General features: G+C 35.8%; 1 pseudogene; it reads right to left on the bottom strand.

The window, feature by feature from the left end:
* Positions 1-25,776: 25,776 nt before the first annotated feature.
* On the bottom strand, positions 25,777-26,582 carry LOC103675628 (annotated as a pseudogene).
* Between the last annotated feature and the right edge of the window lie 35,452 nt (positions 26,583-62,034).

Here is a 62,034-nt window from a genome sequence, read left to right as displayed (position 1 = left end):
CTTGTAATATACTGTAATATAAATATACCTTGTAATACACTTGTAATATACTGTAATATAAATATACCTTGTAATACACTATATATAAATAATATATATATTAATATACTATATATTAGTATAGTATATTATATATACTATATATAGTATATATTATATATAAAATATATATAAATATAACTTGTAATACACTATATATAAATAATATATATTATATATATTATATAATATACTATATATTAGTATATTATATATTAGTATATAGTATATATAGTATACTATATATAGTATATATTATTTATATTTATTTATATAAATAAGTACAATAAATCAATTAATATTTAATAATATTTAATATTTAATAATATTTATTTTAATATTTAATAGGCCTAAATTTACTTTTTGAAAGTTTGATTTTTATTACGATAAAAAACCAAAACATAAAATTTCCCTTCTTAACCATTTTTAAGTGCACAGTAGTGTTAACTATATGCATATTGTTTTGCAATAGATCTCTAGAAATTTTCATCTTGCAAAACTGGAAGTCTACACCCATTGAACAACAACTCTCCTTTCACCTCTAACCCCAGCTTCTGGCAACTACTATTCTACTTCATGTTTCTGAGTCTTACTACTCAAGATACATCATGTAATTGGAATCATGCAGTATTTATCTTTTGTGATTAGCTTATTTCACTTAGTATACTGTCTTTATGGTTCATACATGTTGTAGAATATGACAGGATTTCCTTCTTTTTAAAGGCTGAATAATATTCCATTGTATGTATATACCACATTTTCTTTATCCATTAATCCATCCATTGACATGTAGGTGGTTTCCAGCACCTGGCTATTGTCAATAATGTTGCAATGAACATGGGAGTGCAGATATCTCTTCAAGATCCTGTTTTAAATTTTTTGAATGAATACCAAGAAGTGGGATTGTGGGATCATATGGCAGTTCTATGTCTAATTTTCAGAGGAATCTCTGTACTGTTTTCCATAGCAGCTACACCATTTACGTTCCCATCATCAGTGTATGAGAGTTCCAGTATCTCCACATCTTCATCAATACTTTTTAAATTTTTTATTTCATAAAATACTTAAAGATTAGTGATGTTGAGCATCTTCTCATATACTTGTTGGCCACGTGTATACATCCCTTAAGAAAATGCCCACTTAAGGGATCCCTGGGTGGCTCAGTCGGTACAGCATCTGACTCTTGATCTCAGGGTCATGAGTTCAAGCCCCACAGTGGGTATGGAGCCTACTTGAAAGAAAGAAAGAAAGAAAGAAAGAAAGAAAGAAAGAAAGAAAGAAAGAAGAAAATGTTTATTTAAATCCTTTATCCATTTTTAAATCAGTTTTTGTTATTTTTGGTTTTCTTTTGTTGTTGTTTTTGTTGAGTTGTAGGAATTCTTTATATATATTGACTATCAACCCCCTGTCAGATATATAGTTTGCAAAATACTTTCTTCCATTCCATAGGTTCTCTTTTCAATTGTTGAAAAGAGTTGTTGATTGTTTCTTTTGCTGTTACAGAACTTTTAAAGTTTGATATAGTCCCATTTGCTTATTTTTTTTGCTTTTACTACTTGTGCCGTTGTTGTCACATCCAAGAAATCATTGTCAAATCCAACGTAATGAAGCTTATCACCTATATCTTCTCCGGAAATAGAGTTTAAGTCTTATGCTAAGGTCTTTAAATCATTTTAATTTTTGTATAGGGTGTAATGTAAAGTCCAACTTCATTTTTTTCCACAGTTGGAATATGCAGTTTTCCCAACGCATTTGTTGAAGTGATTATCCTTTCCCCCTTATGCAGTCTTGGCACTCTAGTTGAAAGTCATATGACCATGTATATGAAGGTTTACTGCTGAGCTTTCTATTCTGTGCCATTGGTTTGTATGTCTGTCCTTATGCCAGTACCATACCCTTTTGGTTACTGTAGTTTTGTAAAATGTTTTAAAATCAGGAAGTGTGAGAACCCCAAATTTGTTTTTCTTTCTCAAGATTGTTTTGGCTATTTGAGGCCCTTACAATTCCATATGAATTTTAAGATTGTTTTTTCTATTTCTGAAAGAAATTGCCTTTGAGATTTTGATAAGGATTGACTTGAATCTTTGCTTTGGGTAGTATGGACATTTTAACATTGTTAAGTCTTCCAATCCATGCATGAACATGGGATATTTTTCCATTTATTTGTGTCTTTAATTTCTTTCGGCAACATTTTGTAATTTTCAGCATTCAAGTCTTTAACTTCCTTAGGTATGTTTATTCCTAAATATTTTTTTATTTTTAATGCTACTGTAAATGAGATTGTTTTCTTAATTTCCTTTTCAGACTATTCAATGTTAGTGTATAGAAAGCCAATTTTGTGTGTGTGTGTGTGTGTGTGTTGACTGTGTCCTGCAACTTTTCTGAATTTGCTTATTAGTTTGAATAGTTTTTGGTGGAATCTTTAGGATTTTCCACAAGAAGATTATATCATCAAAAAGAAAAAAAAGAAGATTATATCATCTGTGAACAAAGATAATTTTACTTCTTTTCTGATTTGGATGTCTTTTATTTCTTTTTCTTACCTAATTGCTCAGGCTAGGCTTTCCAATACTATGTGGAATAGAGCTGCAGAATGGACATCCTTGCCTTGTTTTTGATCTTAGAAGAAAATCTTTCAGATTTCCCTGTTGAGTATGATATCTATGAGCTTTTCATATGTGGCCTTTATTACGTTGAGGTAATTTCCTTAGTTTCTTAGTCTGTTGACTGTTTTTATTATTACCATGAAAGGGTGTTTTTCTTTTCCTCTCCTATCTTCGTGTTTCACTGATTTTTTTTACTGACATACTTGATTCCTTTCATGTATTTTCTTTAGGAATTTTCTTTGTGTTAACCATGGGGATTACATAAAAGATCTTACAGTTATAGGAGTCTGTTCTAAACTAATAACAACTTAATTTCAGTTGCACATAAAAACTCTACTCCTTTGCATCCTCCCCATTTTAAGTCATTAGTGTCACAAATTAGGTATTTTTATCTCTTGTATCCACTAATCTAATAATAGAGTTGCAGTTATTTTTAATGCTTTTATCTTTAAATTCTATGCTAGAATTAAGGTGATTTATGGTTAATGCTAGAATTAAGGTGATTGTAGTGTTACAGGATTCTGTTTTTGTCTATATATTTACCATTGCCAGAGAGCTTTATATTTTTACCTACCTTCATGTTGCTGGCTAGCATCCTTTCATTTGAACTCGAATGACTTCTTTTTAGCATTTCTTGTAAGGCAAGTGTAGTAATGAACTCATTTAGCTTTTGTTTATCTGTTAAAGTCTTTATCTCTCCTTCATTTTGGAGGACAGTTTACTGGAATACTTGTATCAATTATTTCTTCTGGTTTAGTAATAGTTTAAAAAGGCAAGACCGTATAGGGTTCAGACGATGGACCAGAATGTTTGTTGCAAGTAAATGTACATGGATATTCAATGCAACAATGCTAATTCCATAGGGAATGCTAGATCTTTAAATACATTTAATAGAAGTCTACACTCTATAGAGAAGGAAATACTAATAATAAATGAAATATTTGTTTGTACTTTAGAGACACAGGCTTAAAACCAGAGAGAGGCTTTTCTATAATTCTCTGATAAGGCAATCTATTTTGGAGTTCAATTTTATTTACTCCTTATATAAAAAATTTTTTTCTGATGCTTTGAGAAATGTTAACTACTTTATAGCAATTCAGGTAGATAACATTTCACCTAAGAAAACAAAATATAATCAGGAGTATCAAAGTCAGTAGGGATAAGAAAATATTTTAAGAAAATCTGCTACCAAGATTTGTGTTGAACTGACTCTTTTATCGAAGCATATCGTTGTGAGCCATCTGTTTCTTTCTCCTTTTCTAAGCAGATCTTTTCACAAGCGTTACTTATCCATCACAGTAAAAGAAAATCACACACTAACCAAATCTCACCAAGAGACTATAGAATTAATCTAATTAGTTCTTCATAATTGTTCATAAATTTATTAAAAGTTAATCTGAGCAAAACCCATTTACTTTATTATAAAAAAGGAAAAAGAGCTAGAACAAACAATGGGATCCAACAATTGTGAGAAACCTCAAGATAAAAGTCACTGTGGCAACAAAATCATCTTCTAAAGTGTCAGAAATTGTACACATTTCATGAATTGATGTGGCTGGTTAACTCTGTAAGATGAGAGGAGAGGGCAAATTGTAGCAGTGCCATAAGGAACACCAGAGAGGGAAATACTAAAAGGAAACATAGAAAGAAACCAAGTGATAAACCATAGCAAAATATCTATATTTACTTAGACCTGTCATTTATCCTGTTAGTGCAGCAGAGACAATATTTAGATGTAAGTCTTTAATTAATGATTTAGACAAGAAAAAAAGGGAGCTATGAAGTAAAATCCAGATGTGGAAAAGTTTTCTAGTGAAAGTATATTGCAAGGTCCCTATTATTTGGATAAAGCGGTACCATTTTAAATTTCAGCCAGATTGCATTTTCTTCAGTGAGTGAAATGAGAATACCCATGGTAATATGAATGAAATAGAATTTGATATTTTTTAAGCAAAGAAACTGCAGGTTCATTAGAAGAATTAACAGACTTTCATGGATAGTACATGTCCAACTTCTTATTGTGAGAAATGCATAGTCCATGGAACATATATACATCGATTTGCTGGAGATGACTCAAGGATACAAGATATAACTTATTTTCCTGGATAATCTATTTTACTTAGAGATTTCTGAATAAAAGTTAAACATTTTTGCCCCCTTAAAGATTTTATCCAGTGCTAGAGCAAATAAAATATGTGTTTCATTTTTTCCCCATTTTAACTGTTCTGAAGATTTCTGTGTGGGTATGTGAGAAAACAGAACATGAGGGAAGGAGGGAGTAAGATAGAAAATTTTAATGTGCAGTGAGAGATTTAAAAAATCTGATACCTCTATGTTCTCTAAAAACGTGCTGTTTTTATTTATTTAATTTTTATTTATTGATTTTTTAAAAATTGATTTATTTATTTAGTTGACAGAGAGAGAGAGAGAGAGAGCACACAAGCAGGGGGAGGGAGCAGCAGGCAGAGAAAGAGGGAGAAGCAGGCTTCCCACGGAGCAAGGAGCCTGACACGAGGCTCAATCCCAGGACCCCAGGTTCATGACCTGAGCCAAAGGCAGACGCTTAACTGACTGAGCCACCCAGGCACCCCAGAACTTGCTGTTTTAATACCACATTCTCATCAAAGGGGAAAATGCTAAAGTATATTAAGCCTGCATCACTGACCCACACAAAAAGTGCTGCCACAGGTTGAAATGAGCTCAAACAAGGATATTTTCTTCTGAGGTATGAAAAATTTCATGGCCCAGTATTTAAAAAAAAAATACTTTGACATATTACAAGCTAGTACCGAATTGTTTTTGTTGTATTCTATATCAAAACACTTCTCATAAAGCAGTTCACTTCTTCCAACAATCATATTGCATCAACATTTTGTCTTTAAACAATTGTCTAAGCTTTCGTTTCAAGTTAAGTTAATGTGCTTTACTGAAATATTGCTCAGGGTGGGGGTAAAGAAATCTCGAAAATTGGTACTATACTCCCTTCCTTTTCCTCAATTGCTCTATCACCTGAAAACAAACATGTGCACATATGTGCGCAAACACACACACACACACACACACACACACACACACAATTTGTGGCATGCATGCCTCTGAAATAAATCCTAACCCAAACAATTTCCCTTTCTTATGGAAATCACTGGCCTAAGAGAAACTCTGGTGAATAACTGTAAGAAATCAAACTGCCATATTTTACAGGAAAAACCATTAAAACTTTTTTTTTGTTTCTTTCTACAAGTACAGAAAAAGAAATCTTGTGTACAAGAAACAAAACAGTGGAAAGCATAATGAAACCAGTAAACATCCTGTGTTTTGAGGTGTCCCTCTAGGTCAATTTCTAAATTCCCTTATAATGTGAAGGTATAGGAAAGTATATATATATATATATATATGAAAATATAGGGTAAAATCTGGTGATGCCCTGTAATAAAGATGAGGATATGTTTTAATACACTCAAAAGACATGCTGAAGCAACCGGTTGTTTTTTCTGCAAAGTATTTATGATTTTGCTTATGGATGCATTATAAACAAAATTAATTGCCTTAACTAGTCTCTCTCCAGCAAGACTCTGAATCTAAAGTCATGTTCTGACTAGTGGCTTTAAATCTCTATCCAACTATCCAAATATTCAGATCGGACATATGCTGATAACACCTTAGTACCTAATATTTGCTTTTGCATTTGAGGCTCTTATTTTGAATATTCTAGGTAGAAGCGGTGGACTACCAATTGACATTCTTTTAGAACACTGGAATATTGACTTATTGAAGTTATTTTTATAAATTGTTTAGTCCTCACTTTAGTGAGAAATTGCCTGGTCATCAACAATTTAAAAAACAAATATCAAAGCTTCTGGTATGGTTAGAGGGCTGGGACCAACCCTTGGATTAACTTTCATACCAACCTTCACACAGACACAACTATATTTTATGACTGAAGTAAAAAGAAAACCTACCTGAAGGCACTAGATAGTGTCCAAAAGTAGACAGATATCGGAGACAAATCAGCACTTGGTAGAATGGAATCACACGGAGTGGGCTTCCCATATATATGACTTTTCAACTGATGACAAGCACAGGTCTTCATCATGTAGGGTAGCTAAAACTCCAATAGAAAATCCACAACCTTATTGGCTTGAAGAACCTGAGGACAGAATTTAGGTCAACCATAGTCCCTGAACAATGTCAGGTGAGATTCCCAAAATGAGAGAGCCTAAGAGGAGGAGCCCTGAATTCCATGTATCAACCCTAACCGGTTCTTTGGCTGATCTGAACAACATATATGTGGGACAGACCCCTAGCAGCACAGCTAAGGTTACAAAAATAAACCGACATTTGGGCTGCTGCCATTGCACGAAAGATAGTTTCAGGTTTAAGCTGGCTGTGTGCGGCAAGCCGAATAATAGCCTCCCAGAGATGTCCATGTCCTGATCCTTGGAACTGGTCAATACGTTAAATTACATGCCAAAGGAAATTCAGGTAGATGGAGTAAGGTTGCTAGTCATTTTAACTGGAAAAGGAAGATTTTCTGCGTTATGTTTGTGGGCCCAGTGTAATCTTAAGGGTCCTAAAATGTTTAAGGGGGAAGCAGCAGAGTAATTTCAGAGTGATGGGATATGAGAAAGAGTAGATAAGCTACTCTTGGCTTTGAATATGGAAAGGAGCCACCAGCCAAGGAATCTGTAGCTTCAAGACACTAGAAAAAGAAAAAAAAAATTTCCCTTAGGTGTCTCCTAAGAAAGGAATGCAGTCTTGCTGACATCTTCATGTTAGCCCATGAGAACAATTTCAGACTTCTGACGTCCAGAACTGAGAGTGAAATTTGTGTTGTTCAATCCACTAAGCTTGTAGTGATTTGTTACAAAGGCCATAGAAAACTAATGCAGATTTTGGTACTGGAAGTGGGGTGGTGCTGTAACAAACACCTAAAAATGTGGAAGTGACCTTGGAATTGGGTAATGGATTAAAGCTGGAACATTTTGGGGGAACATTATAGGAAGAGCCTGGATTGCCTTGAACAGACTGTTAGTAAAAACATGGATGTTAATAAACTTGCTAGAGAGAACCCAGAAGGAATATGGAGCATGCTATTGGAAACCGGAAAAAGGGGATCTATAGCGGCAGAGAAGTGAGCAGATAGACATGTGTTCTGCAGTTATATGCAAAGTAGAACTTGTAAGTAATGAACGGGAATATCTAGCTGAGGACATTTCCAAGCGAAGTGTGGAAGCTGTGGTTTGGTTTCTTCTTGCTTTTTAGAGTAAAATGTGAAATGAAAGAGATAAAATTACAGAAAAACTATCAGGCAAAAAAGATCAACGTTGATAACTTGAATCTTCAGGAAGGAATAAAGCACGTCAGAAATAGTAAATGTGCCAGTAAATATAAGAGGTTGTTCCTTCCCCTCTTAACTTATTTAAGACATAAATAATTTTTTAAAAAAGATTTTACTTATTTGAGAGAGAGAGAGTCAGAGAGAGAGAGAGAAAGATCACAAGCAGGGGAGAAGGGTAGAGGGAGAGGCAGACTCCCCATTGAGCAGGGAGCCTCGACATGGGACTTGATCCCAGGACCCTGGGATCATGACCTGAGCTGAAGGCAGACGCTTATGGATAAGCCACCCAGGCGCCCTAAAATATAAACTGTTTAAAGGAAAATTATAACGCTGGATGGTGGAGTTTCTAACATATATAAATGTAATACATATGAGTAACATAAAAGATCGGGGGGTAAATAGCTCTCATGGTTACATGGTTTTTATATTTTATGTGTAGTAGTACTATATTAACTGCAACTAGAATGTGAAAAGTTAAGGATGATTCCTTATTTAATTGATATAATTGATATAATTCCTTATAATTCCTTAAGTCATTTAAAAGAATACTAAAAAAAAAAAAACCCAATAGATATAAATGACTATCAACAAAGGTTTAGGAAAACACAAATTTATGTAACTAGAAGAGATGTGGAAAGGGACCAGCCATCTAATTTTCACAGTGCAGTGGAAAAGAACTATTTTTGTGTCTTCTAAAAATATTTATGAGCTGTGTGGCCTTAAACTTTGGCAAGAGAAATTTAAATCTCATATAAGATAAACTGTAAGGCATGTTGAATATTGCTCCTCTACACAAGGGATGAAAATGGCTTATCTAGATGTTTAGGCTAATGTCAATAATTATTGTTGGTATATTAATGGAAATGTAGCTCTTGTAAAGGGAATCATTTTGATTTTTTTCTTCTAACTAAAGATTAAAGAAGCTCGTCATTTCCAGGAGGTAAAATTCTTCATCCTAACTTTTGGGGCTTTACTTCAAAATTTAATTATTTCGACTCCATTCATAATAGATTTAGTATTCACAGTGATAGGAAGGGTGAAACAATGTTTTTCTTAATAGGTGAACCTAATTTCTGGTAAAACCAGTAGAGACACTATTTCAGTTTTCTGCCTACAAGCAAAAGCAAAATTTCATACCTTCTTAGGTACCATGGGCTTGAACTCTGGCATTCTCTTCCAGAGTTATTTATTCAATGTTTCACTTACGATTGTTACGAGTCTAAAGGTTTCTGGGGCAAAGCATTTATTTAAATATTCCAATTATTATGCCATGTCCTTATGCAAGCAAAGAAATGCTGAACTGTGATTGAGATAAACTTAATATCCTGTTCTGATTCTAAACCTGGATCTTAACAAAACTGAAAAAAAAGGATAGCTCACTCTGTATATTTATTATATCACTAATGATAAGAGAGGGAAGTTTAATATAAAATTCAATCTATAGGCTAGTTTATCAAAGCAACCAAAAATGTGAATCTAGGAAATAATAAAAATCAATAGAGGAAAAAAGGGGGAGGGGTGGTGAATGCCAAAGAAGAAGGTGTGTCTGGGTACAGATATGGCCTGAGTCAGAGTGGCACAGAGAAAGGACAACAAAAGAATTCCTAACTCAGCCTAATGCTCTCTAAAAATTACAGCCTAATGTATGTTATGCCTCAGTTAAATAATAACACAAACTGTAACCCAGCATTCAATGGTACTCATGTATTTACATATTATAGAAATACCCTTATATATATCAATTGGTATAGTAAGTTAAAAAATAGTTATTGAGGGGCACCAAGCTGGCTCAGTCAGTAGAGCACGTGACTCTTAATCTCAGGGTCATGAGTTCAAGCCTCACACTGGGCGTGGAGGCTACTTAAAAAAAAAAAAGTTATTGGTTGCACTCTAGATAAGACAATTGATTTTACAAGTACCTATATTCATAAAAAAATTTCCATTTTTCACTTTAAAAATGCATGTTATCTAAAATGCTGTTAATGAAAAATAAGATATTCAGATTATTATGACAAACATTTCTTGGCAAAGTTCTATATCTATGCACTGCATTTTGAAATTTCTATATTATCTTTAATGTTAAATGTATACTTTGCCTAAGTGGCCTACATATATAAGAAGCTTCCAGGTGTTGTCAATGGTGCTGGACTCATAGACTACCCTTTAGAGCACTTCATAAATCCCAACCCCTTTCCAGCTCATCCCTTCCACAGAAGATAGATTTATATTGCTGTCTGATATATTAATAATCAATACCGTTGTTTTAGGCAGGAACTTACCCATTAGGGGTAAATATAGGAGCAATAGATGATATAATTCCCTAGGTGTTGAACATGGAAAAAAGGTTTGCTTCCCTTAATTAGTGGCCCTATTGATTCCTTAGCATTGTAGCTATGAAAACCAGTCAATGTCATATGGCTGTAGGGATGATGCTTTTTGTGGTTCTACTCCAGAAGCAACATTCTATTAGTACCTCATTCCTGTTGTCTATAGAATGACATACTGCATACTAAGATACCAGCTGGTTGTGTTGGCCAATCTCCAAAAATGCGACTCAGTCCAATTTAGTATCTTTTTAGAATGACCATTTATATGAGACTAATGTGCTACAGCAATGAATAGCAGTAATGCATTCCTTTGACAAAACTTTTTAAATTCAAGGAAGGAAATGCACTGTTGAACAGGGAAATTAATAAAAACCCAAGTGTTGCAGCCACTTGCCTCAGATCTGTGACTTTTGCAGCCTGGATTTGCAAAGGCACTAGAAATGGTTTGATCCATTACAAAGTAAGTGCTGACCTCTATGGTAAAGCATCTCTCTGTCATTCCTAGTAAAGATATGCTTGGTAAAAAGGAGGAAATGTACACAAAATATCCCACTGTTGTAAAAAAAAAAAAAAAACACAGAATATCCATCTTTCTCAAATAAAATTAATTTTACAGGCGATTGCAGGTCCTTGAAAAAACTGAAACCACACTAGCAAATATGGTACTCAGGGTTCTATAATAGAGACGATGACATTTAAGAAAGTTCAAGGAGCCAGTGGAATTCCAAAATATTTTTAAAAAGTAAAATATGCAAAGGCAAAAAGGTGATTGATATGAAGGGCATTTCATGTTGGTGGAAAGAGAAGCCCAAAGAAGTAGCAAAACACAAACCAAAGGTAATGTTATCTTCTCAGGCTAACCAATGCAATACGCTGGCTGAGGGTGAAGTTTTTACGATTAAGCGCAATACAGACAGTTAAGAATGAGCAGACATTCATAGGTGATCACAAGCCACAATGTGATAGGCCTATCCAGCCCTGGACGTATGTCTGAGGTACACAAACTTTGACATTGTTCTGTATATTACTTTGCTCAGTGAAAGTTGTGAACTCATTTAGACTCTACATGTTAGGCGTATTTATCAAGCCATAAACTCCTTTATCCACAAAAAATATTTTGAGATTTATTGAAAATAATTTGATTGGGTCCTGAGTTTGGGTTGGGGGTGGGGAATAGGTTATGATTCTCTTTCTTCTTTTACTACTGCATTCTTTACCGAAGGACAAATAGAGTAAGAGTACGCTTCACCATTTTTCGTTTTTCTTTTTTTTCCCTTTAGAATACTGAAGAAATTTAGTTTAACAATAAAAACAATAGTGATATTACCATCACACCTTGTGGTAAGCAGAATAACCCCCAAAGACGTCTGTGCTCTAATCCCCCAGATCCTGTGAATATGCTACTTTACATGGCAAAAACGACTTTTCAGAGGTTATTAAGAGTATAGACTTAAAATGAGAATATTATCCTGGATTATCTGGGTGGGTACAATATAATCTTAGAGAACATTCTCTGGTGGGAGTGAAAAGATAAGACAGGAAAAGAAGGAGAAGAATGTTGAAGTGTGAGAGAACTCAGCCTGTTGTTGCTGGCTTTGAAGATGGAGGAAGAGGTGACAAGGAATGGGGGTGGCCTCTGGAAGCTGGAAAAGGCATGGGAACACACGCTTCCCTACAGTCTGGATATGGAACACAGCCCTGCTTTTATTTCAACTTGGTGTAGCCTGAATTAGACTTCTCACCTACAGGAAGTATAAAATAATAAATTTGTGTTGTTTAAGCTGCTAAATTTATAATAATTTGTTACAGCAACACCTGAAAATGAATATATCAAGACTGATAAGAAGAAAAGAAATGGACACAAACTTATTTTACCTTAGCCCTCCCCTTTACACCGATCTTTTACAGTGGCCCTATGAGATATGCATTAATACCTCAGTTTAAAGATGAAGAAACCTTAATTTGTCTAGCCTTTTTTCACTCAAAAAAAGAATGACACCAACATAAGTTTTCTCGCACTGTCCTTACATTTTGCTGGAAAAGAAAGGCATTGGACATGTAATTAGAAGTATGATGGGTGACAGAAGGGAAAAATCAGAGTGCTACTGGCCTGTAAAACTGAGACCAGCACACGGCCCAGGAGGTCAGGAAGAATGCTCTGACGCTACCATGTCCTAGATGAGACCTAGAATGGAGTAAGTGAGACTGATGAAGCGAGGGAAGCTGGTGGGGGAAACCCTTTCTTGAGCAAATGCTATGCCATGGAGGCAGGTCTAGAGATAAAGCCAAGTTTAGAGTATTTCACAAACTGAAACCAGTTCAGAATGACCAAAAGAAGGGAAAAATTGTCTGGGTGAGGCTGAAGAGGTAGGCACAGAGAGGTCCCTGGATCTCATCTTAAAAACAATGGAAAATGAGCGAAGGATTTTAAACTAGTGTGCGACTCAAAAATGTTCACATTTTAAGTATTCCTCTGGTTGCAAGAGTTTAAATGGATTGGAAAGGAGGTAGTGTGGACAATAGGCCATTGTGGTAGACCAGGGAAGAATGATAGAAATGAAGATTGAGAGAATGTGCTACATTCAAGAAATATTTAGGGTCGGCATGGACTTGATTGGGCATGGGGCATTTGGAATCCAATAGTAGTTTGAAAATTCTGGCATCAAATACAGGGAACATGGGGCGATTCATCGTGAAGGGCAATGTTCCAGGAGATGTTTGAGAAAAAAATATTACGAGTTCTGTTGGATATATTGAGTTTGAAAAGTCTTTGAGTCATTCAAGTAAGGATACTGAGTTGCCATTAGATATATGGATTTGAAAATCAGGGAACAGGCTTGGTCTTGAAAAACATATCTGGAAGTCACTGACAAATAAAGCAAGAGTATACCGAGGGGGAAAGACAAGTACCTGGGACAGAACCTTAAGGAATGCTATTCCAGTGATAATGGAATGGAGGGTGGGAAACTGACAAGTTTCAGAGCCACTGACAGAGTCAAGATATGTAGCCAAATTTGCATGACTCTGAAGTCCAGAATCCGAGATATCTTGCTTTATTAAAGAATAATTTTGGAAGGCTTTAAGAGATTCCTCCTTCTTCTGAATAGAATGAAGATCATGGACATTTGAAAGACATATTAAAATACCTTCTTCAAAATTAGTTATCCTTTTTTCCTATTTTGGGTCTATTTATGAATGAACAAACATTCCTACAATCCTTCATCCTTTTGGAAGGTATTTGTCATGGGTTATAAATCTGTATGGCTGGCTTTAGATAGAGAATTAATTAATTAAATTAATTTTTAAAAGGTGGATTATGCATTTGATATTCTTCCTATTCATTACAGTGTGCATATGGAATATAAGTTATGATGATGTAGTAATATGTATTCTCTACCAGAACTAGACAAGTGTGTCTAGAATTTTCTGTTTATTGGAAAATATCATAATTTGGTGCAATATAAAAATATTTGGCAAATTGTATTTCTGAATATTCAGAGACAATTTTCTCCTGCTCGTCTCCATTCTGTCTCATTGTATTCTTCAAGCAGCAAACATGAACATAATAAAATAATTTCTTGTTTCACCAAATAGTCCTAGGCAGAGCAACATCATAAAGGCAGAGAGCAAAACATAGAAAACACTAACAAGTCTGGAGAAATAAAAGGGTAACTAGCACAGGCTGTAAACTGCAACAGAATCAATAGAAGCTGATGTGTATCAGTTTTACTAACGTCCCAGAGACTGTGTTCTGAGATTCTCAGAGGGTAAAACTTAATGTGAAGACATACAGATTGAAGTTTACAATAGCAGTTATAAGACTTTTATTCCATTCTTAGAGATATGATGCAGGCTGCACTAGTTTCCATGACATTCCATTTGTCCAAATGGACATTTACATTGGCACAAACTTTGGAGAAAATCGGTTAGTTGCATATTCTGCAAGGTGATTTTTTTTTTTTAATCTTTTTGGGTTAAAGACTTTTATTTATTTGAGAGAGAGAGAGAGCACCAGTGGGGTGAGGGCAGAGGAAGAAGCAGACTCCCCGTCGAGCAGGGAGCCCAGGATCCCCTGGGATCATGACCTGAGCCGAAGGCAAATGCTTAACTAACTGAGCCACCCAGGCATCCCTAACCTTTTTTGGTTTGATAACTATATGTTAACAACTGATTGGAGGTTTATCTTCCTCAGTGATGTTGGAAGAAATTCTTTGCAGGAACCAGTTTCGTTTTGTGTATGCCCCAAAAGAACAGGGGTATAAATGTCAAATATACGCCATATGAGACAAGTACAGACTGTCCCTTTGGATACTTCAAACTTTTAAATCATGTCCAAATATATTTACTTCTACACATTTCATTTTTTAAAAAATTGCCTTTATTTTTTAGAGTGGTATTAGATTCACAACAAAACTGAGCAGGAAATACAGAGACTTTACATATGCTCCCTGCCCTCCATACCTAATTTTAATATATTACTTTATTCTGATTAGAGGTAACACAATGGATGGAGAAAGAGGATTCTGGAAAGGTGGCAGCTAAATGCATCCCACTTTTCCCTCCATTCTCAATGTCGAAGTAAATGATCTTTTCTGCCTCTGCCAGTCAGACTAGCTGGAGAAAAAGCCACTGCAGAACTTTCACCCTCTGAACTGTTGAGAATCATTAGGGAACAATTAGACACATCATTCTGGAAGTGGAGTTTAAATCCTAGAGAAAATCTTCTCCCAGAAAAACAAATCATTAAGATTAACATAAGAAGGGACAAACTTAAATGGATCAATTACTATAAAAATAAATATGAAGATATTAAAAAGGCATCAAGATGGATTCACAGGTAAATATTACTAGTTTTTAAAAGGCGGGCATTAAAATATTATTTAAACTATGTCAGATTATGGAAAAAGTATAAAACTTTATGAAAGGACATAAAGATATGAGCAACGAAATGCCAAGATATTTGGGAAGGAAATTGTAATTAGAATCACAATGGATCTTAGTTTAAAACACCTAAGGTTGAAAACACCTAAGACAAATTTCTCAAGGAAGAACAGCTGTCTAAGAAAAGCCAAGTGAAAATAAAAAAGATTACCAAGGTGGAATTTGCTTTAGCAAATAGTCTATATTAAAAAAAGAGATCATATAGTCGTGGTATACAGATAAAAAGAGATTGATGTAGCAGAATCAAATTCTACAAATTGCAGAATATATGAAAATTTAATGTATGACATAGGCAGTATCAGTGGGGGAAATGTGGTTTATTTAATAAACATATCTGGGTATTATTTCAGGGTGAAACTAAGTTGAAGCCCCAGTTTACATCATATGCAAAATAAATTTCAGATGTATTAAGGAAGAGCAGTTTTAGAAGTAAACCTTGGAGGCTACATGCAAAAGTCAAGTATGGAAAAAACTTCTTAAACAAAAACAGAAGTGCATGCACTATTAAAACAATAGAAAGAGACTTTTTGCTACAAAATTTATAGTAAGAATGGTAGGTTAAAGGCTAAAAGTCAATAAAAAATTGCTAAATTGACAAGAAGACAAAAATGTAATCAAAACTTGGACTGGAAAAAATATGTAAAATCAGTTCACACTAGAGAAAATCCAAAGGTCAGTTAATATAAATGATTTGATGAAACTCATTACTGATCAGGGTAATGAGCTTGAAAGTAACCATCAAATACTACTTCATATGTATCAGACTGGCAAAAATATTTATTGCTAGTGAGGATATTGAGAAAAATATAGTCTCAACTCTTGTTTGTATCAATGTACATAGTGTACATTGTTATATAGATCTGTAAATTTTTTGTGTTTGTAGGGAGGAGAGGAATCTAGCACTATCTATTTCAATTTGAAAGATACATATCCTTAGATCTGGCAACGCCGCTCCTGTAAATCTATCCCCTAGCAACTGAAGCATCAATTCATTAGGCTCGATGTTCAGGGATGTTTACTGTATCATTGTAAAAGTAACACCATAGAGGAATAATTGGATTAATTATGGCACAGCAGCAACATGGAATATTAGACTGTCTTTAAAAAGAGTGAGTTAGCATAGTTGACTTGAAGATCCCCATGAAATATTAAGCAATAAAATTAAGAGCAATTAAGTGTATACACTATTGTATTTTTAAAAAGCAAACAAAACCCCTTGTAAATGTGGGTAATTATACAAGTAGATTTTGATTGATTACTATCTGGGAGTGGGAATGGAATACTTGTAGGCTTACAGACCTGAGTGAGAGAATGTTAAAAAAGATGGTAATAATAAATCCACATGACATTTCACTTCGGTAAAAATCATATCTGTGTAAATGACACATGCATGCATGAAGAAATTCAAATAAAAATATGGAATTAGATCTATCTGCTTGTCAGATGATCATGATATTCTGTTATGTGAAAAAAGAGAACTGCAAAATAATGGGCATAATGGAATTTTGTTTTGGTAAAAGAAAATAGAAACAAGTATTTAAAAAGTATCTTGGGGCGCCTGGGTGGCACAGTGCTTAAGCGTCTGCCTTCGGCTCAGGGCGTGATCCCGGCGTTCTGGGATCAAGCCCCACATCAGGCTCTTCCGCTATGAGCCTGCTTCTTTCTCTCCCACTCCCCCTGCTTGTGTTCCCTCTCTAGCTGGCTCTCTCTATCTCTGTCAAATAAATAAATAAAATCTTAAAAAAAAAATAAAATAAAAAAATAAAAAGTATCTTTATATAAACCATGAGAAAAAGGTAGAAAGATCCCAGGCTTGTTAATGTTCTTACTTTGCTGGGATGACAGCAGAGGTGAGATGTTGGAAGGCAGGTAGAAATGGTTAATTCTTGCATTTTAACATAGCTATTCTGCTTCACTTACTACAAAACAATCAAATGAAGATAAATTTTAGAAAAGTAGTATGTACATATTATAGACCAGTATAGAAAATTTATGTAAATAGAAAATGATGAGGGGCACCTGGGTGCCTCAGTCAGTTAAGCATCTGCCTTTGGCCTGGGTCATGATCCCACAGTTCTGGGACTGAGCCCTGTGTTGGTCTACCCGCTCAGCGAGGAGCCTGCTTCTGCCTCTCCCTCTGCTTGCTGCTCCCCATGCTTGTGCTCTCTCTCTATATCAAATAAATAAATAAAATCTTTAAAAAAAAAAGAAAACTATGATAAGAAAATAAAGATCACTTAATTCCAGGACACAGAAATACCTAGCATCATTTTTTGTTAAATTTTTCTAGTATTTTTTCAGTTCTTTGTATAAAAAATTTGTATATGCCATTTTGCATTTTCAGGGTGTATATATTTTTCTTTATACTTTTTGCTTAATAAAATACTGTGTTTTGTATCATTAATCTTTGGAAATATTTCTCATATTGACATTTAATTGATGAATGTATCATAATTTATTGATTTGTTAAATCATTTTCTCATTTTTAAACATTCAGATTATTTGTTTTTGTAATTCTAAGCATCTCCTTGTACCTAATATCTGCTTTTAAAAAAGTCTTCTATAAATATTACTTGAAATTCCAAGCTTCTATGAAGCTTAATAACTTAAAACACTAAAATAAAACAAATTTTATTTCTTTTTTAAAAGACTTTATTTATTTATTTTAGGGGGAGGGGCAGAGGCAGACAATCTCAAGCAGACTCTCCACTGAGCACAGAGCCTGACATGGGGCTCGATCCCATGACCCTGAGATCATGACCTGAGCCCACGCTTAACCAACTGCACCACCCAGGTGCCCCAAACAAATTTTATTTCTTGAAGATTTCCCAAGAACTTCTGCTCATGCCTCATTCCTGGTCACTTTTTCTCCCCCTCTTCTCCTAAGATTAGATGTTGAAGGATTGAGAAAGAATCTCTACTCCCATTCAGGTTACTCTTCTTGAAAACAAGGAATCTTTGAATATTTACCATTCAAAACCCCAAAACAAAAAAGGACTCAACACATTGCAATAAGATATGAAACATCTTTGATTTCATATGACTTTTTCCTAAGAATAAACTTCTGGAAGTGGAATTCTTCAGTGCAAGCTCTAGGAACTTGATGTTTAGGTACTTGATACTTACTGTCAAGTAGAACTATAGCAAATTTGTGCCAATTAATCTTCCTGCCAAAAGTATACGATGAAAGTGCCTCCATCAAATCATCATTATTACTATTTACAAATCTTTGTTAATTTAAAAGCCTAAATCCCCCAAAAGCATTTCATTAATCTTTTAATTTATATTTCTTTTGAGTGAAGTTGTACATTTTTCATGATAAATAATAATTTGTATATGTTATTTAATGAATTTTATATTCAGTTTTATTTCCCCCGTTTTGGATTTGGATGTTTGTGTGTGTGTGCTACATACCTTAAAAAAGAATAATACCCTTGGTGCACCTGGGTGACTCAGTTAAGTGTCCAACTCTTGATTTTGGCTCAGGTCATGATCTCAGGGTCATGATCTCAAGTGGTGAGGTCGAGCCCCACATTGGGTTCTGCGTTCAGGAAGGAGTCTGCTTGAGATTTTCTCTCTCCCTCTGCCCTTCCCCCTTGCTCTCTCTCTCAAAGAAATAATTAATTTAAAAAAGAATAATGCACTTACCTGGAAAAATGGACATTTTTGAATACAATGACCATGTGATTATTTTACTTTCAATTAAAGCAAATTAACAGGGTAATTAGGCACAAAATGACATTTCACTGTCTGCTAGAAAATTCCCATAAGACTCTTAAAAAATTAAACCCCAGTGTGAAAAACTTGGAATTTCTATTTCAACAGTTATAAATTATCTTATGCAATTAAGATACAATTACATTCTTATCCGTGAAGAAGTTGTCTTTAGCCAGGAAGATTTTCATTCAAACTTCATGCTCAGGAGGAGTCTGTAAATATTATGGAATAGTGTCTTCCTTCTAGTCAAACGTTGAAAGACAGCATTCAGTCATGACAATAAAGTTGGATTTATAATTTAAAAAAAAAACCAAATAGGAATGCTGACTATGTTACTATCTAGCTGGGTGATTTGGAAAACTCATTTGACCCTTCATGAGCCTATTTTTCTCATTTATTAAATTATAAATTATAAAGTTGGCATTTTCTCTCACTTATCCTGCTTTGTCTTCATCCCACCTTTATGTAACTCACTGTGTGTTTATTTGATTATATTTACGGTCTGTCTCCTCCCCCCACTGGAATGTCAAACCTCACAAGAGTGAGGACTTTGAGTTACCGCTTACCTCTAGCACCTAGAAGACTGCAGGCACACAGTGAGTACTCTATTAACCACTGTCAAAAGGGGAGCCTGGCTGGCTCGGTCGTTTAAGCATCTGCCTTCAGCTCAGGTCATGATCCCAGGGTTCTGGGATCGAGTCCCACATGGGGCTCTTTGCTCAGTGGGGAGCCTGTTTCTCCCTCTGCCTGCTACTCCCCGCCTGCTCATGCTCTCTCTCTCTGACAAATAAATAAATAAAATCTTTTTTAAAAAGTCAAAAGAACTGGCTGCCTGTTGTGTGCTACGTACTAGGGATATGATGATGAATAAAACCCATGCTCAGAAGGAGTTCATAATGCAGTGGATGAGTTTCTGAGTGAAAATGCCAAAATAATCTTTTCAGAGAAGAGCATAATTCCATCTCTAAATAAGAAATTAGGACTTAAAAGACGGGAAATATATAAAATGTCCAAATCATCTGACAAATATATTCACTTAAATCAGATAATGAGAACTCAAAGAATGCATGGAAATAGATTTTTTTTTCTTTTTCTCTTTCTTTTGTAAATAGAACTTATGCCAGGCCTTGCCTTTGTTTGAGAAAGAAAGTCAGATAGTGAAGGGGCAGCAGTAAGTTTATGTGATATCGATAAATGTATTGCGTTTGGTCACAAGGTACTTCAAAGGACACAATGTCAACATCAAACAGAACTATCAAGTACACACAGGAAGAACACAGTTCACATTTACTATTTTAGGATGAAAATAGAAAATATTCAAGAAATAACATCATAAACAGAATCCAGCTAAACATATCAATGAGTTACATAGGCAGGTTACCTCAAGAAGTTAAAATAATTTAGCTTGTATTATTGATATGACTAACTTAAAAAGGTTTTACAAGTTATCTTCGCTTTTGCTTTTATCAATATTTTTATTTCTGAGATTGTTCTTGAGTGAATATAAGTTATCACTACTTGCAGGAAACTTCTGGCATCATTCCAGATACACAGGTGGGAATACAATCTCAGGGGCTTCAGTTACACAGGTCTGCCTGAATAATGGAGTTTGCCAGCCATGCTTCAGAGCTAAAGGGTCATGAAAACTTGTCTGAACTTGGAAACCTTGATCATGACACTCAGGTTTACTAAGACCCAACTACAGCATCTGGACAGCATGTCCTTTCAATCCTGTAGTTGAATGTGTGCCTGTTGTTGTATGGTTCCTAGAGGAATATTTCAGATTTTAAAAATTACTTGACTATGGTCTCTGGTGGAGGGAAATACATTTCTTCCTTAGGCAGATATCCCGATACACTACAGACTAAGTGCCACAAATTTGTTTTATAAGGTGTAAGTCTTCCAAAGTTTTCTGATTCGTAATCTGTAGAGATTTCTAGCCTCTTGTTCTTCCTCCAGAAAGAATGTGGGTACTGTTTGGTACAAAAATTTTAGAGCCATCACATGTGCAGTAATATTTCATTACAATTTCTCTGAGTTTAATAACATAGAGGTTGCCATTATTTTAGAGTTTGTTTTCTAGGAGACTATTTTACTGATACAAAATCCTAGATATTTGAAATTCTGTTACAGCTCAAATAATATTTTGTAACTCATTTCAATGTATTGGGTCTCTTTATAAAAGTTATTGTTTTGGATTTTTTGAGTTGTTAATATTAAAATATTCTTCGACTTCCAGAAGAGTGAGTATACAATGTTATGTTAGTGGTAATGAAGAGATACTTTTATAATCTAATCAACTTTTAAATTTTAAGAGAAGAAAAAAAAAGTGACCAGAAATAAGGTATAAGCGGCAGTTCTCGGGAATCTTCAAAACATGAAATTTATTTCATTTTAGTTTTTTGGGTTATTGAATTCCATAGAAGTCTAAAATTCCAAATAATATAGAAAAAATGCATTTTCTTTAAACTAGTGGTTCTACTCACCTGAGTTCTCAGCTCCCCCTGTATTCTCATATATTTGATTTAACAATTAATGGGATAATGGATTAATATTTTAGTTCATCTCTGTCCTTTCAAAAAATGCAATTATAAGTGAGGAAGAGTTTTCATTGCCAGTTATAATCAAAAGGATTGATAAATGATGGGGATTTCAGGGACTAAGGCAAACCTAGAGAAGTATTCTCATTTATTTATTTATTTTATTTTTTTTGGAAGGAAGCTTTCAGACCCACTCAGATTTTAGCATGCAGCAGGTCACCCACTGTACTTTAGACATAGGTTAGGTCTTTTCTAGAATTTCCCACTGAAGAGACTCTTGGATTTTAAAATGTGGAGTTGTCCCAATTCTGTTTCCTTTTTTTTTTTTAAGATTTTATTTAATTATTTGAGAAAGAGAGAGAAAGCACACAAGTAGGGGGAGCCGCAGAGGCAGAAGCAGACTCCCTGCTGAGCAGGGAGCCTGATGTGGGGCTCCATCCCAAGACCCTGGGATCATGCCCTGAGCCGAAGGCAGACGCTTAAGTGACTGAGCCACTCAGGCTCCCCTGTTCCTTTTCTTATATATTATTTCTATAATGTGTGTGTATAGTTCAGTTTGTTTTCATTTCAGTCCACTATTGAGTGATGTGGCAACAATTTAAATCTAAAACGCTTCAACTACAAAGTACCGAAAAGCAATCACAGCAATCAAAAGGAATAACTGATGGACATACACTAATTTGAACGGATCTCAAGGCATTATGTTGAGTGAATAAAGCCAATCTTAAAATTTCACATACTACATGAGTCCATTTGTACAACCTTTTCAAAATGACAAAATTGTAGAGATGGAAAACATACTAGTGGTGATCAGGAGCCAGGAGTTGTGGGAGAGCGGGGGGTAGTATGAGGGGGGAGCTCTGTGGTGTGGAACAGTTCTATACCCTGTTTGTGGTGGTGGTTACACAAATCTATACATTCGATAAAATGGCACAGAAACATGTGAGTGCATTTTACCAAAACTAGTTTCCTGATCTTGATAATGTATTTCAGTATGTAAAATGTAACTATCAGATTTACAGGGTAAAGGGTACCTGGGACCCCCTTTGTTCTATTTGGCAACTTCTTGTGACTCTATTATTTCAAATTAATTTTTAAGGACCGTGATTATTAGCAAAGAATCAAGGTATTTTAATCACTTGAAACTTACCTATGAATTTCATTTTTAAGATAGGTTTTATAATATCCTGTCATATATTAGAGATACCAAATAAACCCAAATTTGAAGCCTTGAAGTCTGTCTTTCATATAATAAAAAAATGTCTTTTGTGTTCAATTGCCTCCCCTGCATATTATATTTTAGTAACAAATTAAAACTTTCAAAATGTAAAGGCAAGAATCAGAACTCAAGAAAATGGATTCTAATAAATGTACCAGCCAAAATTGTGTAGGAAGTCTCAGAGTGAGAAGGGAGAAAAGATTATAGTAGTTTTATGGATTTTTACTGGGTTTTTATGCATGGACTTCTAAAAATGTCCTTGGTATCAATAAAAAGGGCTATGGCAATTTATCGTCTGTATTAAACTTCCTATATAGACCAAGAATTTAAAATGATGAATGTGACATTACACTTTCTACAGAGTAATATAATAGAAACAGTACGGGTTTGGGACCGGCAGAACTGTGTTCAACTTCCGGCTGTGTGATTTGCTAGCTTGGTGATTTCATTGGTTGTAAGAAAGGGATAGGGAAAAAGTCACTTTGAAGTGAATTGTGTGGTAAATGGAAAAAAAAAAGAATGGAGTCAGAGGGAGAGTTAAATCCTTGTTTATGGGGGGGTAAAAGGTGAAAGGATTCAAGAATAAGTGAGTAGTCAACCTAAAGAGCCAAACACCTGCTGAGTTCAAACAGTATGAAGATCCGAGCATCTGATGCCCTAAGGCAGATGCTTGGCCATGGCAATTGTGATAAAAGCAGTTTGAGTTTAATGGTAAAAATAGTTGAGGAATAAATAAGAGATGAAAAAGTGAAAAACATCACATGAAATCAGTCTCAGGATTACGGATGCCAAGGAAAGGAGAGAGATGGGCAATAGTTAGAAACAAATATACCATCGACCCAGAATGAAGGAGATGTTTTTTTAAAGATTTTATTTATTTGTCAGAGAGAGAGAAAGAGTGCACAGGAGTGGTGCAGTTGTTGGGGGACAGACGGAGAAGCAGGCTCCCCACTGAGCAAGGAGCCCAATGCAGGACTCAATCCCAGGACCCTGGGATCATGACCTGAGCTAAAGACAGATATTTAACCGACTCAGCCACCCAGGCGCCCCAGAGTGAGGGAAATCGTATGCATAGAAGACAAAGGATCATGGAGAGAGATTGAAGATAGAGAGACATGGGGGATAGAGAACTTGAGAGAGAGACACTTTGGGTGTCTGAAGTGGTGGGAAGGTATTGAATACAGGAGAAAGGGAAAATATTTATCCTGGCTCTTAATGGGTCCCTCTTCCATTGAAAGGAGATAGAAAATTATAGGGTTGGTGTTTTGATTAGTAGTGGCTTCCTCCATCCCCTGCTAACTCACCCTTAACATCTCTCCTCCCTCATGGGTCAGTTCCTATTAGGAATTATTATATCTCTAAGATTCTTTTTGAGTGGGCCTTCTTGGAGGCTTCAGTCTGGTTTCTTTCCAGAGATCTCAAAATAAATAGTTTTGCTTGCTGAAAGAAATTGTTCAAGAATCACAGTTGTTATTTCCAGATAGTATTCCCACAGATAAAATAAATTCTAGAAAAATATCAAGTAAATAGAAATATGGCACACTGGTTTTTGATAAGAGATAAAATGATACTTCAACTATAACACTTTAATAACAACATTGTATCTGCCTTAACTCAAGCAAGGAGGTGAACACATTCAATGTAACTTAATCCAGGGAAATAAGTTAAGTACCATTTACTTAAAAAATATGTCGTATTTACAAAAGAGAGTATGAGGCAAGAATTTAGAAAATTGTTAGCCAATATATAATACACTTTCAAAATAATCTAATAATAAATTAACAAGATGCATTTGAAGTCTTTAAGATTCATCTTTTTATAACACTTAAAAGATATATTTATTATTTTTCTGACCAAAGTGCAATGATTTTTAAATACCCTTAAACAAGTTACTGAAAAAAAAGTATTCAAGAAACACAGATGGGAAATTTAACCATTAGATTTCTTTATTTCATACCAACCCTACATTTAGTCTAGAAAAAAAAAAAATCTAAATGAAGGGTTACTAAAATGCTAACCAAATCATTTTACCATAAACCCGGTACATGCATTACAAGATTTCACTGTTAGGAATTTTGTTAAGATCAGTTTAATGATTAGTAACACTATGCAAAAGAGCACAGGAACAGTCATTAGATGTGATTCTTGCCTCTTACCCTCAGATTTAAGTCAGAATAAAGCTGATAATTCTCCCAGGCTCTGAACCGCCAGTGACTGTATCCCAATCCCTGGGAGCAATGAAGATGTTCTGTCACACAACTTTGTATAAATTGTAATAAAACAAAGACTAAGTTTTCTCACCTTGTTATAGGAAATGGTCAATTATCTGATAAATATTAAAACTTACCTTTTTTTATAAAAGATTGATTGATTGATTGATTGATTGATTTGGGAGAAAGTAAGAGCACAAGCAGCAGGAGGGGCAGAGGGAGAAGCAGACTCCCCCACTGAGCAGGGAACCCGAGGAACTGAGTAGCGAGCCCTATGTGGGTCTCAGCGAGAGCTTGATCCCAGGACCCTGAGACCATGACCTGAGCTGAAGGCAGTCACTTAACCGACTGAGCCATCCAGAAGCCCCAATATTAAAACACTTCTAGTAATTCACCTTATGAGTTTGCCAAATACATTTTTCAAGAACTAACTACACAAAATGTTCCTTTGGTATTTGGTCCACAAATTCACTTAACAGGTTGAAAACTTAAAACCTGCAAGAAAATGAGGAAGGGGGGAATCCCTAATCCTAATGTGCTGTAATTACTAAAGGGATTTACACACATACTAAAAAGTTTTGCTCACAGAAAGCACAAACTATAAAAGGATATGTTTTTTGAGTAAAAACAAAGAACTAGCTGATATCTTTGTTTTGTGTGCACCACAGCTAAGATGAAGTTAGACCCGAATTCACTGTCTACTCCTGTGACCAAGAAAAAATAAATAAAACTGAAGATAAAAATTTTAATTTGCCTTACTATATACTTTTCAGCCATTAACTGAAGTGTAATTTTGAAAGGTTAAAATGCCTTAAAAAGGGGTTGTAATGGCAGCTATCAAAGCAATATTCAAGCATGATTTCAAGGATGCTTTCAAGTTTAGAGTTTACCTTTGTAGAAAATCTTTACAACTTCATCAAAAACATTACTGACAGATTTAGAGGCAGCTATTTTCTTGACTTTCCCCATTTCCTCACATAAGCCAATAATTGGGTATCCTGACTGAAGATACATTTGAATTCTCTTTTCCAAGTCCTTTCTGTTGTCATCACTCCTGTACTACTCTTTCCCCTCTTAAAACATAATTCAATACAAGTCTCATTATTACAGTAAAAAAAACAGAATGGAAGATAAATCTGCCTTTCCATCCAGGTCTTGTTCCAACCTTGAAGGTTGTCTTGATTTCTTGGAAATCCATCAATCAAGAATTCATTCTTCTGAGCATTGGCAGCCACTGTCTGATCCATTTCCCTCTTTTCAAAAAAAATTTTTTTTGAAGATTTTAATTATTTATTTGAGAGAGAAAGAGAGAGCATGAGCAAGAGAGCACAAGCAAGGGGAGCAGCAGTGGGAGAGGGAGAAGCAGACTCCCCACGGAGCAGGGAGCTTGACATGGGGCTCAATACCAGGACCCTGAGATCATGACCAGAGCCAAAGGCAGCTGCTTAACCAATTGCACCAACCAGGCACCCCTGATCCAGTTCCCTCTTTAACAAACTGATGGTTATCTCAACTGGCACAATCTTTATACATCTTTAATGTATTTTTCAGTGAGTTCATCGTACTGTGAGTCTGGGTTGCTCCTTTCATCATGAAGAAATTCTCCTGCAGACAGGTGTGTATAGCCATATTTTAGATCACCAGTTTACTGCAGAGAATGTAACTCAGGAACGTCCAGCTAGATGCACAGCACAAGGGTACAGGGCTTCCATGCCCTCTCCAGCCAAGTATCTTCCCTTGAATCTCTCATCTAATTTCTATTATTGAATTATGGAGGATGTTTCCTGTTTTTCTCTATGGAGAATTCATTATCCTCACTCCCAGGGAGAACACCTGATTTTTCTTAGGGAAGTATTCCTCTTTACTCTTTTCTCCTGTGATTCAGGCAAGGTTAGACATGTACTCTTAGCTTCTAGACTGCAAACATGCCTCAAATTGGCTAATCAAAAAATTGCAATAATGGTCAATCTCAGGACTTTGGCTGGAACTCCTGGAAAAGAGGTTTTCTATTCTGTTGGTATAGCTAGGCTAGCAAATGATAAACCTGGAGTTGCTATGACCATTTATTTATTTGAAAGGCAGAGAGCAAGAGAGCACAAGCAGGGGGAGCAGCAGAGGGAGAGGGAGAAGCAGGTTCCCTGCTGAGCAGGGAGCCCCGTTGGGGCTCAATCCCAAGACTCTGAGATCATGACCCGAGCTGAAGGCTGATGCTTAACCAACTGAGCCACCGAGGCGCCCCAGTGAAATTCTTTTTTATTAACAAATTCTTTATTAACAGAAGATAGTTTGATTGGATTGCTGATATTGCAACTAAAAAAAAAGTGCTAAAATCAAAAATACAAGAAACAGCAAGTGTTGATGAGGATGTAGAGAAAAAGGAACCCTCATACATTGTTGGTGGGAATGCAAATTATTGTAGCTACTGTGGAAAACAGTATGGTTGTTCCTCAAAAAATTAACAATAGAACTACCATAAGATCCAGTAATTCCACAGTGGGTAATTACCCAAAGAAAACAAAAACACTAATTCAAAAAGATATATTCATCCCTATGTTTACTGTAGCATTATTTACAACAGCTAAGATATGGAAGCAACGCCGGTGTCCACCATTAGACCAATAAAGAAGTGGTATATGTGTATACACACACACACACACATATATACACACTGGAATATTACTCAGGCATAAAAAATAAAATCTTACCATTTGAGATAACATGCACTGAACTAGAGGGCATAATGCTAAGTGAAATAAGTCAGTCAGAGAAAGACAAATACCATATGATTTCACCCATATGTGAAATTTAAGGGAAAAAAATCCAAACCAACAAAAAAGAAAGAAAAAAAGAGATACCAAAAAACCCAGACTCTTAAATACAGACAACAAACTCGTGGTTACCAAAGGGGAGGCAGGTGGGGGATGGGTGAAATAGATAAAGGGGTTTAAGAGTACAGTTCTCTTGATGAGGAATGTATAGAATTGTTGAATCATTATATTGTACACTGAAACTAATATAACACTCTTATGTTAATTATACGAAGTAAAAAAAAATAAAAAATAAAAAGGTGCTATTTAATGCATTGATATGACTTGTATGAAATGCTTTCCCTATAATCTACAAAGTATTATTTTGTTGTAATGATACTATATTAATAATTCAAAGTTAAACATCACCACTATTAATTTATAATTATAGAACTAAGGATAGGAATGAGTAGATACTGGAGTGCGAAAGGATTGTGAATTACTTTTATGCAGTCCTGTCAGCTTCTCAGAGATGGGGGCATTACAAATACAATTTGGAGTTATAATTTGATAGGCTATATTAACATACCAATAAATAATAGTCCTTAAGTTGAAAACTTACTAAATTTAAAGTATTAAGGAATTCTTTAAAAAAAATAAAGCATTAAGGAATTCTGTAGCTTCATCTTAATTTGACACTTACTGAATATTTCCTTTATCCAAAACAAATGACTTGTTTTTATGGAGAAAAAAAGAACCACTTGTGGATACCAAATTTTTTTTCCAAATGAAAGTTGTATGACTTAATATGAAAAACTGATAAAATCTTCTAAGAAATTATTATTTACTAGGACACATTGTGTGACTCAGCACAAAAAAACAAAAACTAAAAGAAGAAATGGCCTTCTTCATATTAAAAACAGTCATCTCAGTGGGAGAGACAATCTTTTTGCTAATGCTACTTTTATGAGTACATTGAGTTAATTCACAGCCTTAGTTCTCTGTGGTAATGACAGAATTACTGCTTTCTTCCTAAAGCGGTGAGTTGATTGCACAGAACTATGAAGTCTTCCAAAAGAAACTAACCACTAATATGGAATCCATCCTACCAAAGGGCAGAATATCCATTGGCAGACAATAAAATACATATTGACTGCTCTGCTGATAGTGAGGGGAATGAAAGATACTTCCTTTTCTGCTGGGTAGAATCCTGGAGAATAATCAGGACAAGCAGTGAAGGTGTTCCTTTACATTGAGTGCTTGTGACCATGAAACTATCAAGCCTGGGTTCTTTGCCCTGGCACACTACAACTAATGCAAAGGTCTGAAAGTGCCCTGAGGAATGTTTCTCATTTGTTTTAGAAGGTGCATACCCAGAGGGCACAGACTAGTTAACACATGCTCTGGGAAAGACTTATTCACAAGGAGTCAAAGGGATCCCACTAATGGTTCAATTTACTCCTAATTTGACATCTCTTTAGGAGAACGTATGATGCAGTCATAGATGAAGCTCATGGTAGGAAGGAATTTGGTTCAACTTAAGAACTGGGAAATGAGGGGCGCCTGGGTGGCACAGTTGTTAAGCGTCTGCTTTCGGCTCAGGGCCTGATCCCAGGGTTCTGGGATCGAGCCCCGCATTGGGCTCGTCTGCTGGGAGCCTGCTTCTCCCACTCCCCCTGCTTGTGTTCCCTCTCTCGCTGGCTGTCTCTCTCTGTCAAATAAATAAATAAATAATCTAAAAAAAAAAAAAAAAGAACTGGGAAATGACATTTAGTCTTTTATGATAGGAATAATACTTCTTGAATCACTCCTGGAAGGAAGCACAGAAAATCAAAAAATAAATAGCCGAGAACATTGTTAATTGCTTTCTATGTGTGATCTATAGACTTTCTAACTTTTTGAGATAGATACCAAATACTGCATTACTGTATAAATTGGGCAGATAGATTCTTTAACTTGGGAAAGCATCATATCTGGTTATGTGGTAGAGTAACAGTGTATTGTGTGTGTATGTGTGTGCACATGTACGTACATATATACACATAAGTCTTATGCATACCTTGTATGTGTGTGTATATGTATACATCGATCTACACACACACACACACACACATACAAGACATCTTACAGTTACAATTTAGAAATTCAATCACATATCACATGTAGTTTACTGGTTAGAGGATTCCCACTTTGGGTTTTATAACCACTATCTTTGTTCCAGAAATAAAACCACTGAATTATGAACGTCATTATCAGTTAATTTGCAACAGTTAGGGTATTAATCTCATTAAGCAGTTTCTTCCCATGCATAAAACAAAATGTCCTCCTGAGTTAAGTACCCAATCTATATATATTTTGAAGATGGAACAAAATAACTTTCCTTTTTAATTTAATTGAATTTAATTTAAATTTTACTTTAACTTTCCTTTAAAGTTAATCAGAATTTAGCATGTGAACTCTGATTCCTAAGTTACTTATTTAAAATGTAAATAGATGCTTTCTTCAGAGTAAAAAGTTGAGAATCCCTGTATATGTCCAACTTGCATAAAAATATACAGAGGACTTTTTTAAAAAGTGCTTTATAGAGTGCAAGGGTTATCTGTGTTGATTATTGGAATACTGTCTCCCTGTTTCCAGCTGGGAGGTTCTGATCCAGTAGGTCAGGAACAAGGCCAAGAAATATACATTTCTTTCTTTTTTTTTTTTTTAAAGATTTTATTTATTTATTCGACAGAGATAGAGACAGCCAGCAAGAGAGGGAACACAAGCAGGGGGAGTGGGAGAGGAAGAAGCAGGCTCATAACAGAGGAGCCTGATGTGAGGCTCGATCCCATAATGCCGGGATCATGCCCTCAGCCCAAGGCAGACGCTTAACCGCTATGCCACCCAGGCGCCCCTATACATTTCTTTTTTAAACAGGTAGATTAGGTTGTTTCGATATAGTAGGCTCAGGGGCAACATTTGGGAAATGGCTTTAAGAGGCAAACAGGTAAAGCTTTTATTTTTATTTTTCCTAGTTCCAGTTTGGGAACACTCTAGGCACTTAAAAGAGGCAGAAGCCTGTTTGCTCTATCTGGTTTTATTCAAAAAAACAACTCTCAAGGAAGCAGAGTCCACCGGCAGAAACGATGGCAATTTTCTAAGCAGTTTGCAGCCAGGATAAAGACCAATGCAGATGAAGACAACTGAGTGTTACCCTTTGCAACTTCAGTCTAAACAAGATGCAAACATCTCTCATACATGGCCTTTCCTTAACAGCTAAAGAAAAGATGGTGTTGATTCAGACTCTCACACCTTAAAGAAAAACCTTCAGGTAAGAAAATGGTGATTTCAAGACACTTAAACCCTGTTGTACAAGTCTGAAGTTTGCCAGTTTGAAGATAAAAACAACACAGCAAACAAGGAAAACAAGACCTTGCAAATATTTTCTCTATTCATCCACCATCCAAAGGCTTTTTATTCCTAAGATTTTAATACAAGTTTTGAATATCTCAAATATAACTTTCAGACATCATTATTTTGCTATAATATGAATTCTCGATCATGTCAAATGTGGAACCTTGGGGTGATCTGAAAAAGGTTTAGCTTGATTTGGTGAAAGACACAAAGGTTTTTGCCTCTATTATGACTTCGATTGCAGAATAGGCACTATGATGATCATTTCTTACAAGAAAGAGTATTTCTGTGCATGTATTTACATGCACATGTGTATACATATGTATTATGCATATTACACATTCTATATATTATTCATTGTATCTATCATCACATTCATTTAATGAAGGAAGTACTTTTATAAATTCACTTTGCCTTTAACAATGCTTTTCAGACTCACATGAGACACGGCTTTTAGCTTCAGTTTATTCAGTGTGAGTTTTCTTCTAGCCTCTAGGCAGGTGTCACAGTGTAGTGGTTAAGAGCACAGGCTTGTGGCATTAGAGTCTGTAATCCTTACTGACTGTGTGACCTTGAATAAGTCACTTAACCTCCGTAATTCTCAGTTTCCTTATAGGGGTGATGGTAGTAGCTATCATACTATTCACAATAATAACGGTGCATGGGGATGATTTTAGCATCTACTTCATGGGGTGGTGAAGAGTACAATAGTAGTGTAAGAACAATTTTCAAAAAGTTAACAACATGACTCATTTACAAATATAAGTTAAATTGGGCTCAAAGATTTTATTCAACCTGCTAATTAATGGATAAACCAATCAGATGGCAAGGCTGACTCACAGTATTTTGAGGATCTGGGCATTTCTAGGCATTTTGAAACATTATTAGTACAAGATCTAGGTAAGATTCAACACTGATTAATGTCCTATGGGATAATAATCTATGATAGTTGGATTTATTTTTCTCCAGGACAGAAATTATTTCTGCGTTCGAAAAACTCCTGCAAGCTAACACGTAACTGAGTCTGGACTTTTCATCAATAGCAGTGAATTTAACAGCACATTCTCTAGATTATCAGATAATTTGGAGCGTGCCTATTAGATATTAAAAGCATGCTCCCTTGCTTTGTTTATATGATTTTTCTTAATATCCTTTAATGTATGAAGACCCAATAAAACTTAGTTTCTAATATTTTTATCACCATTGTGTATTTTGTAGGCCAACATATTTGTGCACTTCAACTAAATTATCACTTTCCTGCATCATGATGTTTGCCCATCATAAGAGCAAATTCCTCTCATATATATAAGAACATCTAGCTATTTGGGCTATTCTTCAGTCACAGAATGCACCTACTACTTGCAGAAATCAGAAAAATAACTATTGATTTACTGTATATACTGTCCAGTTGATTGTTTCTTCATTAGTCAATTATTGACTGAATGTCAGACTCTGAGAATACTGCACTGAATGGGACACAGTCCTTTCTTTAATGAAACTGTATCTCATATTTATATGCAATATTTAAGACCTATTTCTACTTCAAATGTGCCATAAGCATTGATTAGAAAAAAGAACCATGGAAAAGCACTTTTGTTAAGTGATATTCATTTTTACCCCAAAACTTCTTCATACAAATTATCTGGAGCATGTCCATCAGTTTCCTAATTCAAGACATAGGTAATACAATGGTAATACATAGGTAATACATAGGCAATACAATGCTGGGGCTCACGGTTTGTAGCTCTCCACTGCACATTCACTTTTTAAACATCCAAAATATTTTTCTGTATCTTAAAATAAAGCAACCAAAATGTAGTGACATATCACTAAACGCTCATTAAAGAGATCCTCTCAAATCTATTTTGCTACTATTAATTTCAAGATATTTGGTTTCTCAATAAAGAATTTCTTTCCATAAAGTGAACAAGAGAAGTCATGAGAAATTAATATCCTTATGATGATAAACCAGAGCACAATAAAATGAGCTAATGAATAATAAAATTGTATCATTATAAAGCATATAATTTATCTTATGACCAAGAGTATTCCTGCTGTTCTGAAAATATATCTATGAGCATATGCTGATGGACTCTTTGATTTTCTCATACGTTTCAGTGAGTCCGTACACATGGATATTTTTTACTATTTAAAAACCTGGCCACATAGAGGAATTTACACGTAATAAGTGGATTTTACCTTATACTATGGTTCTAAGGTAAATAATTTTATCTTTTCCCCAAAAAGATTATATGCAGACAGGTACATTTTTGCACATGAGTTCAAGGGGCTTATAATCCCTCTAGAATTGTATTCTAGAGTAACAAATACACTACAAAAAAACTTGTATCTACATTAAATATTTAAATGACCAGGGAGATTTTTTTTAAAGTATGCTCTGTCAAATTCTTTTCACTTTAAAATGTAAAATTCATTTTTAAATCTTATAATATGACTCAATTTATTTTGTAAATAAGATGAAATTTGTGCATAAATTAGGGGAATACCATTATATATATTAGACTAAATACTATTTTGGGGCTACAAATTTTAAACAAGGACTAGTTCATCTTTTCACTGAGATCATATTTACACTTTTGTCGAAAATATTCATTATTGGGTTTAAGTGAGGCTATCAGTAATTTCCAAAGTATTTACAAATTGCATACACCTTTGATTAAAAAGCACAGTCTCCATCACTATTTTCACAATTTAAGGAAGCGATTCTCTTTCCAAAGGAGGGCTTGAGTATTTTCTCTGTGAGAATAATGGTGCATCTTACAAGAGTGGCGGTTTCCTTGGAGCAACACACAGTAGTAGTTACATGTTTGGAGAATGGAAGGCAAGTGTTTGAACCTTCTCAGTTCCACTCAAGTCAGTGTGGATGTGGAAATGGAATCAAGAGAGAGCTAAAGAAATGGGAAGTCCCAGGAGCATGGCTGTGAAGGGTATGGCTCTGCATGCCTTCTCCTGAGCGCGGGATTCCTCTCTCTCTTTGCCAACTTTGGAGGCTTTGGATTTGAGCTTATTAAGGAAGATGGCTATTTCTTTAGGCACATCGAACATGCCACTTACGTTTCATTTGATAATTTCAGTGCTGGGTTTCAGATTCTGCATGTTACATAAAACTACAGAATATGACTTAGCCTCAAATGATAGGAAGTGAACATGCATATCTCTTCAGAAATTAGTGCCCAATTCTCATGAAATCACCCAACCAAACTGTCAGTTTGGAGACAAACCCGTGCGACAGGCAGTAGGAAGTGTTGGTGAGTGTAAGGAGGTAGCTCTCTGTGGTTGAGGCTTTGTTTGCTGGGTGGTGGGGGCTGGCCGGGCGGTGAGCCTTTTCAAAGGGAGGGGCCGAACCAAAGATACCGTCTGGACAGATCTTACTAACTTGTTATTTATTTACTTTTTTGCATGCTGACTTTGTATCACAAATAAAAACTATTACTTGTCTACCTTCGAAACGGTTTTCTGTTGATGAAATTCACTTGAAAAATCCAGAAGGGAAACAGAGAAAGTAAACTTTCTCTTTTTCTGTTTTGTTGCTCAAGAAGGAATGGGCTTGACACAGTAGGAAATAGTTATTTCACTGTTTGACTCAGAAAGTTGAATCAAAGATACTAATCTGTACTTTCAAATGATGAGAGACTCTTTTCTAGAAAATCCACACACTCGAAATGTTTTGTACTTAGTTCTCAGAATGTCCATTGCTATAATAAAACCAAACGAAGATTTATTTTATTTTAAACTTTCAAGGGCTAGATGTGAATTTTGTGGTTGATTTAAGTCCTTTGGTTTCTGATTTCAATGTTTTCTGGCTACCCTCTACTGAGTGCCTAATTTCCTACTGATCAGCCCATCCTCCATGGGTGAGGTGTCAAACACAGAAAGATAGAATTCACACTAATTAATTCTCAACTCTGACCAATGTTAAGAAGCTCACTGGGAACAAAGGTTTAATGTGCTCTTTAAAATAAAATTTTGGATTACCTGTAGGTTTCAATTTTCCATTCTCCATTGTTATAGACAATTAAGAATTGTACTTATGGGGGGCGCCTGGGTGGCACAGCGGTTAAGCGTCTGCCTTCGGCTCAGGGCGTGATCCTGGCATTATGGGATCGAGCCCCACATCAGGCTCCTCCACTATGAGCCTGCTTCTTCCTCTCCCACTCCCCCTGCTTGTGTTCCCTCTCACACTGGCTGTCTCTATCTCTGTCAAATAAATAAAATCTTTAAAAAAAAAAAAAGAATTGTACTTATGGGATGCCTGGGTGGCTCAGTAGGTTAAGTGTCTGCCTTGGGCTTGGGTCATGGTCCCGGGGTCCTGGGATTGAACCCTGAGTCAGGCTCACTGCTCTGCAGTGAGTCTTCTTCTCCCGCTGCCTCTGCTCCTCCCCTTTGTTCCTGCTCTCTCTCTCTTTCTCTCAAATAAATAAATAAAACCTTTTTTTTAAAAAAAGAGCTGTATTTATACTTAAACTGGATTTGTTAGAAAATTCCTTTTAAAGTAATGAAAAGGGGCTAAAGGTATTCTTATCTTTCCCCAGGCATGGGACTAATATTTTTTAATGTTTAACTAATCAAACTTGAATGACACTCTCAACTCATGTTTTGTCAGGAAGTAGAAGTTCCCTACTTTGTCAGCTATTTTACAAAGTGGGTTCTTGAAAATTGTCATACACAAACCAAAGAATGTAAAGACATAGATAACCTACCAGATTTCTTAGGAGATAGGACAAAATGTATAAAAAGATCTTCAGATAATGTAAATAATATAAACACATCACATATATGGGAAGAGACTGTACAATTACCCTCCCCATCCCCAGATAAAATTATAGAAATCTTGAAGGCTCCTGGTCTACATCCACTATAGAGTAGGCTTGCTGGCTAGATGTTCAAATGCTCTGCTCTCTCTGACCTTTCCCTTAGTGATGAAGACCCAGGGCAAGGAACCATAGAAGTGCATTAAGTTATCTTAGGAGAGAAAGTTATAGATTGTGGGTGTGTGTGGTCGCTTTGGGGCTGGCTGTATTGAGGCTAAATGTGGAACACCAGCTGGATACCGGTTATTCCCATATCTCCTCATCCTTTTCCAAGAAAGGAGTTTCTCTCAAGGCTAGCAAGGCAGATCTATTTTTTGGCACCAATTTCTAATATGAAAGAAATTTAGGAATAAAAGTGAGTGCTTATTTTGAAGGCTGATGAAATTACACTCTATTGCTTTCCAATTTATTTAAATAAACTGGCTAAAATATGAATAATTTTTACTAAGGACTCAGTTTTTTTAAAACAGGGCTTTGAAATTTCTGAACTTAAAATCTCAATTGCAGAACATTATTTTCATGCAAATGAGAAAAGCGCACATACTAGACTATTTGCTTAGGCCTTTAAATCTTGATGTTTAGAATTACATGAAAACTGCTTTACATAAAAATCATATTTGTTTCTGATATAGAGTACAAAATGGTGGTATAGTCTGACAAAATCTTGGAAATAAAATTTTAAATAGGGCAATAGAAATAATGATAATAACACCTTCCATTAGCCATTCATTATTTATGGACCTTCAAGCATATTGTAGGGGCTGTGGTACAGTCATCCATTCAAGGAATTGATTTGATATGGGTAAGACAAGAATCACATAAACAGTACCAATATGACAAGATACATGCTTATAGAGACATATCCAAGTGCAAGGGGAATACTAAGCTGAGAAAAATGGACTGAGATGAGGCCAAGGCTGACAAAGCTTTATAAAGGACTTGATCTGAAACTATCAGGCATTCACTGGACATATAAGCAGCAAGTGGTGAGAGGCATTCTAATTGAAGAGACTGGTCATGTGGGTACAAAGGAGTGAACAAAGATGAACTTTATGAGAAAGCCAAGCTGCTGAAAAGAACGAGTGTCAGAACTCAGTTTGGAAAAATATGCAACGGTAGGGGGGAGAAAGCTAAAAAAATCTGTATTTTTATTTCTCACCTAGAGAGGGTCATTGATGTACATCAAAGCAAGAAAACAGCATGAAGGGAAATAGGTTCCAGCTATTCTAGAATGAAGATCTGCAGAAGCATAAAAAGAAACAGGTTCCCTGGGACAGAATAGGGTCTTATTCAAGTTCCTTTATCCTGGTATAGAGAAAAAAGGAAATCCTTACTACTCCAAAGACATCAGTACAAGAGGCCTAGGAAAGCACACAGAGTTCCTGCAAGTGTGTTCTGGGTAACAGACAATGGTGCCGAGAATGGTAGGAGAATGCAAGAGAACTAATGTCTGGTGAGCATCCAACACATGTCAGGAAATACTTTTTAGTAACATGGTCTTATGTGCTTTTCACAATAACCCTATGAAGTGTGAATTATTATCTCAAAGTCAAATACGGTTAAGTTACATTCCAGAGAGGAACTTGCCCGGGATGATACCACTGGTAGAGGTAGAGACAGGATCTGAAACCCTGCCTGTCTGGTATCATCACTTACACTCTTTTTGTAGAATCTCCTATCTCTATGCAGCATCTCTCCAACCCACCATTCCCAAACCTTACTGCCTCTCAGGGACATGATTCTGAGCTGACCTCTCTCTGGTTTTATAGGGAAGGTGTGGTGCAGGCAGAACTCAGGTCAATACACCTCTGAGGCAAGAATGGGTCAATCTTTCAAAGAAGTCACAGTGCTGGAGAAAAGGGAATAGATGCCAGAGATATTTTGTAAGCAGAACTGAGAGGATATGGTGACCCAATACATACAGGAAATGAAGGAAAGCTGGGCATTAAAAAATGAATCTTCTGGCTTGAGAGACTGGATAAAAAAAGGTACCATTAACCAACATATAGAATATGGGAGGAGATACAAGCTCCATGATTAGGAGATTAAATTTGACCTGAAAACAATGAGACATACTTCAGTAATTATTCAAATAAATTCAGGAAAGAAGAAGCAGAGATTTTACCATACCACATTTCATACATTTACTGGTCATTAATTATTGCAAGCCCAAGCAAATGAACACCATAGTACACTATAGAACTCATTATCAATCAGGTTCAGACAACTTATTATTTGGGATCATTTAAATATTTCAAATACAACTTAAAGATCTGAAGTAGACACTACTTTTCTGGTAAGAGATATGTAGATCCACTCTGCAAAGTTACTGTATGGTGGCTATGGTCTGCAAAGCTGTCAGGGCAAATAAGAGACTTGAAGAGTCGGAAAACAGATTTACCACCATGACATTTTTTCCCCACCATGATGTATTTTTATGTGCTTTAGCTACCACACAATTTGAAAGGATTTGGCATGATATTACTTCTCATGATCACTATCACTAAGTCTAAACACCATTTTCCACTATGAGGGAAAAGACGAAGGGTGATCCTAAGTAGAAACGTTCAGGAGGTAGGGTGAAAGTTGGAGAGATGAGTAATTCAAACAAAAACAAAAATGACTTTCCCTTTCTTAGTTTTTGAGAGCTTCCATTCTTATAGAATTACCCTGAGTTGAAAATAGGTAGAATTATATCTTTGAATCAATATGATATTTTTGGTTCTCTGTGTTCAAAAGGAATGCCCAGAATGTACCTCATAAACAAAGAATGCATCGATGGAAGCTCACCTAGCACATTGATGATCACGTGCAGCTATTAATCTGATTCCTGTGGATTCCAAGCCTGTTTCCATGGATGGATTCATACAATGGCTGTGAATTAATTCATTCACAAGTATTATTGTGCCAGGCAGCATTGTAGGTATGGACCTGAGAATAAAACTGGACAAGTCCTTTCCTAATAGAGGAGAGAGACAATTTTAAAAAACCCCACAAAAATAGAAATATAATTTTCAAGAGGGTTTTGTGCTATGAAGAGTAACAAGGAAAAGGGCCTGTTTTACATAGATGAGCTTAAAATAGTGGCCAGGGATCTGATCATATAGCACTTTACAGGGCATGATAAGGGATATATATTACAGTAGAATCAGTAGGACTTGTTGATGGATTGGATGAGGATGAGAAGGAAAGGAAGGAGTTATGAGTGACACCATATTTTTGACTTAAGCAACCAAGGGTTTAGTGGCACTATAGGAAAAATGGGGAAAAACTGGGGAGAAACAATTTTAGGTCAAACACTGAGAGGTTGATCTGGAGATGTAGACTGGACGTACAAAGACGGTGCAGAGCAATTTGGTGTCTAAGTCTAGAGGTCATGGGAAATTCAGGACTGGGGCTATAAATCTGGAAAACTTCTGCCTATGTAAATTTTTTTAAGCCATGGGAACAGTTGAGAATATGGATGTGGATAAAGAAGGGAAGAGGGCTGAGACTCCTAGAGCATTCCTACATCTCGAGGTCCTGAAGAGGACGGTGAATTGCAAAGTAGACAGCATGAGCAAGAGCTCTTGACACAGAATACCTCTGCTTTCTACACTACTTCTCTGTAAGTCAAACTGGCAACCCACTACAGCTTATAAATTGTTGATATTCTCTATCACAACTGAGAATCAACACATTGGGAAAATAAAAACCTTTTAAAAAGAATATTAAGGAGACTGGAGACCACTGGGATTTTAAAATGTAATATATAGAATTACAAATTAGTATAAATTTAAAAGTATTTTTCACAGACGGTAACATTTTGGCTATCCATTTAACAACAACAAAAAAGTTTAATTATTAAATAAATACTTCTAGCTTGGAATTGTAGCTTACATGATATAGTATGCCAGACTGTCTCTTAAAAAAACTATTAAAATCCATATACATGGCAACAGAATCCATCTTATGGTTGCGTTAATATCCTGCATTTCTATAAATAATATGCATTTCTATACAACTTGAAATTTTATGAAACATTCTTTGATTAACTCGGACAACTGTGTAAGGTTTGGAAGGTAAATATTATTATCATCATTTTGCTAATAAGCACAATGGGATTCAGAGAGGCTGACTGATTTGAATGATGTCATCCTGCTAGGTGTATATGACCTGAATGAGGATCTTATGACTCTTAATCCATTGCTCTTCCCAAGATCACACCATTTGTTATGTGATTTGATCTCTTATTTATACTTAGAATCAGAGAGGCAGGTATATGGGTTGGCGGACTGTGTACTGCATGGGTAAGGTATGAATGGTCCCTTCACACTGGGCAGTAAGCAGCCTGAGCAAGCTAAGCAGGAGCTGGGAGTAAAATACTTTACTTTGACCATTACGTCTAACAGTTGCAGAAACACGGAGAGAGAAGAGCTAAAACAGATTTGTCATTCTATTAGAGATAACTATCATCCCTCCAAATAATAAAATGAAAATTTGGATTTTCCAAGTGATGATGATGATGATGATTAAAATTCTTTGCTAAATCTGAAATTCTGAAGGTTTTCTTTCTGATACAGTATTTTACGTCTATTTTTCATTTTCTAGAAGCATTTCTTTTAATTCACTTCTTTGATCCATGTTCACTCACTCAACTGTTCTCTTAGCAACATTTCTAAGTTTCTACCCTATCTTCTTCCAGCAGGGTCTTGGGTCTATCCTCCTTGCATCTTTAAACCCTACCGGCCATAAGTGAACTGATTAGCCAATGGTGGTGGCCTTTCCTGGAAACAGTACTCATGATTTTCATCCCCCCAGTGTCCCATCTGCTTTAGTTCCTTGATTTATCACATTGTTTTTATCATATTCTCCCTAATTCACAACTTATTTTTCTTCATCATTTAAATCTGAGAATGCTCACCATATTGTGATAGATTGAATTATTGGTTTTCATCACCACTCTGCCTCCTCATGTTCCTGCTCTTGTGAGAAGTCCGCTAGAAGCTCACAGTCCGCTTTAATCTCACCCTCTCTTCTTAGCTCCTCCTTAAATAAAAAAAAAAAAAAGAATGATGCAAATTATTTCTTTTTGATTCTCTTAAAACTTTTTCTGCCATCTATACCCTGGCTCTGATGTATTGCTGTAGCTGTAGCCCCTCCTCTTCCATCACCACCAATAGCCACTTTTAAAAGTGAAACCTCAGGTTTAGAAGTCAAAGAAGAGAAAAAGACCTGTGTGTGTGTGTGTGTGTGTGTGTGTGTGTGTGAGAGAGAGAGAGAGAGAGAGAGATTATAAACTATAATAGCTGTGTTATACAATGCATATTAAATAAGGATATTTGGCTATTCTTTTTGTAATTAACATTTATCAACATCTACCAGACATTGGATTAGACAATCAATTAGAGAACTGAGAGCAAATTTAATTATGACACTTGGGAGAATGGGTTCATTGCCCTGCTCCTTATGAAACTATTTATTCAGGGCACCTATGTGGCTCAGTGGGTTAAGCGTCTGCCTTTGGCTCAGGTCATGATCCCAGGCTCCTGGGATTGAGCCCTGCATTGGGCTCCCTGCTCAGGGGGGGAGTCTTCTTTCTCTGCTTCTCCCCTGGGCTGGTGCCCTCTCACTCACACACACTCTCTCTCTCTTTAAAAAAAGAAAAAAAAGATACTACTTATTCTACACAGGGGAGCAGAACTAGTGTTATCAGTAATGGAAAGGCAATCACAAATATTTTGAGATTTAAGGGGTTATGGGAAGGCTCTTTTCTAGCAGCTGTGGGACATCAAATTGTTAACATTTAATATAGAATAAGCTAGTAGCATACTACATTCCATGCTTTGTGGGATTAAGGGTAGAATACCATAAGATTGCTGGCTATGTCAGCTGAGGTCAATTTCTAATGGAAAAAAAAAAAGAAACCTATAATTTTGGTCTTTTGTAATTCATAGAGTTGATAAGAAAATCAAAGAAGATAATGTACTTGGAAGTAATTTGGAAAATATAAGGATTGTATAAATGTAGCTTATTTTAAGTCTTTGTTTTAAAACTGCCAATCCTATTTCTGCTTGTCTTAATCAGTTAGTCAGGAAATCAATGGAGTAAACTTCAATTAAAAAAATTGTTTTATTTGACATGTTCCAGAGTCTTTACACTAACTTTTGATTGGATCATATTTAGTGCCATTCAAGATAAACTTAAAATTTGATTTACTTGAGTTAGTATTCAAATGGTCATGCAAAACTTACAAAATATAAATAGGGTAATAAATACTGCTGGTCAAATTTATAAATCTCAGCCACTTTATTTTGGGTTTATTCCTTTGCCTTTAAGATAGAAACTAGTAACATTAATAGTAACAAAAAAAATAACACATTTATGAGGTTGATTTTAAACAAGTGTATCAGTATCAACTCTCAAATTTATGATTTAAAATTTATCTCTTAAATTAAAAGAATGTAAAAATATGATCCAACTTTTTATGAAGTGCTACTAAGTAATTATTCTAAAACAATATATTACTATATTTCCAAATATCTAATTGCATCTTTGATGGTATGGGACCATCTTATTGCAAGTTTCTCAACATCTTGGAGATGGCAGTGAGCAATATATCCCATTCTCTGAATATAAGTATAAATCATGGTAAAATGGTTCATAATTCTAGGAAACTAATGTTATTGAAAATCTATTCATGTCTACTTCTTTCACTTTTGTCTTTCAGATTCTAAGATTTAGACTTGCTCATTATTATTACTTCCCAAAGTTGGGTTGCTCAAAAAGAAATAAAAATATCCACACACAAATGCAAAAAAGCAGAATATCAAAGTTAAAAATTAGAATTAAGAGGTCCAATAAATTTGAATTAATTTTTCACATTTAATATTAAATTTTTCCTAATTTTACTAAAGTCTGTAGTTTGTCAATATTAAGCACAGATTTGGTTGAAATACTAATTAATACTGAATCTCATCTTAGGGAATTTATAAAATAGAAAAATATTTTACTTCATATAGCTAATGTTCTTTTATATTCTTATTACAAACATTAAAACTTTATGATCGTGTATGTTGGTGTGACGGAGATACTACTTAATAATGAAGTTTTTTATTAATAAATAATAAATTATTTAATCTTTCAGTTTTCTTTCTTTCTACAATTCACCATACCCAGCATGAACAGGGGAAAAAAACCCCAAAACCAGAAGATAGTTTGAAAAGGAAAAGCACTATAATGGTGATGTCAAAGAAAAAAAGAAGAGAAAAAATAATAGAGAGTCTAGATAATGAGGTAATTTACTAAAATTCTAGTATTCTTCTATGAATTCAAAAGATCCAAACTCACAGACTAGATGAAAAATAAAACTGCCCTATAAAAATAAGCCAAAGATAAACCAATTGACATAAATATATAAAAATATTCAAGAGTTGAGAATAAAATCTTATCATCTTATGCCAATTGGATTAGCAATTAAAATACTTATATGTGTATCAGGTTGTGGAGAAATGAATATAACCATATAAATTTATAGTGACAATTGGTAAAATTCTTTTCAAAGGAACATTGGCAATCGGCAACGGGTCCCAATAACGTTCATATCATTTGACTAGTAATCCTACTGCTGGATATTTATCATGAAGAAATAATTTAAATGAAGTAAAATCGTATGCATATGAGACAATTCATTGAACTGTTTATAACAGTGAAAAACGTGACATAAACTCTCTTTGCTGTTCTATGGGTAACAAGAAGTTAAAGGATATTTTTCTTGTTCCCTAGAATTTTAGACTAAAGCTGAAGCCAGAAGGCAACAAGAACCAATATATAAGTATATAAATCTAATGATAAGGTACTGTAAGTTTCAGTAAGTTGCGAAAGCTAGTCAAATTCCTGCAGTGCATACAGAGAAGAGCCCAAAGATACCCCACGCTACAGACTGAATGTTTCTGTCTCCCCCAAATTTGTTATGTTGAAATCTGACCCCCAATATAATGGTATTAGGAGGTGGGGCCTTTGGGAAGTGATTAGGTCATGAACACTTACGAATGGGATTAGTGCCCTTAAAAAAGAGACCCCAGACCCTGGGAGGATTAGAAGAAGGGAGAAGACAGCCATCTATAAACCGGGAAACAAGCTCTCTGGACACCGAATCTGTGAACACTTTGATCTGAGACTTCCCAGCCTCCAGAACTGTGAGAAATAAATTTCTGTTGTTTGTAAGCCACTCAGTCTATGGTACTTTGTTGTACCATTTTGAACTAAGACGCCCCATTATACCCTTCCCTCACATGTGCAACTGAGATGAAACAAGTAAGGTTCCTAGTGAGCAAAACTGAAGGCGGTACAGACAGAGCCCTGAGAGTAAATGCCTCCTTAAATATTTTGCTCTAGATTTGTTTACTAGTTGCATATTGGTTTAGCCTATAGACTCAATGGTATGTCTGTGGGATACACAAACAGGGGAAACCATAACGAGAGAGAGGAAGGGATAGGAGGGGAGGGAAGAGGGGGCTGAAGGAGGCGTGGCATGGAGGAGGCTGAAGGCCCACTCTTTGGCGGGGTAGGGTTGCAGGTCTCCTGTGGATCAAGTGGAGGTCTGGGATGACATTTAGGACTATGCTGTCATCTTCCGCATTCCTCCTGCTCCACAGATCCTTTTACTTCTGGAGTTGCCTTACTCTGTGAGCAGACTTCATGGTGTGGTACTTGCAGGATGTCTCAAATACAGAATCATCCAGATTTTCCTTTGACAAACAGGAAATATGCAACCTCGCTATGCTAAACGGTGGGCTGGACTCTTCACTGTCACCCTGACATCAGTCCCATTGCCTTGTACATGGATTATTTTTAAAGTTCCTATCACAAACTCTCTGGACTCTGTGTCAGTTGGTATCAGTACTGTCAATACTTGGGAAAAAACCTGAAGGTGTGTGTCTTACATATGCATGTACCTAGTACAGCACTTGACAGTTTTTCTAATTCATTCAGAGGGTTGCTTTACATGTAAGCGAAGGTCTCTCTGTTGAGAGCTCTTCAAACATGAAGCGAATAAGTATGTGCAGAATTCCCAGAGTTACACAGCATTTGTATAATTCTTTTTTTTAAATTTTACTTATTTATTTGAGAGAGAGAGAGAGCACAAGCAGGGTGGGTGGAGTGGGGAGGGAGAAGCAGCTTTCCCGATGAGCAGGGAATCCGATGTGGGACTCGATCCCAGGACCTGAGCCAAAGGCAGATGCTTAACCCACTGAGCCACCCAGGTGCCCCACATTTGAATAATTCTTTAAAGCAACCAAAAATAAATCACAAGAACTCTTGTTTTCCTTCCTGATAATGGTGTCTCTTCAGGATCCCGTAAAAGCAGAGTGCCATTCTGAAGGTTATCAGACAGTTCCCACAGAACATGTACTTGTCAATTCCATGTCTGACAAAGAATATCCTTCTATTAGCTCTCTTGGTTTTGACAGCGCTATGCTTTATATAGCATGGCTCCATCAGTGACATGAGCAGTAGTACCGACACGGCATCTGCTAAAGCAATGAATGGTGACAAATTTGACATGTATTTTGAAACACCTTAGTAATCTTACCCTTTGTCTTCTTTAACTTTTTAGATTAAAACTTCCTTTATGTCACTTGGAATGAAGCATCTGAAAGATCGCCAGAAGCAGAGGTCGAGTCACATTCCAGCTGTGCAGCTCATTTGTAAAATTTAACAGTTTGTAGGATGCCAAAAGCATTGCTTAGTTCACACAGAACAGAACGATAATAAAAAGCTGGAGCTCTCAGCAGTTCGACAAGTGTAGCGCTTCCAACTAGCGTAGTTTCAAGGACTTGGAAAGGATGTTTTGCTAGCTAAAATGCACACTATTCTATGTAGAAATTTTGTAATGGGGGCGGATGATAAGGACCACTGCCTGACTCCTCTTACTGGGCATCAGTTTTTTTATTACTTCCAATCCTATTTATAACCATTCAGAAAGTCACTATCACTATCAAAGATGCTTTTTTATTGACAATTTGATTAGAACTAAAAAATGAATTCAGAGTTGCAGGATACAAAATCAGTATATAAAAATTACATGTGTTTCTATAAACCAACAATGTGCTATCTGAAAAGGAAATTACAAAAACAATCCCATTGACAACAGAATCAAAAAGAACAAAATATTAAGAAATCAGCTTAACTAGGGGTGCCTCGGTGTCTTAGTTAAGTGGCTGGCTCTTGATTTCGGCTCAGGCCATGATCTCAGGGTCATGGGACTGAGCCCCACATCAGGCTCAGTGGGGAGCTCAGTGGGGAGTCTGCTTGAGGATTCTCTCTCCCTCTGCCCCTCCCTCCACTCAGGCTCTCTTTCTCTTTCTCTCCCTCAAATAAATGGATAAATCTTTAAAAAGAAAAAAAGAAAGAAAGAAAGAAAGAAAGAAAGAAAGAAAGAAAGAAAGAAAGAAAGAAAAAGAAAACTTAACCAAGGAGGTAGAGGACACATACACTGAAAGCTATAAAATACTGATTAAAGAAAAAGCAGACACAAATAACTGCAAAGACATTCTGTGTTCATGCACTGGAAGAGTTAATATTATTAAAATGTCCATACCACCCAAAGCAATCTACAGATTCAGTGCAATCCTTATCAAAATCCCAATGTCATTTTTCAGAGAATAGGAAAAACAATCCTAAAAATTCATATGGAACCACAAAAGGTCCTACATAGCCAAAGCAATTTATATATTATATATAATATATATATAATCATGTTCTTTATTCACTCCTCTGTTGATGGACATTGGGTTGTTTCTTGATCTTGGTTTTGTGAATAATACTTTAATTCCTTTATTTTCTTTAATTCCTTTGGATGTATAAATGTGTATATGTATACATATATACACATTTATATATTATATATAATATATATATACAGTTATACATACACACACAATGGATATTATTCAGCCTTAAAAAGAAGGAAATCCTGCCATTCACAACAACATGAATAGACATGTAGGACATTATCTTAATGGAAAAAAGCCAGTCACTAAAGGACAACTATTACATGATCCTTTTTATATGGAGAATCTAAAACAATCAAACTCATAAAAGCAGAGAGCAGAATGGTGATTGCCAGGGCCTAGGGGGGAGGAGTAAATGGGGAGGCATTAGTTAAAAGGTACCAAGTTTCAGTTATGGGAGATGAATACGTCCTAGAGATGTACTGAACAGCATAGCACCTATATTAATAATACTGTACTGTATACTTTAAAATTTGCTAAGAAGGTAGATCTTATGTTATGTGTCCTTATTACCAAAAAATACTAAAGAGGGCAAGATAAAACTTTTGGAATTGATGGATATGTTTATGACAGATTGTAGTGATGGTTTCACAGATGTGTACTTAACTTCAAACACATCAAGTTGTATACATACTTTAAGTATTTACTGCTTTTTATATGCCAATTACACCCCCAATAAGTGGTTTTTTTTTTTTTAAAGATTTTTTTTATTAATTTGACAGAGACAGAGACAGCCAGTGAGAGAGGGAACACAAGCAGGGGGAGTGGGAGAGGAAGAAGCAGGCTCATAGCGGAAGAGCCTGATGTGGGGCTCGATCCCATAACGACAGGATCACACCCTGAGCCGAAGGCAGACGCTTAACCGCTGTGCCACCCAGGCACCCCCAATAAGTGGTTTTTTTAAAAAACAGAAGTAACTTCTGTAAATTATAGCAAATACTGCCAAGCGATAGGACAGGATGAAAGTTGAAGATTGTTTTCTGAATTTATCAGTTTGGAGGTCACTGGGGATTTCAGTAAGAACAATTACAAGAGAATATCTCCCTAGCCATTCAACTAAGTCCTTCCTCTTAACTCGAATCATATATTTGTACATGTTCTTTGCTTAATCACATTCTCTTATCATGTTTTAAATTTCCTTAAGGCGTGGTTCTCTGCAAATGAAACTGAAAAATTAATCCAAACTGATCACTGAAGGAGAGTAGATGGGCTAACTTATCCCTCAATGAAAATTTGGATAATAATCCTGAGATAATTACCTAGATAATTTTGGTTTTATATTCCAGAAAGGGCAAAAGCACCTTCAATGATATGTTGTTAAGGGGGAGGAAGTGAAATGCTAGGGCGGTCACTCTTGCTTTCATAAGAAAATCTACTAAGACATCATCACCTGCTACATGAAGAATGACGCCTCCCTGCCTTAGTAATCAATAGCTTCTAATTTTACATTTGGTGTAGAGTAAATTAAGAATTTTAATTAGCACACATCAAATATCTAAGAATTTGCACCCCCATCATGTTACTTCCCTGGTCGAAACCTTTCAAATGTCTCTCTGTTGTTAAGTTGTGTAACCCTAGATCATCCACGTATAATAGACAGTAGGTTCCTGTTCCATAAAATGAGATTATGTTTTCTTTTTAGTATTGATTTGGGGTTTAAATAAAAACATATATAAAGCAGCTAATATAGTGTATGCATCTTCAAAGATGTTAATTATATACAAAATAGAAAATCTCACGTAGGCTTATTTGTTGATTGGGTACCAAGCTACTTTTGTAGTATATCTCCTGATCCTACCCTGGGTCTAGTTTGCATTTGAAATACATTAGGTTATTCACTTTTTCATTAAAAAAATCTCATATATTTCTGTGTTAATTCATTCTTTTTTTTTGATTCACTGAAAATGCCCCAAATCCAACAATTTCTATTCATCGAAATCCTGCAAATATCATTTTAAATGTCAGGCTTTTAAGTCTTTCCTGTTTATTATAGCCAGAAGTTATTTTCTTCCATGCATTCCCATGACATATATTTTCTACTTTTTGCAGAATTATATTTTTGTGGCAAATACCATACATAGGTTGATCCACTCAATACCCTTTCTACATTCTTTGTTTTCCCTTTCCTTCACTACAGAGGCTGCAAATTGATGAGCAATGACATCAAGTCATAAAGATTATCCCAGTGCCATTGCCCCCTAGCTTCTTCAAAGTTTTGTGCTTATTTTATTTTGACACTTCAAAGATAGAAACAAACAAATGTAGGTGATTCTTCTTGAATTCTTCCTGTGGTGTCTGCATTTCTCAGGAATTCTCCCTCCAATATAAAAGCCAGTTTTTAAAAGACTTACTTATTTATTTGAAAGAAAGAGAACTCACATGGGCAGGGCAGGGAGAAGAGCAGAGGGATGGGAGAAAGTGTCTCAAGCAGACTCCCCACTGAGCTCAGAACCTGACATGGGGCTCAATCTCACAACCCTGAGATGATGACCTGAGCAGAAACCAAGAGTTGGACACTTAACCGACTACACCACCCAGGGACCCCTAAAAGCTATTTCTTAGGTTGCTACATAGGTGTGCCAACACTAGAGACATGACCATTTCTTTACTAATTATATTGCATCAATTCTGACCTCACTTTTCTACTTTCTAATGAGTAAGGACAAGAAGAAGGAAATGAATAGTACAGAAGATGGAGAAAAAGATTATTTATTATCTACTTATACATCAGCTACATTCTTATTTATTGTACCTTTCAGTCATCAAAAGATGTCTGTGAAATAGCTTTTGTTACTCAGAATTTTACAGATGAATATATCAAGGCTTAGCTAAATTGGATAATTTTGCTAAAATCACACACTAAGTGATGGTGCTAAGATTGAAGTCCATCAGCTTCTGATCCTAATGGTCTCAATCACTTTGAATTGTACCACACGGCCTTACTCATTACTTTAAATATGAAAGTACATACCACCAGGTAAAAAAAATCCTTTATTTTTACCAGTTAGATCTGATAAAGCCTAGTAATCGTTTAAAAAAAATGTGACAAAGATTATACTAGAGGTATGCTGTAGTTGGCTCCCACTGGCTAAAAGTCATTGGGCACATTTCTTCCCACTGAGCTGTGTTCAGTGACTTCACGTGAGCTGGTAGTTTGGAACTGATTATTTCAGGAGCATTTATATTGTTTGCACTACGAAGGTCGGCAAACTCTACAAATCTGGGCTCTTGCTCTCCCTCCCCCTGTCGGTTAATAAACATTTACCAGAACACCACTAGTCAAAACATTTTCATCCAAAATCTTTAAAAGCATTAAAAAATTTTTTTAACATTAATCTCTTTCCTTTACTATCATGTATCTTTCAGAGCTGAGTTTTCATCTGTTGACATTTGAAACATTATTGTCATGTCCTTTATGCTTCAAAGACCTCCCACTATTACAAAATAAAACCCATCAGTTTCCTTTCCCCCCTTACTTATTCATAGCCCTACTTTGCCCCTTTTTAAAATTGCAACTTAAATGTGTAGTTGTGCCAAGAGCTATTGAATCAAGTAGTTTGAGCACTTGTCTGTAGGAATGCTTCCGTCCACAACAGAATTCTACTGAATGTCCTGAAAAAAACCAAACCATTTGTTCCTTTCATTTACAATCTTGGAAATGATAACAAATTTAAAAAATGACCTATATCAATTTCTAATACAATACACATCAACTCTACTTGGCTATGATATCAAAAAGAATAAACAAATCAAGAAATTATCCATCATCATCAAAAGATAGTGACAAAAGAAAAAAGAAAAAAACACTGAAAAAATTTTGGTCTAGATATAATAGAATGTGATATTTAAAGTAGCTAATTAAAAATGTAAGGTAAGCTCATTTATTAAAAGGGAAAAATATCCAGATCAAGAGTATCCAGATTTGGTAAAAATAAAAGCTAGTAATATTTTGTTTGTAAGAAAAATTCAAATATGATTCGGGCCAACAAACTTGAGGCAAACCTAAAGAAAAGAAGGACAAGAAGGCTAATATGAAACGAGATGAAATCAATGAAAAAAAAAAGAGAAAGTAAATTTCATATAAAAAAACCAATAATCAAGCACCACAATATACAAAAAAAAGTAACTTGGATATGCACTGGGAAATAGACAAATGTAATTATAAAGGGAAACTATAATGGATCTCTCTATAAATAAGTAACAGATTAATCATATAAAGTAACAAGAGTATAGAAGTGATGAATATAATGCTAAATTTTAGTGCCATACACAACACATAATTCACTCTTTCAAACATGCAGTGATATTTTACACAAATTAAACATATATAAATCAAAAAGAAAACCTTACATATGCATCTCAAATAGAAATCATGCTGGCCACATTTTCTGGACACAATATATTAATAAAATAAGCATCAACTGAAAATATTTAAACACAAAACCTAAAACTTTGTCACCCATAATGGCTTCTTCAAAATAACTTTTAAATTAAAGAAGAACATTAGAATTCAATGGTACACTATTTGGTTTGTACTATTGAGAATGATATTTAGTAATTCTAATGGAATACCTTTATAAATACAATTATCTACTATTGTCTTTGCTTAAAACATGAAACAGACAAAATTTTTGGATTCAGAATATATTATTGTCTATTTTAAATAACCAAGAGAATAAAAAAATCTATTTACATAACAAGAATTTAGCCAATTAAATAGATTAAAGATAAATGAATATAAGTAAGTGGCTTTTCTGTGAACTAGCCATAACCACAAAGAGATGTGATAAGAAATAATCATAAGTCATATTAATATTCCATAACATAAAATACCTAGGAACAACCGAAATAAGAAATGTGTAGAACCCATGAGAAGGCAATTATAAAACTTTATTCACAGCATGAAACAAATCCTAAATAAATTGAGAGATATCGTATTCCTCCGTGGGAAATCCCAGTCAGTCCTTTCACATTAAATGTACTCAAAATGCTTATGCCAATAAAAATCTTAACTTTTTTGATATCTCAGAAAATTGCCCATGCTCATTAAAGGGGAACAAACAGGAAAAATACACAAAATTCTGGAGAAGAATGATAGAAAACCCTTGCCAAAAAGTTGCTAAAATAATAGGGGCACCTGGGTGGCTCAAAATAATAGGGGCGCCTGGGTGGCTCAGTTGTTAAGCGTCTGCCTTCGGCTCAAGGTGTGATCCCAGGGTCCTGGGATCGAGCCCCACATCAGGCTCCTCTGCTGGGAGCCTGCTTCTTCCTCTCCCACTCCCCCTGCTTGTGTTCCCTCTCTCGCTGGCTGTCTCTCTCTCTCTGTCAAATAAATAAATAAAATCTTTAAAAAAAAAAAGTTGCTAAAATAATGCACAATTCACCATAACTAAAAGTAGTGCAGGTACTAGAACCATTGAGAGACAGCAATGAAACAGAACTGATCACTGCAAACAGAAGCATCTAGAAGATGATAGATTTAATATTTCATACCAGTGGAGATAGAATGACTTTTCAAAACATGGTATTACGACAATAGGGTAAATCTTTGGAAAAAAAGGACATACAGGATATATAAAAATGAATTAAAGGTTGAACAAAGAGCTAAAGAGAAATTAAGATCCTACCTTTTGCATTGACATGGATGGAACTGGAGGGGATTACATTAAGTGAAGTAAGTCAAGCAAAGAAGGACAATTATCATGTGGTTTCACTCTTCTGTGGAATGTAAGGAAGGAATAATGCGGAGGGCCGCAAGGGAAGGGAGGAAAACTAAATGGGAAGAAATCAGAGAGGGAGATAAACCATGAGAGAGACTCTGGACTCCAGGGAAACAAACTGAGGGTTGCAGAAAGGGAAGTGGGTGGGGGGATGGGGTAACTGGGTGAAGGATATTAAGGAGTACATGTATTGTGATGAGCACTGGGTGTTATATACAAATAATGAATCATTGAACACTACATCCAAAACTAATGATGTACTATATGTTGGCTAACTGAACATAATAAAAAATAAAGAAAATAAGATCATAAATATTGGAGAATATCAACATATATCCAACTGACCTTGGGATGGAAAGTTGTAAACTTCCTTCTGGTTCCATGAAACTAAAACCAAACTAAAGTAAAAAATTGAAATGTCGAACGACATACAATTTAAACTTAAGTGCCATCAATAATTACCATGGAACAAGCTCAAAGGTATCAATCAACAAAGGGGAAAATTTGCAGCATATAACAAGGTTTTGGAAAAACATAAACACGTCCATTGTAAAAGCAAAAAAAGCACTGATAGATGATTCAAAAAGAAGAAATTCAAATGACCATAAAAATAAAAAAATTATATTCAACCTTATAAGTAATCAAAGGAAAAATACACCAATATTAACAGGAGTTGAGATAGATAATTTTGGTTATCAATTCAGCAAGAGTTTGTTAAAAACTAAGATAGAATACCCAATTCTTGTGAGAATGTTGTGATAGAATTATGGAGACTTTTACTTTTTTTCTTTAAATAGTTTTATATATTCATGTTTTCAATAATGAGGAAAATGTTATTAGAATCAAATCACAATTTTGTATATTAGAAGCATCTGTAAAGTAATATGAAAGAAAATACTTTTCAGTTTTAAGTGTAAATTTTGCAATTCATTTTTGTTTTAAACCTAGCAATGAAAATGATAAAATATACTTTAAAAAAGAAACCAGAGGAGGATATAGTTTTTTCTCAAACACTTTAGGGCCAAAGGGCAATATATTCTATAGCTGGGAGATGAATGGGCCAAGATGAAATGTGGATCTGTGCCCCAGGTTCCCACCCCCCGCCACCACGAGGCCAGTCCCACCATTTAGGACAAACCATTTAAGTCTCTGGGCATCACATCCCTCTTCCGTAAAATGGGGATAATCATTCCTGCCGGATGTGAAGATAAAATATAATAATACATTGGAAAGCAAGTATAAAAACTATCAAATAGTTCATTCTCAAACCATTCTGATTGAACTTATGGAATTATGTATAATTCTAATTTTGTCAATTTGCTTCTACTCGATTAATTTGTGTCCAGGGCAGGAGCATTTCTTCTACTTTTCATTTTCATTTTGTGAGTCCAATACCACTTTTGCATGCTATAGACAATCATACATTTATTCATTCAGAAAACACTGCCCTACTGTTTCACTGTGAATTCTACATATTTGTATCTTACATTTAATGAGATGTTTTTCAAAAAAATCTAATGTTCTAACATGTGATACTGGTTTTAAGGTAACCTTCTTCAGCCACTGCAGAATTATGCTCTGTCTACAATTGTACAATGGTAGAAACACTTCTATACTTTTTAGAAAGTGCAACAATCTTGACATATTTTCCCCACTTAGGTCCTGAGGTAGAAATGATATTTCATGAAAGGTCACAAATGCTTTTAGTGACAGAGTATATGGAGAGGATTCGCATAGAAAGGACACTTGCATAGATTTTTACTATATCTTGGTAATCTTCTTTAGGACAAAAAAGAAGTTTGTCGGAACTTTAACCCATTCATTTGAAAGCCCTTTCCAGGATTATGCCTATGAAGGGAAGAATATGAGTTTCTCTCTTCTGATATGTTTTAGGACTAGTAATGGTGGCTAAGTGAACTTTATCAGGAAAGAGGGGAAAGAAAAATCCACAGCTGACTTTGAGAGAAAATGGTTCTTCGAGCACTTAAAATTCAAGCTATTTTTCTCAAAACAGAAAGGGTCAAAATCACAGAGTCTAGATTTAGTTATGCAATGTAAGAATAGAGAGCTCCATTGCTTTTACTTCAACTAGAATTATGAAGATTGAAGGGTCCTTGCCTTGTCAAGCACAGCTGCCAAGATGCCAAAGAACAGCTGCAAGATGCCTTGGATTATTACTGTTGTGTGGCAGTGGCTGCACTGGATAATACGCGGACAGAATGCTGAAAGGACCACTTTCCAGATCTGGAACTCATTATTTCAAACATTATTTAATAAGAAGTTACGAAAATTCGCAACTAACCTACTCATTATTACTTGTACCACCTAACTAAACCACCCGTGCTTGAAAGCACGAGCCAAATCAGTCTTTTCCTGAAATTGTTTTAGCTATTTATGCAGTAGGCAGGAATCTTGCTTGCTACGGCAATCAGAAAACAAAATCGTACTTTATAAACTTTTAAAAATATGACAAATACCTCAAGACGTGATGTGTTGCAAGATTAAAAAAACTAATTCTAAAATTACCGCTTTTGATGGCTAAGTATTTGCACATAACCTTGACCGCTTTAGTGTATATACTGGTTTCTGCTTATATAAAACCTCTCTCTCAAAGGTGATTTTATCCCATCAGTTCTCACCATGAGTGTGTAAATACAATGATATATACTAATTATAAGATGGAGAAATAACAAGAGAGGAAAGATGCAAGCTGAACTGGAGCCAAAGACCTCTTGAAGAGCTAAGAGGCAGGCATTTGCAAAAGATGAGTGACTATTAATAATTTCCGATTTAATTGAGATAGTTTTGTTCAATGTTCATTGACATTATTTTGAAATAGATGAGAAATTGATATAATGTAACCACATACGGTCCACTTCATAAAAAAACAGCGATCGCAGCAATGTCAATTTATATTGTGTAAGAAAGTAAAGGTAGTTGAACACTAAAGTGGGTTATTGAGTGAAGTTATATAACATTCTTCCCCTGAGGTTTCATTATATAAGAAAACAGCCATCTGTCTTGGAAATTGTGGGTATAGAAGATTACATTAGGAAGCTTCTCTGAATTTTTTGGCCTTTTAATTTTGTGAAATAGTTCAAAAGAGTGAAATGCCATAGAGAGAGACACCACTGAATAGAGAAAGAGACGTTTTTGAAATGATTTTTCAAAAATCACTCCCACCCAAGGGTATCTATGAAGTGTTCAAGGCCATGGTTTCTTTACAGGAGTTTTCACTGTGAGCAACAAGAGAGTCAGAGAAGTTTGCCTTTGATGCCCTTGATGCCAAACACTATGGTTCATTCGGTCAGGGGAAACAGAGATGAAAAAGCCTCAATTCTGGCATCCAAGGACTCACTGGTCTATTTGGAGAGAAGACATATGTAAATAAATAAGATACAAATAGCCTGGTGAGAACAGCACAGAAGTTTGCAAAAGGGTCATAACCAGGGATCATGAGTGAGTTGTTTTCCGGCTAAAGAAAGGGTCTGGAAAAGGAAAACAAATAAATCTGAATTTTGGCAAATGACCAAGAATTTTCAGGTAGAAGGAAGGACATCCAGAGCTAAGTGACAACAGAGAGGAAAACTGCATGTGTGAGGTGAGTGTGAGAAGTTCCCTACTTGAAGCATGGCTGGCCCATGGGCAAGGTGGAGTGGTGGGAAGGAAGATGGAGCAGAAATCCAGATAAACAAAGGCTAGATGAGTGAGCTAAATAGTTTGACTCGCTCCCAGAAGGAAATGGGAAGCCACCAAAGGATTTTAAGCGTAGGACAGAACTAATCTCTAAAATTAATTTGGTGACAGTATGGGACAAATGACTCATGGGGGTAAGGCTTAGTCCAAGGAGATGAGGTTAAAGGCACTTAAAAAGGTCCAGGCCAGGCATATTGAGTTCAAGTAAGTTAGGGGATGATCAGGAAAGTAGATTCAAGAGACCCATCAGATTGATTGAGTTTGGCTGGGTATGCAGAAAAATTTTACAAAAGGAATCTGGGCGTTCCTCTGACGGGGTATGGAATATAAGAGACTTACACATTCAGGGGAGAAAAAAGATGAGTTTAATTGTGAGCCTGCTGACTGGACCTAGAGGTCATTCATCTGTCCATATGGTGATCTCCAGGTATGTTGCTTGATGCAGAAGAGAGGGAAATTTTCCCAAGTCCAAGTCCCACAGGGCTATACAACACGACTTCCCTTGCACTAGGTCATGGCATTAAATAACACTGTATCACAAAGTGAGGAATTCATTCCCTTTTCAGTGTTCTTTCCCTTTGGCTGAAGCCCTTGAGAGAGTTGCTGTTTGTTGGAGATTTGTTTTTAACTTCTGCTATCTCCCTTATAAACAGAGGGGAAGTTGGCCTTAAGCTCAAGGCTTTTAGCTGGCAATAAATACCTGATAGATATTTAATGAGATCACTACTTTTTTTGTTGTTGTATTACTTTTTTAATCATTGCCTATTATTTGTGAAGTAATATTGATTTTACACTAACTGCAGTGATAAGAAAATTATAATTTATTTATATTTTAAGATCTGATTCAAATTAAAGAGAAATTATGTAAAGAAGTAATGTAGTATGAAAGTATGGAAAACTTATGAAGGCAGTATGTGTTGGGACTTGGACACATAAGAGAACCATTAATAGGCAATGTTAGAAAGGAGGGGTGCCTGGGTGGCACAGCGGTTAAGCGTCTGCCTTCGGCTCAGGGCGTGATCCCGGCGTTCCGGGATCGAGCCCCACATCGGGCTCCTCCGCTATGAGCCTGCTTCTTCCTCTCCCACTCCCCCTGCTTGTGTTCCCTCTCTTGCTGGCTGTCTCTATCTCTGTCGAATAAATAAATAAAATCTTAAAAAAAAAAAAAAAAGAAAGAAAGGAGATTAGTCCTCACTTTCGAAATAACTGGGACCCATCATCTCATTTGAAGGTAACTGAAACCACAGTAGATAATGATATTATTTTATAAGAAGGTATAGGAAGGATTCCTAATACTCATGGATGCACTTCAGTGAGTCTCCTCATTGAAAAAATTATCTGCAAATATTTCTATCTATGTGAATTATTTTTCTGGGAAGAAATACCATAGTTGTTTGTTTCTTTTTGTTTTTAGATTCTCAAAGGGATCTTTGACCAATGGAGAATAAGAAAAATGGCAGTGAATGGAGAAGAGAGCTAAGGATAGACAGGTGAAGAGGATCACCAAATGAATGGAGAAGTAAAATTCAAAGACAAGCTGGACCAAGAGAAACTGTCACTAACTTTCTTCAAGAGCAAGAAAGTTACCTTTGAGTCTAAAGGAAGAGAAGGCATGGATAGTTAATAGTTAACTTTGTCAATTACTCCTACATAGCTTAGCAAGCTAGGGTTTCCGTGATCAGTAGCCTCTGGTTTAAAAATATGATGACAGTGGCCATAGGAGCTTCATGGGGTGGTAGGGGTGGAAGTCAGGGTATGGTGGGAAAGGAGTTAATAGGAGGGGGGGAGATGATAGCAAGAAATAAAAATTAGTTTTCTTCTAAAAGCTGAGAAAAGGAGTGAATAAGACTAGATAGAGGGTTGTTCAGGATCATGACAGTCTTTTTTTCTATTTGCTTGTTTTAAGGATGAGAGTGATATGATCTTAATAAACTTAATCAATGGAGTCATTACATAAGGAAGAAGTTAAAGTTGCAGGTGATAAAAGAAATGATTAATGAGCAAGGTTCAGATTGGAATGGGGCAGTTGTAGGATCCAGAGCAGAGGGGGGTCAGCTTGACTACAGGATTGGAGCAGAGGAGAGTAGCTGAGCAGCCAATTATATAAAAGTTGGAGGAGGGGAGGGAGCTTCATTCCTGGGAGTGTCTGAATTCCTAGTAAAGAAGAATCATCCTGAGAACAAAGGAGGCAGGGACAGAGACAGAGCTATGAGAAGGGTGGCAAGCTGTGCTGAGGCTGCTTTGGAGAACTAGAGAGAACGCCAACCACTGGTGAAAAATGCCAACCACTGGTAAGAAAAGCTTTGATGAGAGGTTGTGTCCAAATGACATTAGAACTAAGACTTTACGGTGGCATCAATTAGAAGAGCTTCAAGGAGTGCGGGCAGCAGTGCTTAGAGCTAAGAATTAGGAGGCTGACCAAAGAACTCATACAGGTCTGGGGCTTTGTAGGAAAACACACTGTCCCTATTCCTAGTGTTGCTGGTTCTCTCCCTCACTAGGTTCTGAAATGCTATCCCCCACCAATTATTAAATGACTTTGCTCCCATAGTTGCTGGTTCAGTTTCATTGATCTAATTCCATTAATGTTCCCATTTTAAAAACAAATCTCAATGGCCTGCTCTAGCTACTTTTTATCCTCTTCCTGAAAGAGCTATTTTTTACAGAGTTTTCACTTCCTCACCTCCCATTCTTTCCTTTTTCCTCATTATCTTAAATTAAAATTTTTTCAGATTTGTGTATAAAATTTTATTTAGTATTTTGAATAACTGTGCACATAACTCAAAGAAATTAAAGTATATAGAAAACTTTATCTCCCTCTTATTATTGAACCCTACTGCTCAGTTTTCCTCTCTGTAGGCAAACACTATTATCCATTTTTTTATATATGACTTCATACATAGGTTCATTTTTCTTTGTTCTTTAATAAATGATAATGTACCATGCACACTGCATTGCAATTTTTTCTCTTTAATATATTTTGAAAATCTTTTCACGATAGTACATAGAAAGTTGCCTTAATAATTTGAACAGCCCGATAGTATTCCATTGAATGAATGTACATAGTTTATTTGGCTTGTTTTCTATTCACAGGTACTTATTGCGTTCAATTGTTTACCTGTATAAAGAGCTGTGGGGAGTAACTTGGAACATAAATGATCTTTCCTAAGTGCAAATATATCTGTAAGATAAATTCCTTGGACTGGAATCACAAGGTCACCAGTTTTTGTTCAATCCTTATCGGTCAATCTTTTATCACCACCATTTCAACTGAAATAGCTCTTATCAAGGCCAAATAAAATTTCAAGGTAATTCTGTGTCTTCATATAATTTAACTCTTCTGTAGCATTGAACATAGCTGATCCTCACTTCTTCCTTCTTAAAAATACTTTCTACTTCTGGCTTCCATGATACTACACCCTTCTGGATTTCTTCCTATTTCACTAACTGCTCCTTCTGTTTCCTTTTTTGGCTCCTACTCTTTCCAGTGTCCATATTTTGGATTGTTCTAGAGCTCTTTTCTCAGTCTGATGCTTTAAATACATTTTCTCCTTAAATCATTTCATAAAGCCCCATTGTTCTAAGTATCATTTACACAATAGTGACTTAACACATTTTTACCTCCAACTCTATTCCCCTGAGCTCTGTCCCAACTACTCTTGTGATGCTTGCATCTGAAGATCTAATAGGCTGCTCAAAACTTAACTGCTTTTCCTTATTCTTCCCATATCAGTTGGTGACAAGCACACACTTTCAGCTGCTCTGATTATATATCTAGGCATGAACCTTGATTCCTTTCCTCTGTCAGCAGCCACATCTCATACGTCATGAAGTCTTGTCACCTTTACCTCCAAATATATCCAGGATTTGATATATCCACTGCTATCACTCTGGTCAAATATGAGGCTTGGAAACTAGTAGCTTCCTAATAACCTCTTTTCTTTCCCTCTTATCTTTACAAAAAATTATTTCAACACAATAGCAAAAGGATCCTGGTAAAACTGTTCCCCACCAGAAATGCTTTAATGGCCTCCTATTGTACATAGAAGAAAACAGAGACTCCACACCATGGGTTAAAAGGCCACCTATTACTTCTGAGAGAAGAAAACACCACCAAGAAATTGGAGAAATTATTAGATCAATACAGTCCCCCTGCTTAATTTTTTATCTATTTATTTATTTTAAAGATTTTATTTATTTTTTTGACAGAGAGAGAGACAGCCAGCGAGAGAGGAAACACAAGCAGGGGGAGTGGGAGAGGAAGAAGCAGGCTCCCAGGGGAGGAACCCGATGCGGGGCTCGATCCCAGAACGCCGCCGGGATCACGCCCTGAGCCAAAGGCAGACGCTTAACGACTGAGCCACCCAGGCGCCCCAGTCCCCCTGCTTTAATACTTATGTGCACTCATTAATATAATTTTGCTTATTTATTTTCGGTCCTAGGCTCTGACATTTCTCTTTGCACCTTTTCAAGTGGAAGTAATCATTTCTCTTTTTTTTTAAGATTTATTTATTTCAGAGAGAGAGAGAGTGGGGGTGAGGTGAGGAGGGACAAAGGGAGAGGGGGAGAGAATCTCAAGCAGACTCCCTGCTGAGCATGGAGCCCCTCACAGGGCTAGATCTCACCCCCGAGATCATGACCCTGAGATCAAACCCATGCGGAAACCAAGACTCGGGCAGTTAACCGACTGCATTGCCCAGGCACCTCTCAAGTGGAAGTAATAATTTCCATTACAGATGCCAGTTCTGAGTTTCCCTACTGCACTTCAGGAGTTCCTCACTTTCAGAGCAGAAGTATTTCTTGCCTGTCTAATTTAAGGCTGAGGGAATGGAAAAGCAAGGTTTCTCACTGTGGGGTACAGGAACTATGGTTCTATATCAGATCACTACAGATGCTTCCCTAGGGGTCTCAGGACTCCATCACCTAAGGATTATTAGTGCTTTCAGTTAACAGCAATCAGGAAGCAACAAATGACATCTTGGCTACTCTGCCTCAAACAGTATCCCTCCCACTTCTTAAATTCATATTGAAAAAAAGAGAATCCTGCCATGGCCTTTTAAATATTACCACATCCATGTTGTTTTACACTAGCCATTTATTACTAATATACCAGAAAGTGCCCTTTAAAAATCTTTGAAGTGATTTCAGTAATAGTTAATCAAAAGGGACCATATGCTTAGTAGATAAGAAAATTCAAACTATCACTCCTCTCATTTCCAGTTAAGAATTATGTTGTAATTTTGCAAGTCTTCTAAAAGAGATATGCACCCAATTCTAGACTAAAAGCAAAAAAAATAAATAAATAAAAAAAATAAAAAAAAATGCTAAGAAAGTTGTGGTATATTATTTTTATCAGCAGCTTTATGATAGTCTTTATAAGAACAATATGCTTAAGAATTTTATAAAACGAGTTAAGTAATACATTTATTGTTTAAAACTGAAAAAGCTGCCTTTACAAATGTGCTATTCCTCAATCCCAGGCATCTATAAAACTTGCCTGAGATAAAGTCAGGCATTATTCTTTAAACCTTCCTTCCAACAGAGCTCATTATATACTGCTGAAAGGGAACACACACTTGATATAACTACGCTCATTAGCTCTGTAATAAGCCTCAGTGGACCAGGCTTGACAAATGACTCATTCTGATCATAGGAGGTGTGGGAAAATATATTAAAATATCTTGGACAAAGTAAGTTTTTTCACATCTGGGAACTCCTAAGCTGATATCAGGCAAGTATAACATTTGTTCTAGAAACATCTGAGTTTAATGAACAATCTACCTAAAGCATAGAAAAACACTTCTGATCGGAAATAGTGAATAACTACTTTAGTTATCAAGAGCAACGGTGACACACAGATTTGAATGGGGTGGAGCAAGAACGACCCTTGCCTTGGAGGAGACATACAGTGATGATGCTCAAACCTGCCTA

The sequence above is a fragment of the Ursus maritimus genome, unplaced genomic scaffold, assembly GCF_017311325.1.
Source record: "Ursus maritimus isolate PB19 unplaced genomic scaffold, ASM1731132v1 scaffold_4, whole genome shotgun sequence".
Taxonomy (NCBI): domain Eukaryota; kingdom Metazoa; phylum Chordata; class Mammalia; order Carnivora; family Ursidae; genus Ursus; species Ursus maritimus.
The sequence above is the reverse complement of the archived record's forward strand: the minus strand, read 5'-3'. Positions and strand labels throughout refer to the sequence as shown.